At 47.1% G+C, this 56,096-nt stretch overlaps 1 protein-coding gene across 4 annotated transcripts; it reads left to right on the top strand.

Moving 5' to 3' along the window:
- The first annotated feature begins 19,927 nt into the window (after positions 1-19,927).
- Positions 19,928-51,867, top strand: LOC138792233 (ecto-ADP-ribosyltransferase 5-like). 4 transcript variants are annotated; one of them, XR_011363110.1, is made up of 6 exons: positions 19,928-20,012; positions 21,829-21,926; positions 38,271-38,967; positions 39,324-39,356; positions 50,355-51,634; positions 51,680-51,867. XR_011363110.1 is itself a non-coding variant. In XM_069969406.1 (5 exons), the coding sequence occupies exons 2-5, from the start codon at positions 21,867-21,869 to the stop codon at positions 50,441-50,443; spliced, it is 879 nt and encodes a 292-aa protein (XP_069825507.1). In that variant the 5' UTR covers positions 19,928-20,012; positions 21,829-21,866; the 3' UTR covers positions 50,444-51,867. The 4 variants fall into 4 exon arrangements, 3 of the variants coding, with proteins under 3 accessions (XP_069825507.1, XP_069825508.1, XP_069825509.1); XM_069969406.1 differs by having other exon boundaries at positions 50,355-51,867; XM_069969407.1 differs by having other exon boundaries at positions 19,951-20,012; positions 21,834-21,926; positions 50,355-51,867.
- Positions 51,868-56,096: the final 4,229 nt, after the last annotated feature.

Below are 56,096 nucleotides of genomic sequence, written 5' to 3'. Positions count from 1 at the left end.
CTGCTGCCACCTCTGTCCATGTCAGGAACTGTCCAGAGCAGGAGAGGTTTTCTATGGGGATTTGTAACTGCTCTGGACAGTTCCTGACATGGACAGAGGTGGCAGCAGAGAGCACTGCGTCAAACTGGAGAGAATACACCAGTCCTGCACGACATACAGCAGCTGACAAGTACTTGGAGACTTTCTGGCACCAGTTGATTTGAAATAATTTTTTGGGTGAACAATCCCTTTAAGATTCTATTCACTGACAGCTAGAATATACTGGAAGTAACTGATTTGAAAGAAATAAAATGGGGGGGGGGGACAGGGGGGGACAGAGAAAACACAGTAAAAGCAGTATAACACCCTTCATCATACACAATACCCTGCAGGATCTGATTGTACACAGAATACACACCTGCACAGCACGACAGCAGAGTTGTGGGACGCTGCACCTGCCTGAGGAATTGACCAGAGAGAGAGGAGCAGCCATTCTATAACCCCTGCATCCATTCAGATGGAGGACGAGTGTCGGTGCTTGGCTGCGAGGGGAAATTGTACAAGGCCTTGTAGCTTTCCTAGTACCTGCACAGGCTTCAGGGCAGGCCTAGGGTCTTATTGCCTCCATATTATGGCTTTTAAGACCTGTAACCTGTGATAGGAAACTGCAGCTCAGTCCTAGTGAGTACCACACTTCTACGTAAGGCACCCATCTGAAAGCAACCAGTGTGAACATTGTCTTTCATGGGGGAGGTGAGTATAGGGGGAACCATTATACTGAAGCTTTACAGGTTAATGTGGTGTCCCACCACTGGTGCTGTCTAGAGCACCTGAGTAAGTCACTCTCGCAGGTTAACAAGTGGGAGATGTAGTATTGTGTTTTCCCCACTAAGTATTTAGTTTCACCTTTTGCACAGCTGAAGTCACAAAGGGTTAACTGTTTATGTCATGTGTTGTATTGCTGACCAGTCAGAGGTGCTTATTTTCTTTTATCCTATCTCTTCTCTCTCACACACTAGCCTGGTGGAAAGAAGTGAAGTCAGTCTCTAACTAGTATTCAGTGTGAGAGGACACAAACAGACCCAGTTCCTGCAGAAATTAAGTCGGGGCCTGGCTTGGCCAGGACCACTAACAGGGACCAAAGATAACAAACCAAAGACTTTCTTTTATGCAAGAAACTAAAACTAGTATGCAGTGTTAAGCTCAACTTAGGGGAGAGAAGCCACCTAGGAAAACCATTGTCCACGCCAGGAACCTCTCTAAAAAGTGCAGGACAGTGTCATGAAGCAAGAGGAACTGACTCCAGTAGGAAAAAGTTACCAAAGAAAAGGTCTACGTATCCTACCGCGCAGCGCAGGATGACTGGGAAGTCTCGGAAGTCTGGGGCTCGTGTTACCCACCTAGGATGGGTACCTCACAACTAGGGGACATAAGGTGGTTCAGAGCCACTACTGGCATCCGTGAGTATGAGTATCTCTTATCTCTTCTACTTATCCACCTGTTCCGGCAGAGCACATTCACTAAATTGGGCTGGGCTCCTCTGGCAACTCCTCTCCTCTTCTTCTCTCTCTACAAAGCACCTTCTATGTCTACAAGCACTGGTTACCTCTGTGTCAACATTAAAGTCGTGTTTCAAGATTTGCACTATTGTATCACGTGTACTGTTAAACCTGAACCTTTCTTTAGTAAAGTATTCTATTGTTGACTTAACGCACAGGTCAAATCTGTCAGCACCTGCACCCCCCCCCCCCCCCCCCCGTATACTTGGGTTATTTCCCGGTGGCGGTACCAACTATACAGGTGGGTCCACTACCACTCCTGGCTACCATGACAAGTGACCCTCAACACTCACAGAGGTTGGGAATAGTAAACCGGCTAACACAGGCTAATGCACCGCAGCCCAAGCCTAAACATAGAGCCGAGCAACCCATCACATTGACCCTTTCATCACTGGTAACTATTATCCACTGCTTATAGACCCGTATCAACTCCTTGACTCCTGGTGTTTTGGCTTTATCTTTACTCATCACATAAAGGGCAGCACAACCATCATTGGCCGTGTACCAGGACGTGCCCTGGGGAATCTCACCACTACCTAGGAAAACCCTAATCCTTGTGACAACAGTGACAACATGATGTACGAGTTCCTGACCTTTGGTTTTCCATCTAGGTTGGGCATGTTGGTTTAGATTGTTTCCTAGGGATACTTGTAAAGATGCTGAACTTCCCCTAGTAAGTCCCTTGCCCTGGGGTTAGACTTCCTCTAAGCCTGTAACAGTGTTGTCCCAATCCTATATAGTATCATTACCATCCAGTTATAGCAAAATCATAACCGTACCAGTAACCCCCAGTGATCTGTGATCTGAAGAGCTGGATCTAAACGTGATCTATGTTCTCAATTATTTTCTTTACTTAGGACCTACTATATTGAGTTACTGGTGTGATGACTACTGGGAAGACACGGTGGTGAGAGGTTCCTCCAGGAACAGATAACTTTACTGATCCCCATCCATGTAGTGGAAGCAACAGTGACAACAGGGCCCCCGAATATTGACATTCCGATGACATCAACATATAGTAACGCACCACGTGATTAATCCATAAAAGACACAATAATGGAGTCCAAGCTCTCCCTTCACCTTCAGGTCCACAAGTAAAGCTTTTCCATCATGTAATTTGTGTAGGTGATCTCCACTTCTCCATATCTTGAACCTGGGTAGATGAGACATCACCTTGTGGACTACAAGAGGTGCTCAAGATCAAGGGCCCCTGGGGTAGCAACAGCTAGAATACGACTCCCGATACAGGATCAGGATCGACTCCCGAAACAGGATCAGGATCATCAGAAGAAGCTTTGGAGAAGCTTTTAGGAGAACTGCTTGTAGGCCTGTAGTATATTGCAGGAAACACCAATGGTCGGATTGGTAGGGATCCGCACCGAACATGAGAATGGCAGTCATGTGTCTCCTCAACATGAATGGTTAGGCATTATATGGTGACCTTCCGCGGTGGTATGGAGGAGGTACTGCCTGTCACTTGCTAGGGGAAAAAAAAAGACTGTGGCCAGTTCTATGGTGTTTGGCCAAGATATAGCTGGGCCCAGTGATGTTATGTTGTGACGCCAGTGCCGGTTGGGCACACAGGTATGGTGGCACACCTGCTTTTATTTTAAAGGCCTGGTTATACCTTGTTCCCCTGTGGTCAGTGTCCTGCCGGGCTGTTGCGGGGTCCCTTGGGCACTTATCACGGTGTGCTGGAGTTGAATAATGACCCACCTGGACTATCGGCACTGCCACCCACAGAAAGTGGAGATGGCCCAAGGAATCACAGAGTCTCTTTATCATAAATAAACTCTGTTTTACTCTGATACTTGTATGCAGCAGATCATACAGCTTTGCATTGATATAAGACGTTACACTTGATAGTTTAGGATCCAGATCTGTGGTGAGAGTATAGAGAGTGATACAGTCATACTGAGAAGCAGGGCCGCCGATAGGGCAGTACAAGTGGTACTGCCGTATGGGGCCCGAACCCTAAGAGACACGGGGGGGGGCCCGGTGGGCCCGCCGGCCGCCGCCCCCCGACCGCTACGCTAGGGGGGCCCGCACGGCCCCCCTTGCCAACTGTTTTTGAGCATCCCGAAAAGCTGCGGCCACGCAGCTTCTCGGGATGCACTGATCGCTTTAATGTTCCGCCCGCACAGCGGGCGGAACATTAAAGCGATCAGAATACAGGAGAAGGACCTGTCAGCGTCCTCCTCCTGTATTCTCTCCCATAGGCTGCCGCCACTTCATACCAGCAGCCTATGGGAGGCCGGGCCGTGGTCATGTGCCCCTCCGGCAGGCGTGATGATGTGACGTCATCACGTCTGCCGGAAGTCCCGTCCCTGCGGCTCGCAAGATGGAGCCCGAAGAGGAGGAGGAAGAGTTGCTGCCTGCACAGCGCGGATTAGGTGAGTAGGATGTTTGTTTTTTTTAGGGGCACCTCTGGGGGCGTTATTAGTGTATGGGGGCACCTCTGGGGACATCATTAGTATATGGGGGCACCTCTGGGGGCATTATTGGTCTACGGGGGCACCTCTGGGGGCATTATTGGTGTATGGGGGCACCTCTGGGGGCATTATTGGTGTATGGGGGCACCTCTGGGGGCATTATTAGTATATGGGGCCACCTCTGGGGGCATTATTGGTCTACGGGGGCACCTCTGGGGGCATTATTGGTGTATGGGGGCACCTCTGGGGGCATTATTGGTGTATGGGGGCACCTCTGGTGGCATTATTAGTATATGGGGCCACCTCTGGGGGCATTATTGGTGTATGGGGGCACCTCTGGGGGCATTATTGGTGTATGGGGGCACCTCTGGGGGCATTATTAGTATATGGGGCCACCTCTGGGGGCATTATTGGTGTATGGGGGCACCTCTGGGGGCATTATTAGTATATGGGGGCACCTCTGGGGGCATTATTGGTATATGGGGGCACCTCTGGGGGCATTATTGGTGTATGGGGGCACCTCTGGGGGCATTATTGGTGTATGGGGGCACCTCTGGGGGCATTATTAGTGTATGGGGGCACCTCTGGGGGCATTATTAGTATATGGGGGCACCTCTGGGGGCATTATTAGTATATGGGGGCACCTCTGGGGGCATTATTAGTGTATGGGCGCACCTCTGGGGGCATTATTAGTGTATGGGCGCACCTCTGGGGGCATTATTAGTGTATGGGCGCACCTCTGGGGGCATTATTAGTGTATGGGGGCACCTCTGGGGGCATTATTAGCTCATGGGGGAACCTCTGGGGGCATTATTAGTATATGGGGGGCACCTCTGGGGGCATTATTAGTTCATGGAGGCACCTCTGGGGGCATTATTAGTTCATGGGGGCACCTTTGGGGGCATTATTAGTATATGGGGGCACCTTTGGGGGCATTATTAGTATATGGGGGCACCTCTGGGGGCATTATTAGTATATGGGGGCACCTCTGGGGGCATTATTAGTATATGGGGGCACCTCTGGGGGCATTATTAGTATATGGGGGCACCTCTGGGGGCATTATTAGTATATGGGGGCACCTCTGGGAGCATTATTAGTATATGGGGCCACCTCTGGGGGCATTATTAGTATATGGGGGCACCTCTGGGGGCATTATTAGTATATGGGGGCACCTCTGGGGGCATTATTAACTCATGGGGGCATCTCTGGGGGCATTATTAGTGCATGGGGGTACCTCTGGGGGCATTATTAGTTCATGGTGGCCACCTCTAGGGGCATTATTAGCTCATGTGGGCACAGCTGGGAATCCTACATACAGGGGGCACAGCGGGGGATCCTACATACAGGGGGCACAGCAGGGGATCCTACATACAGGGGGCACAGCAGGGGATCCTACATACAGGGGGCACAGCAGGGAATCCTACATACAGGGGGCATCCCACACAGTGCAGTTACTATGGGAGCCTACAGGAGGGAGGAAGGGAAGGAAGTTGCTAGAAATGTGCGGAGCCTAAATTGTTTGTCTCACAGGTTCTAAGGGGATGAAACGTATCTGGAAGGAATCATCCTGGAGGTCTGGGCCGGATGGAGAGGAAAAGGGAAAGTGACGCCTCAGATCAAAGAAGACGTCACCTGTGAGTCCCTGTATGACACTTTTCTTATTTTGTAGAACATCATTTAGTAGGGGCGCCCCGAGGTGACAGCTACTACATTATCTGTACTCAGAGATATCACTGTGTTATCTGTAGTGTTACATAGGACTGCAGGTGACAGCTACTACATTATCTGTACTCAAGAGATATCACTGTGTTATCTGTGGTGTTACATAGGACTGCAGGTGACATCTACATTATCTGTACTCAGAGGGATATCACTGTGTTATCTGTGCTGTTACATAGGACTGCAGGTGACATCTACTACATGATCTATACTCAGAGGTATCACTGTGTTATCTGTGCTGTTACATAGGACTGCAGGTGAAATCTACTACATTATCTGTACTCAGAGATACCACTGTGTTATGTGGTGTTACATAGGACTGCAGGTGATATCAGGTGATTTCTCCAGGTTGCAGAAGTTCAAACTTCATCGTGCCCTGGTGTGCTGGTGTCTGTATGTGTGTATACATGTGTGCTGGTGTCTGTATACATGTGTGCTGGTGTCTGTATACATGTGTGCTGGTGTCTGTATACATGTGTGCTGGTGTCTGTATACATGTGTGCTGGTGTCTGTGTGTGAGATCAATTCTAGAGAACTGGCTCATATACCCCATTTTCCCCAGTGGCTTAAAATGTAACCTCTGTTATACAGTTATAGAATTGTAGAAATTAAATGTGAACAAGGTGCAATTCAAATAGACACTTACTTGTATAGCTGCCTCTTGTGCTCTGTATGCAGTGCATTATATTCACCCCTGCAACGTACAACTTATAGCGTGTCTACAAGCCCAGCGGGGCTCATTATGATGGAGACTAAAACTTATACAAGAGTGGGGTAGGGGTTCCCCTGTATTCAGAATGCTGTTGAGTGCTCGGCAATGCCCCGTCTGGGATTATTGAATTTCGAGGGTCTATGCAGAGCAGGATAAAGACACCTCTGCTGCACAAACAGGATCTCCTAGAAAGCGTTCTCACCGCCATGTATTCGCTATCACTGGCTTGGGTGAGCTAAACTAGTCTGCCTGGGGGGGGGGATGATTTGTATATGCTCACTAACATGGAACAGCCTCATTATATTAGCCTTATCAACATATTCTATGTTAGTGAGCATACCGGGGGGGGGGGGGGATATTGGTGAACATATACAAATCACACAGCCCCCCAGACCCTCGAAATTCAATAACCCCAAACGGGGCATTGCCTAGTACTCAACAGCATTCTGAATACAGGGGAACCCCTACCCCACTCTTGTATAAGTTTTAGTCTCCATCATAATGAGCCCCGCTGGGCTTGTAGACACGCTATAAATTGTACGTTGCAGGGGTGAATATAATGCACTGCATACAGAGCACAAGAGGCAGCTATACAAGTAAGTGTCTATTTGAATTGCACCTTGTTCACATTTAATTTCTACAATTGTATAACTGTATAACAGACGTTACATTTTAAGCCACTGGGGAAAATGGGGAATATGAGCCAGTTCTCTAGAATTGTTCTGAACCAAATTATACCTCCCAGCAAGGCGTGGGGCAAACACACAATTTTTTTTTTTTTTTATTAATGTGGGGGGCCCAGACACTTTGGTTGTATGGGGCCCCGAAATTCCTGATGGCGGCCCTGCTGAGAAGTATGGAATAGGATCAGAAGAGTAGAGAGGAGGATGTCGTGAGAGTCCCAACCCAAGTAGCATTGTGCTCTGCTGGGATGTCGAAGGTAGAAATAGAAGAATACTTGAGAAGAGAGAGAAAACGTATGCCTGTGTTTTGACTCCTTGATCTTTGCACCACCTATTGCCCTACCAGTGTCGGGGGACCCGTCCTAGTGGGTGACACAGACCCCAGACCTTGTTACCTGGGATGAGCGGAATGTGAGAAGTGAAGAGAGAAATGATAGGACAGAAGAAGAGTGTACTCTACTTGGCTTATAGATCCATGGGACATATAAACAAACAATAACCCCTTCAATACTACAGCTGTGCAATAACTGAATACCCATACTTGCAATAGCGACATCTTGTGGCAAAACTTTGGCACTACTACATCACCACTTACACTGGAAAAAGTACAGGCTTTTACCAAGGGCGTAACTAATAGCAACACCCGTAGTGGGACAGCACAATTACACTGCTTCTCCATTCATCTCTATAGCCATGCACTGTACTCGACTTTCTTCATCTGGCCCATACTGTAGAATGAAGTGTCCTTTGTGGGTAATCACTAGTGTGGAGTGGACTTGGACATAGGACTCTCTAGAGCAGCTTTTCCAGACACCGAGAGTCCAAATGTGGAGTCCTTTAGTTTCCGGTGTGTGCAGAATGAGGCGGGTACGATCTTGCGAAATACTACAGTTTGTTGTGTTTATGTGCTCTGTCATTGTGACCAGTGAGTCAGATATTTACACATTGTGAAACAATTTTTACACGGTGGGGGGGGGGGGGGACTTTTTATCACACTAATCTATAAAATCCAAATCTCCTATGGGCATACGGGATGGGACTGGCAAGATAAAGCACAAGAGGGTGATACGATGACACGTGGAGTAGCACCGAGTAGCCATCATGGATGGCAGCGCTGTATGCTCCCCCTGTGCAACTATAGGGGTTCTGCACAAGTATAGGTAGTCCTTGACCTTGGGGTACACTTGGGTGAAGTATCTGTGGGGTGTACCCTGGATGGTGTGTGCAATAGAGACGGTCCAGACCCATAGGTAACCGGCAAACCAGGGCTGAACCTTACTCAAGTCTTCTGGGCACCACCGGACAATGGACACTCCTCACAAAGAAACAAGTGTTAGCAGGAGAGTCCTTGTACAGCTATTCCCTCCTTGGACCAGCATTGTGGAGATGAGCACCCTCCCAGCCTGGACGGGAATCTCGGGTAAAACCTTCGGCGATGCTACATGATGTCGTGATGACCACGACTGACCCAGAGCTGACAGCTTACCGACATAGTCTCCTGTACAGTCCAGTCATATACAGATCTGGATGGCTGGCGGTCAAGGTTACTGTGCTGGTGTGGAGAGCTGGCTGTAGTCGCCTGCAACTGAGAGAGTCACTAACCAGCAGGACGCCCCCCACCCCAGCCGGGGAGCTTCCTGAATAGGACATAGAGTAATGACCGGCAGCCTCCCTCACATGATGTGGTTGTGCGAGTCTGAGGTAAAACTCTCCACAAAACATGGAAGGAAACTCCAGTATGCGGCCGCCCATGTACACTCACACTGGGGTAAGTATAGCTGCAGACCTCCACTCCTCGATGTCCGGGGTAAGACAGACGCAACTCCTCCAATGGTTTTAAAAACTATTTATTAAAACAATAAAACTATATACAGCAGGGCATCAGCACAACGTGTTTCTAGGCCGAACCGGCTTCTTCATCAGGTGTCACAGTTTGCAGCCACATTTATATGCATAAACCGCAAGTGACATAAGAAACAGCTATTACTTCCCTTAAAGGCGCAGTGTAACAAAGTAACAGACAACACACATAATAACAACAATGTGCAGGTAGGGACAAACACCATATAACTTATTACACCAAAAATCAGAAAAAAGAGAATGTAACCATAAACCTCCTATTTAAAGGGGTCATGCAGTGCTACAAAAACATGGCCACTTTCTCCAAAAGACAGCCCAACTCTTGTCTTCTTGGATGGGGTTTTGCTGCTCAGTTCCATTGAAGTGAATGGAGCCTAATTGCAAACTGCACCTGAACTGGAGACAAGAATGGTGCTGTCTCTGGAAGAAAGTGGCCGTGTTTTTGTAGCACTGAATAATCTAATATATCTAATCTGCATTCATTCAAACCATTGCGAACCAAGGAGGTCAAAGGAAAGATCTTACAGGCCTACCTATTGATCAGGGACCTGTATCTATTTTGGACATCAACTGGAATCTGCTCCGGCACTGTTAGTGTTATGTGCTCCGGCACTGTTAGTGTTATCTTCTCCGGCACTGTAAGTGTTATGTGCTCCGGCACTGTTAGTGTTATCTGCTCCGGCACTGTTAGTGTTATCTGCTCCGGCACTGTTAGTGTTATGTGCTCCGGCACTGTTAGTGTTATGTGCTCCGGCACTGTTAGTGTTATGTGCTCCGGCACTGTTAGTGATATGTGCTCCGGCACTGTTAGTGTTATCTGCTCCGGCACTGTTAGTGTTATGTGCTCCGGCACTGTTAGTGTTATGTGCTCCGGTACTGTTAGTGTTATGTGCTCCGGCATTGTAAGTGTTATGTGCTCCGGCATTGTAAGTGTTATGTGCTCCGGCACTGTTAGTGTTATGTGCTCCGGTACTGTTAGTGTTATGTGCTCCGGCATTGTTAGTGTTATGTGCTCCGGCACTGTTAGTGTTATCTGCTCCGGCACTGTTAGTGTTATCTGCTCCGGCACTGTTAGTGTTATCTGCTCTGGCACTGTTAGTGTTATGTGCTTCGGCACTCACTGATGTGCTGTAAGTATGTGCTGAGAATACACTCACTGACAGTAGCTTAGGGTACACTTACTGACAGTAAGCATGTGCTGCGGGTACACTCACTGACAGTAAGCATGTGCTGCGGGTACACTCACTGACAGTAAGCATATGTTGAGGTTACACTCACTGACAGTAAACATGTGCTGCGGTTACACTCACTGACAGTATGTGTTGAAGTTACACTCACTGACAGTAAGCATGTGCTGCAGTTACACTCACTGACAGTAAGCATATGTTGAGGTTACACTCACTGACAGTAAGCATGTGCTGCGGTTACACTCACTGACAGTAAGCATGTGCTGCGGGTACACTCACTGACAGTAAGCATGTGCTGCGGGTACACTCACTGACAGTAAGCATATGTTGAGGTTACACTCACTGACAGTAAGCATGTGCTGCGGTTACACTCAGTGACAGTAAGCTTGTGCTGAGGGTACACTCACTGGCAGTAGATTAGGGTACACTCACTGACAGAAAGCTTGTGCTGCAGTTACACTCACTGACAGTAAGCATATGTTGAGGTTACACTAACTGACAGTAAGCATGTGCTGCGGTTACACTCACTGACAGTAAGCATGTGCTGCGGTTTCACTCACTGACAGTAAGCATGTGCTGCGGTTACACTCACTGACAGTAAGCATGTGCTGCGGTTACACTCACTGACAGTAAGCATGTGCTGCAGTTACACTCACTGACAGTAAGCATATGGTGAGGTTACACTCACTGACAGTAAGCATGTGCTGCGGTTACACTCACTGACAGTAAGCATGTGCTGCGGGTACACTCACTGACAGTAAGCATGTGCTGCGGGTACACTCACTGACAGTAAGCATGTGCTGCGGTTACACTCACTGACAGTAAGCTTGTGCTGAGGGTACACTCACTGGCAGTAGCTTAGGGTACACTCACTGACAGTAAGCTTGTGCTGCAGTTACACTCACTGACAGTAAGCATATGTTGAGGTTACACTAACTGACAGTAAGCATGTGCTGCAGTTACACTCACTGACAGTAAGCATGTGCTGCGGTTTCACTCACTGACAGTAAGCATGTGCTGCGGTTACACTCACTGACAGTAAGCATGTGCTGCGGTTACACTCACTGACAGTAAGCATGTGCTGCGGGTACACTCACTGACAGTAAGCATATGTTGAGGTTACACTCACTGACAGTAAGCTTGTGCTGCGGTTACACTCACTGACAGTAAGCATGTGCTGCGGTTACACTCACTGACAGTAAGCATGTGCTGCGGTTTCCCTCACTGACAGTAAGCATGTGCTGCGGTTACACTCACTGACAGTAAGCTTGTGCTGCGGTTACACTCACTGACAGTAAGCATGTGCTGCGGTTACACTCACTGACAGTAAGCATGTGCTGTGGTTTCACTCACTGACAGTAAGCATGTGCTGCGGTTTCACTCACTGACAGTAAGCATGTGCTGCGGTTACACTCACTGACAGTATGCATGTGCTGTGGTTACACTCCTGTACTGTAGTACGGATAATTCACATAATACCGTGCTATGTGGCTGTGCTTCCTCAGGGCTCCTGGCGCCCCCTTGTGCCCAGACAGTGAGTGACACCCAGAGACGAGGGGGCGCAGCCACATTCCCCACATTCCAGAATCCCCTCATTATTCAGCATAACCTTTATGAACAATGGAGCATTTCACAGTGATATGTAGCAGAGCTGAGTGTGCGCATCATATCGCCCGGACGGCTGCTGGTATCTGCTGCCATGAGATCTGCGCCCCCCAGACTTCAGGTGAGACCCCAACTCTTCTTAAGTCTAAAAGATTGTTGGAATGAATTTCTGAGATTCCCAAAGAGACATGTGGGCTGTCATGTGGATGTGTGTGAGGTACATGGGACTGACTGACAGGTGACTGAGCGCAGGACTGACTGACAGGTGACTGAGCGCAGGACTGACAGATGACTGAGCGCAGGACTGACTGACAGGTGACTGAGTGCAGGACGGACTGACAGATGACTGAGCGCAGGACTGACTGACAGGTGACTGAGCTCAGGACTGACTGACAGGTGACTGAGTGCAGGACTGACTGACAGGTGACTGAGGGCAGGACTGACTGACAAGTGACTGAGCGCAGAACTGACTGACAGATGACTGAGCGGAGGACTGACCGACAGGTGACTGATCGCAGGATGGACTGACAGGTGACTAAGCGCAGGACTGACTGACAGGTGACTGAGCTCAGGACTGACTGACAAGTGACTGAGCACAGGACTGACTGACAGGTGACTAAGCGGAGGACTGACCGACAGGTGACTGAGCTCAGGACTGACTGACAAGTGACTGAGCACAGGACTCACTGACAAGTGACTGAGCACAGGACTCACTGACAGGTGACTGAGCGCACTCCTCCATAGTCTCTATAATGGCTGCAGATTCCTGTCCTGCTTATTCACATTGTATCAGACGCCCCCTTGTGATATAAATGACGCATTACAGATGTTATCCCTAGATAAATAGTAACCACCTATAGACAGGACCAGCGGGACCCCCAGATCCTGAGAAGAAAAGACCCCTGTCCCTGGAGTGGATGAAGCAGCAGTGAGCCTTCTCATAGACACTACAGCCATCTCATAGACTATACAGCCATCTCATAGACACTACAGCCATCTCATAGACTATACAGCCATCTCATAGACTATACAGCCATCTCATAGACACTACAGCCATCTCATAGACTATACAGCCATCTCATAGACTATACAGCCATCTCATAGACACTACAGCCATCTCATAGACACTACAGCCATCTCATAGACACTACAGCCATCTCATAGACACTACAGCCATCTCATAGACTATACAGCCATCTCATAGACTATACAGCCATCTCATAGACTATACAGCCATCTCATAGACTATACTGCCATCTCATAGACACTACAGCCATCTCATAGACACTACAGCCATCTCATAGACTATACAGCCATCTCATAGACTATACAGCCATCTCATAGACACTACAGCCATCTCATAGACACTACAGCCATCTCATAGACACTACAGCCATCTCATAGACTATACAGCCATCTCATAGACACTACAGCCATCTCATAGACTATACAGCCATCTCATAGACTATACAGCCATCTCATAGACTATACAGCCATCTCATAGACACTACAGCCATCTCATAGACTATACAGCCATCTCATAGACACTACAGCCATCTCATAGACTATACAGACATCTCATAGACACTACAGCCATCTCATAGACTATACAGCCATCTCATAGACTATACAGCCATCTCATAGACACTACAGCCATCTCATAGACTATACAGCCATCTCATAGACTATACAGCCATCTCATAGACACTACAGCCATCTCATAGACTATACAGCCATCTCATAGACTATACAGCCATCTCATAGACACTACAGCCATCTCATAGACTATACAGCCATCTCATAGACTATACAGCCATCTCATAGACTATACAGCCATCTCATACACTATACAGCCATCTCATTGACACTACAGCCATCTCATAGACTATACAGCCATCTCATAGACACTACAGCCATCTCATAGACACTACAGCCTTCTCATAGACACTACAGCCATCTCATAGACTATACAGCCATCTCATAGACACTACAGCCATCTCATATACTATACAGCCTTCTCATAGACTATACAGCCATCTCATAGACTATACAGCCATCTCATAGACACTACAGCCATCTCATATACTATACAGCCATCTCATAGACTATACTGCCATCTCATAGACTATACAGCCATCTCATAGACTATACAGCCATCTCATAGACACTAAAGCCATCTCATACACTATACAGCCATCTCATAGACTATACAGCCATCTCATAGACTATACAGCCATCTCATAGACACTACAGCCATCTCATAGACTATACAGCCATCTCATAGACTATACAGCCATCTCATAGACACTACAGCCATCTCATAGACTATACAGCCATCTCATAGACTATACAGCCATCTCATAGACTATACAGCCATCTCATACACTATACAGCCATCTCATTGACACTACAGCCATCTCATAGACTATACAGCCATCTCATAGACTATACTGCCATCTCATAGACTATACAGCCATCTCATAGACACTACAGCCATCTCATAGACTATACAGCCTTCTCATAGACACTACATCCATCTCATATACTATACAGCCATCTCATAGACTATACAGCCATCTCATAGACTATACAGCCATCTCATAGACTATACTGCCATCTCATAGACTATACAGCCATCTCATAGACTATACAGCCATCTCATAGACTATACAGCCATCTCATAGACACTACAGCCATCTCATAGACTATACAGCCATCTCATAGACACTAAAGCCATCTCATACACTATACAGCCATCTCATAGACTATACAGCCATCTCATAGACACTACAGCCATCTCATAGACTATACAGCCATCTCATAGACTCTACAGCTATCTCATAGACACTACAGCCATCTCATAGACTATACAGCCATCTCATAGACACTACAGCCATCTCATAGACTATACAGCCATCTCATAGACACTACAGCCATCTCATAGACACTACAGCCATCTCATAGACTATACAGCCATCTCATAGACACTAGAGCCATCTCATAGACTATACAGCCATCTCATAGACTCTACAGGCATCTCATAGAAACTACAGCCATCTCACAAACACTACAGCCATCTCATAGACTATACAGCCATCTCATAGACTATACAGCCATCTCATAGACTATACAGCCATCCCATAGACACTACAGCCATCTCATAGACACTACAGCCATCTCATAGACTATACAGCCATCTCATAGACACTACAGCCATCTCATAGACTATACAGCCATCTCATAGACACTACAGCCATCTCATATACTATACAGCCATCTCATAGACTATACAGCCATCTCATAGACTATACAGCCATCTCATAGACTATACAGCCATCTCATAGACACTACAGCCTTCTCATAGACTATACAGCCATCTCATAGACTATACAGCCATCTCATAGACTACACAGCCATCTCATAGACACTACAGCCATCTCATAGACTATACAGCCATCTCATAGACTATACAGCCATCTCATAGACACTACAGCCATCTCATAGAAACTACAGCCATCTCATAGACTACACAGCCATCTCATAGACTACACAGCCATCTCATAGACTATACAGCCATCTCATGGAAACTACAGCCATCTCATAGACTACACAGCCATCTCATAGACTACACAGCCATCTCATAGACTATACAGCCATCTCATAGACTATACAGCCATCTCATAGACTACACAGCCATCTCATAGACTATACAGCCATCTCATAGACTCTACAGCCATCTCATAGACTACACAGCCATCTCATAGACTCTACAGCCATCTCATAGACTATACAGCCATCTCATAGACTATACAGCCATCTCATAGACACTACAGCCATCTCATAGACTATACAGCCATCTCATAGACTATGCAGCCATCTCATAGACTATACAGCCATCTCATAGACTATACAGCCATCTCATATACTATACAGCCATCTCATAGACTATACAGCCATCTCATAGACTCCACAGCCATCTCATAGACTATACAGCCATCTCATAGACTATACAGCCATCTCATATACTATACAGCCATCTCATAGAAACTACAGCCATCTCATAGACACTACAGCCATCTCATAGACTATACAGCCATCTCATAGACTATACAGCCATCTCATAGACTACACAGCCATCTCATAGACACTACAGCCATCTCATAGACTATACAGCCATCTCATAGACTATACAGCCATCTCATAGACTATACAGCCATCTCATAGACACTACAGCCATCTCATAGACACTACAGCCATCTCATAGACTATACAGCCATCTCATATACTATACAGCCATCTCATAGACTATACAGACATCTCATAGACTATACAGCCATCTCATAGACACTACAGCCATCTCATAGACTATACAGCCATCTCATAGACTATACAGCCATCTCATAGACTATACAGCCATCTCATAGACTATACTGCCATCTCATAGACTATACAGCCATCTCATAGACACTACAGCCATCTCATAGACTATACAGCCATCTCATAGACTATACAGCCATCTCATAGACTATACAGCCATCTCATAGACTACACAGCCATCTCATAGACTATACAGCCATCTCATAGACACTACAGCCATCTCATAGACACTACAGCCATCTCATAGACTATACAGCCATCTCATAGACTATACAGCCATCTCATAGACTATACAGCCATCTCATAGACTCTACAGCCATCTCATAGACTATACAGCCATCTCATACACTATACAGCCATCTCATAGACACTACAGCCTTCTCATAGACTATACAGCCATCTCATAGACTATACAGCCATCTCATAGACTATACAGCCATCTCATAGACACTACAGCCATCTCATAGACACTACAGCCATCTTATAGACACTACAGCCATCTCATAGACTATTTCTGAGAGATCTAAGAGATGGCTGTATAGTCTATGAGATGGCTGTATAGTCTATGAGATGGCTGTATAGTCTATGAGATGGCTGTAATGTCTATGAGATGGCTGTAGTCTATGAGATGGCTGTATAGTATATGAGATGGCTGTATAGTCTATGAGATGGCTGTGTAGTCTATGAGATGGCTGTGTAGTCTATGAGATGGCTGTATAGTCTATGAGATGGCTGTATAGTCTATGAGATGGCTGTATAGTCTATGAGATGGCTGTAGTGTCTATGAGATGGCTGTATAGTCTATGAGATGGCTGTATAGTCTATGAGATGGCTGTATAGTCTATGAGATGGCTGTGTAGTCTATCATATGGCTGTAGTGTCTATGAGATGGCTGTATAGTCTATGAGATGGCTGTAGTGTCTATGAGATGGCTGTATAGTCTATGAGATGTCTGTATAGTCTATGAGATGGCTGTATAGTCTATGAGATGGCTGTGTAGTCTATCATATGGCTGTAGTGTCTATGAGATGGCTGTATAGTCTATGAGATGGCTGTAGTGTCTATGAGATGGCTGTATAGTCTATGAGATGGCTGTATAGTCTATGAGATGGCTGTATAGTCTATGAGATGGCTGTATAGTGTATGAGATGGCTGTATAGTCTATGAGATGGCTGTATAGTCTATGAGATGTCTGTATAGTCTATGAGATGGTTGTAGTGTCTATGAGATGGCTGTATAGTCTATGAGATGGCTGTAGTGTCTATGAGATGGCTGTAGTGTCTATGAGATGGCTGTATAGTATATGAGATGGCTGTATAGTCTATGAGATGGCAGTATAGTCTATGAGATGGCTGTATAGTATATGAGATGGCTGTATAGTCTATGAGATGGCTGTATAGTATATGAGATGGCTGTATAGTCTATGAGATGGCTGTAGTGTCTATGAGATGGCTGTATAGTATATGAGATGGCTGTGTAGTCTATGAGATGGCTGTATAGTCTATGAGATGGCTGTATAGTCTATGAGATGGCTGTAGTGTCTATGAGATGGCTGTATAGTATATGAGATGGCTGTATAGTCTATGAGATGGCTGTATAGTCTATGAGATGGCTGTATAGTCTATGAGATGGCTGTATAGTATATGAGATGGCTGTATAGTCTATGAGATGGCTGTAGTGTCTATGAGATGGCTGTATAGTATATGAGATGGCTGTAGTGTCTATCAGATGGCTGTATAGTCTATGAGATGGCTGTATAGTCTATGAGATGGCAGTATAGTCTATGAGATGGCTGTAGAGTCTATGAGATGGCTGTATAGTCTATGAGATGGCTGTATAGTCTATGAGATGGCTGTATAGTCTATGAGATGGCTGTATAGTCTATGAGATGGCTGTATAGTCTATGAGATGGCTGTATAGTCTATGAGATTGCTGTATAGTCTATGAGATGGCTGTATAGTCTATGAGATGGCTGTATAGTGTATGAGATGGCTGTAGTGTCTATGAGATGGCTGTATAGTCTATGAGATGGCTGTATAGTCTATGAGATGGCTGTAGTGTCTATGAGATGGCTGTAGTGTCTATGAGATGGCTGTATAGTCTATGAGATGGCTGTATAGTCTATGAGATGGCTGTAGTGTCTATGAGATGGCTTTAGTGTCTATGAGATGGCTGTATAGTCTATGAGATGGCTGTATAGTCTATGAGATGGCTGTAGTGTCTATGAGATGGCTGTATAGTCTATGAGATGGCTGTATAGTCTATGAGATGGCTGTAGTGTCTATGAGATGGCTGTAGTGTCTATGAGATGGCTGTATAGTCTATGAGATGGCTGTATAGTCTATGAGATGGCTGTAGTGTCTATGAGATGGCTTTAGTGTCTATGAGATGGCTGTATAGTCTATGAGATGGCTGTATAGTCTATGAGATGGCTGTAGTGTCTATGAGATGGCTGTAGTGTCTATGAGATGGCTGTATAGTCTATGAGATGGCTGTGTAGTCTATGAGATGGCTGTATAGTCTATGAGATGGCTGTAGTGTCTATGAGATGGCTGTATAGTCTATGAGATGGCTGTATAGTCTATGAGATGGCTGTGTAGTCTATGAGATGGCTGTATAGTCTATGAGATGGCTGTATAGTGTATGAGATGGCTGTATAGTCTATGAGATGGCTGTATAGTCTATGAGATGTCTGTATAGTCTATGAGATGGCTGTAGTGTCTATGAGATGGCTGTATAGTCTATGAGATGGCTGTAGTGTCTATGAGATGGCTGTAGTGTCTATGAGATGGCTGTATAGTATATGAGATGGCTGTATAGTCTATGAGATGGCTGTATAGTCTATGAGATGGCTGTATAGTCTATGAGATGGCAGTATAGTCTATGAGATGGCTGTATAGTCTATGAGATGGCTGTAGTGTCTATGAGATAGCTGTATAGTCTATGAGATGGCTGTATAGTCTATGAGATGGCTGTATAGTATATGAGATGGCTGTATAGTATATGAGATGGCTGTATAGTCTATGAGATGGCTGTATAGTCTATGAGATGGCTGTATAGTATATGAGATGGCTGTATAGTCTATGAAATGGCTGTAGTGTCTATGAGATGGCTGTAGTCTATCATATGGCTGTAGTGTCTATGAGATGGCTGTATAGTCTATGAGATGGCTGTAGTGTCTATGAGATGGCTGTATAGTCTATGAGATGGCTGTATAGTCTATGAGATGGCTGTGTAGTCTATGAGATGGCTGTATAGTCTATGCGATGGCTGTATAGTGTATGAGATGGCTGTATAGTGTATGAGATGGCTGTATAGTCTATGAGATGGCTGTATAGTCTATGAGATGGCTGTAGTGTCTATGAGATGGCTGTATAGTCTATGAGATGGCTGTAGTGTCTATGAGATGGCTGTAGTGTCTATGAGATGGCTGTATAGTATATGAGATGGCTGTATAGTCTATGAGATGGCTGTATAGTATATGAGATGGCTGTATAGTATATGAGATGGCTGTATAGTCTATGAGATGGCTGTATAGTCTATGAGATGGCTGTATAGTCTATGAGATGGCTGTATAGTCTATGAGATGTCTGTATAGTCTATGAGATGGCAGTATAGTCTATGAGATGGCTGTGTAGTCTATGAGATGGCTGTATAGTGTATGAGATGGCTGTATAGTGTATGAGATGGCTGTATAGTCTATGAGATGGCTGTATAGTCTATGAGATGGCTGTATAGTCTATGAGATGGCTGTAGAGGCGGCTGGGACCGTCCTGTAATCCTGATCACATCTCTTTTATTATTATCCAGCACAGGATGTTATATCTGGAGAGGACCTGAAGACAAGAGGAAGACAAGGAAAACCTTAATCTACTTCTCTCTGGGGATTCTTATATGAGGTGAGGGGTGTAATAACAGGGGCTCCTTATACACACAGCAGGGGCTGGGGCTGTCTATAGTCCTGGACTGATGGATTAGTCATATACAAGTGTCGTACCAGTCTGATAAGGATCGGTCACACCATCTAACGTTCTATGACCGCCGAAGGGCAGATACTTTCTCAGCCATCTGTAGTGTCAAAGAGGCGGAGCTGAGCTGCTGAAGTGCCCCATCCAGGCACGCCTCCAGTATAATCAGTATATAATCATACAATCAGTATATATATCAGGACTGTACTGGTTGGGTCCTCGGGTCGCACAGCACAGCCCTGATTGAGCTTTTGGATTTATTTTGTGCTTGTTCTGTGTTAGTCTGAACACCGGCTTATTCTGTCTGCTCATTGGTTCTTGGACACACCTGACCTCACCTGTTAAGTTCTACATGGCCACTTCACTGTTAAAGGGGTACTCCACTCAAACATAACTTCTGATATGTTGCTGCCCATGGTGAAACTAACATTTCCTTCCATATTTGTTATTATATATTCAGTCTCCTTCCCCCAGTTCTCAGCTGCTGCTTTCTGCTAAAGACACAAAAATATGTGTGTGAGTTTTTCACTCTGTCTCTCCCTCATCCCCCCTCCCTTCTGAGATGGCTGATGTAAACAAGTCTCTGGCAGGCTTTATCTGCAACATTGTAGCTTCTTTGTAATGTTGGGAGGGATATTCTGAGGTCAAATTGCTGCTGATGACCTCACTGTGATTAACACTCCCAGCATTACAGAGAAGCTACAGTGTTGAATATAACATATATTACAGCCTCAGCCAGTTAACCCCTTGCTGGCTATTGAGTCTTACTCCGTCCGCTTAGCGCCCCCTTCATTCCTGTTTCCCTCGTTATTCGGACCTTTTTCTCCTGGATTTTGACTATTCTTGTTATCCGCCTGCTCTGACCTTATTGCCTTGTCTGTCACTATGTTATTTGGATTCTGATTTGGTACTTTTGCTTCCCGTCTGCTGTGACCTTGGACTGTCGACTATTCTTATTGTATTTGTTTGTCTGTCTGCCTTTTGTGTTGCACCTCCCTAAGTCAGGAACTGGTGCCCAGTTGCCCACCACCATTTAGGGCAGCTCAAGGCAAGTAGGTGGGGATAGTGGGGTTCAGCCTAGGGTCCACTACAGTTTTTGGGGCTTCAGCATAGGGTCCACTACAGTTGGTGGGGGTTCAGCCTAGAGTCCATTACAGTGGGCGGGGGTTCAGCCTAGGGTCCATTACAGTGGGCGGGGGTTCAGCCTAGGGTCCATTACAGTGGGCGGGGGTTCAGCCTAGGGTCCACTACAGTTGTTGGGGCTTCAGCATAGGGTCCACTACAGTTGGTGGGGGTTCAGCCTAGAGTCCATTACAGTGGGCGGGGGTTCAGCCTAGGGTCCATTACAGTGGGCGGGGGTTCAGCATAGGGTCCACTAAAGTTGTTGGGGCTTCAGCATAGGGTCCACTACAGTTGGTGGGGGTTCAGCCTAGACTCCATTACAGTGGGCGGGGGTTCAGCCTAGGGTCCATTACAGTGGGCGGGGGTTCAGCCTAGGGTCCATTACAGTGGGCGGGGGGTCAGCCTAGGGTCCATTACAGTGGGCGGGGGGTCAGCCTAAAGTCCATTACAGTGAGCGGGGGTTCAGCCTAGGGTCCACTAAAGTTGTTGGGGCTTCAGGATAGGGTCCACTACAGTGGGCAGGGGTTCAGCCTAGAGTCCACTGTCTGTTCCCTCCTACTTGTTTCTGTGCTACTAGTCATTACAATATATGTATTTAATCACTTTGCTTTATTTTGATTCCCAGAACAGAAATCTTTAGATTCATCCATATTATATAAGAAGATGATGATCCTGAAATTACCAGAAGCCTTTACAGTCCTCTACCTGATATCATTATTCAGGGTAACCATTACCTATCTATCTATCTATCTATCTATCTATCTCCTATCTATCTATCTATCTATCTATCTATCTATCTATCTATCTATCTATCTCCTATCTATCTATCTATCTATCTATCTATCTATCTATCTCCTATCTATCTATCTATCTATCTATCTATCTATCTATCTCCTATCTATCTATCTATCTATCTATCTATCTATCTCCTATCTATCTATCTCCTATCTATCTATCTATCTATCTATCTCCTATCTATCTATCTATCTATCTATCTCCTATCTATCTATCTATCTATCTCCTATCTATCTATCTATCTATCTATCTATCTCCTATCTATCTATCTATCTATCTCCTATCTATCTATCTATCTATCTATCTATCTATCTCCTATCTATCTATCTATCTATCTATCTATCTATCTATCTCCTATCTATCTATCTATCTATCTATCTATCTATCTATCTATCTATCTATCTATCTCCTATCTATCTATCTATCTATCTATCTATCTATCTATCTATCTATCTCCTATCTATCTATCTATCTATCTATCTCCTATCTATCTATCTATCTATCTATCTATCTATCTATCTATCTGTCTATTGTAAAGACTCCAGTCGTGGATCCGCTGGACCGGCAGTAGTGACGGTGTGGTCTCCCACCACCGGTGTTTCTTGTCTTTAGACCCCCTCGCAAAAGTCTGTACTTCAAAGTTAAAGTGGTAATGAAGTAGTACAGATGTTCATGAGACACCTTAGCATTCTTTTCTTGACAGCAGCACTTCCACACACTATGCAATGCTGAATGCACACTTAGAGAGGACAAGTTAGGGATCATCCCAACCTATGCCGTGAACCAGTCTAAAAGTGCAGGACAGTATCTTGAAGTAAGAGGAACTGATCCGCATAGAGCAAAGTTGCTAGAAGCCTATGTACTCTATCTCGCAGCGCGGGTGTCATCAGGGAATTCTGACCACTCTGCTCATCCCAGGTAACAAGGTCTGGGGCTTTTGTCACCCTCTAGGACACGTGACCCGACACTGGTGGGCAATAGGTTGTGCAAAGACCAAAGAGTCAAAACACGGGCACAAGTATTCTCTCTACTCTCAAGTATTCTCATTGGTTATTTGCTAAGCACCTACACAGCCATTGCATCCTTCTTGGGTCATCTCCTCTTTCTGTGGGTGGCAGTACCGATAGTCCGGGTGGGTCACAACTCCACTTTGGACCACGTGATAAGCGCCCAAGGGACCCCCTCACATCCCGGCAGGTTACTGACCACAGGGGAAAGGGTATAGCTTGCCACTCTAAAATAAAAGCAGGTGTGCCACCATACCTGTGTGCCCAACAGGCACTGGCGTCCAGGGGCGGTACATAGGCCCCGGGCTGTTCACCAAGCCTGGGCCCCCCCCCCACCTCACTGTAACTATGGCAGCACTAGCCTGGTGTTCATAGTACAGGACAGATAATGCCATGATGTCCTGATTTGTGCAAAATTGCCATAAAAAACAGTGAATCATGCAAATCATGGCGGAAGTGTAGCCAGGAGACAGTACACCACTGAAAGAATAAGTCTTTTTGGGTGGTCATGGGCCCCTTAGGAGCTCAGGGCCCCGGGCTTCCGCCCGAAATGCCCCTATTATACTCCACTATTGCTGGCGTCACAACAACCTAACATCTGGCTGAGCTATACTCTGTCCAACCACCACAGAAGTGGTGTGACACGTACCCATCTAGCAAATGACCGGTCGAGCATTCCCCACAATGGTGTAAGCCGTACCAGGGAGCGGAGTCTAAGGGACCACTAGTTTTCCCCAGAGCCAAACGCGAGGCAGGATGGACTGGTTTGGCTTACTAGCAGTTGCGGATGATGTGCAGCTGGAAGCAACATACAGTAGACAGGTTAGGCAGGAACACAGCAGGTAACATGGAGAGGACTCACTGAGCAGGAACCATGGGGCAGGAGTCAAGGGCAAGAATCACGGGTGGGAGTCACAGGCAGGAATTACGAGCAACAGAACTGAGACCACAATGCTTAGGGTAGCTATTGCAGAAGCTCCAACAAGGGAGCCAGGTGATGCCCGGGCTTAAATAGTACAAAATGGGACATTTTAGAAAAGCAGCCTGTGAACCACCCAAATCAAAGTGTTACCTGCAGAAGGAGGAAGGTTGGTGACCTAAAGTAGATGATGACGTTAAATCTGGGGAAGAAGAGAGACCATCTGGTTTGCCTGGATGTAAGGTTTTGAGCCGTCTGAAGATAAAGACGGTTTTTATGGTCCGTATAGATGTTTATTGGATGATTCACCCTCTTCCAAAAAATGATGTCACTCTTCCAGCTTGATTGCCAGTAGCTTGCGATCTCCTATAGTGTAATTTCTCTCTGCAGGAGAAAATGTCTTAGAGAAGAATCTAAACGTTTTAGTCTTCCCCAAAGAATCCTTCTAGGTGAGAACTGCACTGGCTCCCACCGAAGAGGCATCCACCTCCACGGAGATTGGCCTGGCAGAGTATGGAAGAGACAGAACAGGAGCAGAAGCAAAGGCAGATATTAATCTAGCAAAGGCTTGCTCAGCTTCGGGCGGCCACTGCTTAGGATTAGAGGTTTTCTTGGCGTGACTAAGCTGAAAAAGTGTGGGATAAACTGTCAATAATATTTGGCGAAACCCAGGAACTGTTGTATAGCTCAAAGGCAAATGGGGCGTGACCATTCAAGAACTGCCAACAGCTTAGCTGGATCCTATTGTAGACCATGGTCGTAGATGATGTATCCGAAAAGAGAAGGTCTGGTCTAATAGAACATACACTTCTCTAACTTAGCATAGAGACGATTAGCTCTTTGGTGTCTCAGTACTTGATGTACATGGCCCACATGAGTTTGCAGATCAGGTGAATAGATCAGAATGTCGTCAAGGTAGACAATGACGCTAGGGTAGAGGAGATCACAAAAAAGGTCATTGAAGAATTCTTGGAAGACAGCCGTGGCATTGCATAGGCCAAAAGACATCACCAGATACTCGATTTGCTCATCTCTGGTATTGAAGACAGTATTCCACTTGTCGCCTTAACAAATTCTGATTAGATTGTATGTGCCATGCAGGTGCAGTTTTGTGAAGAAGAAACTTGCCCCAGCAGGTGATGAAGGATGCGGATGAAGCCTTTCTGCAGATTTTCTTTGATATAGACAGACATGGCTTCAGTCTTTCGAACCAAGAGTTGATATAATCTTCCTCGAGGAGGTGTAGCACCCGGTAAAAGGTCAATGGGGCAGTTGTCTGGACGGTGCAGAGGTAGCATCTTGTTTTTCTGAAAAGACATCTAAAAAGTCCTGGTACTGAGCTGGGAGACCAGGCAAAGGATTGGAAGAATCCAGAAGTGGTGAAGAGGGCCTACCATGAGAGGTCTGCAGACAGTGGTTGAAGCAATCTGGACCCCAACATAAGACCCCTGACACTTTTGAACCAGGGATGCATCAAAGAAGTTGCATGCACAGGAAGAATCGAAAAAGGCAGTGGTCTGATGTTGCTGTCCAGGCGGGGGGACTGAGACCACAACTGGAAAAGAAAGACATGGAGAGGATGCATTCACACCTAGGGTGGGATTACACGGAACGATTATCGTTCAAAAAGTCGTTAAATCGTTCGGATTTAAACGATAATCGTTTCGTGTAATAGCAGACAACGATTAAACGACCAATGAGAAATCGTTGGTCGTTTGATAGAATTCGTACCTATTTTTATCGTTTGCTCGTTCGCAAATCGTTCACACATCGTTCGGTGTAATAAGAAGTCATAGCTGAAACGTAGGCAATAGCAACGACAAAACGTACGCAAGAAAGATCATAAGTAACAATCATCATTCCGTGTAATTGGGCAAACGATTTCAGGTCGTTTTCCATAGTGGTCGTTTGAGATCGTTTATTGTTAATCGTTAGTCGTCAAAAAATCGCTTGGTGTAATAGTACCCCTAGAGAGGCCTCTCCTACATTGCCTGGGGGTGGGAGTTTCCCGAGCACTGTGGACACAGAGGGCAATTCAGGTGGAAATTGTCGGGGCTGGCACAGTAGAGGCACAAATTCTGCAATTCTGCTCCCAATGGCAACGTCTCTCCTCCTGTGTTAGGTGAACTCTCTCTCCACCTGCATAGGTTCCTCGGTAGATGTCTAGGGCGAAGGAGAGGGCGGCTGGTGCCAACCAGAACATATGGTGAGGACGGACCAACTTGTGTTCCTGATGGACCTCCTCCTCTTTGAAAAACGAACATCTATCCGAGTACACCAGATGGATCATTGTTCAAGGTCTCAGCTAGAACTGCTGCAATCTGCTGTTACTGCTGGGCAATCTGCTGACTCTGCTGGGTGACAACTCTGGAGATCTCACGGATATCAGGCACCTTGCCGGGATCCGTGGTTGAAGCCTACTGTAACGATTGGAGCCGTGGCGTAAGCCGTACGTGGGAGCGGAGTCTAAGGAGCCGCTGGTCTTTTCCCGAGCCTGCAGCAAAGCAGCATGGACTTGCCGTGGCAGGTGACCCCCAGGTCGCTACCTCTGGTTTGGCTTGCTAGTGGTGGTGGTCGAGGTGTAGCAGGAGGCAACTTAGAAAGGTCAGCAGGCAGGAACACAGCAGGTGACATGGAGAGGACTCACAGGGCAGGAGTAACAGGCAGAAATCACGGCAACAGAGCTGGTGTCAGGAATCGGGCCGTGCGTTCGGCTCAGCGTCCATAGCAATCAGAATGCTTATGTTTTTTACATACTCTGCTCTGCTGCTCCTGGTTGTAGTAGTGTCCAGTGTTGCACTCAGCCTCGAACTGCGCCACAGGGGAGCCCCTCCCCCTTCCTCCCCATTGGTGGGCCCTAGAACAGGAGGTTCCCATTTACTAGTTCCAGGCCCATACATTGCTCCCTCATTGCTGGTTAATATGAGCTGCAGAGTCCTGTCACCTGGTCACTGCCTCTGTATAGTGTTGTATAGGGCCGGGCAGTGACCATGGTGACAGGCAGCAGTGTAATGTGGGTGGTGTCTCTCTGTATAGTGAGGTGTATAGGGCCGGGGAGTGGCCATGGTGACAGGCAGCAATGAAATGTGGGCGGTGTCTCTCTGTATAGTGAGGTGTATAGGGCCGGGCAGTGACCATGGTGACAGGCAGCAGTGTAATGTGGGTGGTGTCTCTCTGTATAGTGAGGTGTATAGGGCCGGGGAGTGGCCATGGTGACAGACAGCAATGTAATGTGGGCGGTGTCTCTCTGTATAGTGAGGTGTATAGGGCCGGGCAGTGACCATGGTGACAGGCAGCAGTGTAATGTGGGTGGTGTCTCTCTGTATAGTGAGGTGTATAGGGCCGGGGAGTGGCCATGGTGACAGGCAGCAGTGTAATGTGGGCGGTGTCTCTCTGTATAGTGAGGTGTATAGGCCCGGGGAGTGACCATGGTGACAGGCAGCAGGGTGCAATGTGGGCGGTGTCTCTCTGTATAGTGAGGTGTATAGGCCCGGGGAGTGACCATGGTGACAGGCAGCAGTGTAATGTGGGTGGTGTCTCTCTGTATAGTGAGGTGTATAGGCCCAGGCAGTGACCATGGTGACAGGCAGCAGGGTGTAATGTGGGCGGTGTCTCTCTGTATAGTGAGGTGTATAGGGCCGGGGAGTGACCATGGTGACAGGCAGCAGTGTAATGTGGGTGTAATGTGGGCGGTGTCTCTCTGTATAGTGAGGTGTATAGGGCCGGGGAGTGACCATGGTGACAGGCAGCAGTGTAATGTGGGCGGTGTCTCTCTGTATAGTGAGGTGTATAGGGCCGGGGAGTGACCATGGTGACAGGCAGCAGTGTAATGTGGGCGGTGTCTCCCTGTATAGTGAGGTGTATAGGGCCGGGCAGTGACCATGGTGACAGGTAGCAGGGTGTAATGTGGGCGGTGTCTCTCTGTATAATGAGGTGTATAGGGCCGGGGAGTGACCATGTTGACAGCAGTGTAATGTGGGCGGTGTCTCTCTGTATAATGAGGTGTATAGGCCCGGGGAGTGACCATGTTGACAGCAGTGTAATGTGGGCGGTGTCTCCCTGTATAGTGAGGTGTATAGGGCCGGGGAGTGACCATGTTGACAGCAGTGTAATGTGGGCGGTGTCTCCCTGTATAGTGAGGTGTATAGGGCCGGGCAGTGACCATGGTGACAGGCAGCAGGGTGTAATGTGGGCGGTGTCTCTCTGTATAATGAGGTGTATAGGCCCGGGGAGTGACCATGTTGACAGCAGTGTAATGTGGGCGGTGTCTCCCTGTATAGTGAGGTGTATAGGGCCGGGCAGTGACCATGGTGACAGGCAGCAGGGTGTAATGTGGGCGGTGTCTCTCTGTATAGTGAGGTGTATAGGGCCGGGGAGTGACCATGTTGACAGCAGGGTGTAATGTGGAGCTCGGTGTCTCTCTGTATAGTGAGGTGTATAGGCCCAGGCAGTGACCATGGTGACAGGCAGCAGTGTAATGTGGGCGGTGTCTCTCTGTATAGTGAGGTGTATAGGGCCGGGCAGTGACCATGGTGACAGGCAGCAGGGTGTAATGTGGAGCTTGGTGTCTCTCTGTATAGTGAGGTGTATAGGGCCGGGAAGTGACCATGGTGACAGGCAGCAGTGTAATGTGGGTGGTGTCTCTCTGTATAGTGAGGTGTATAGGGCCGGGGAGTGGCCATGGTGACAGGCAGCAATGTAATGTGGGCGGTGTCTCTCTGTATAGTGAGGTGTATAGGGCTGGGGAGTGACCATGGTGACAGGCAGCAGTGTAATGTGGGTGTAATGTGGGCGGTGTCTCTCTGTATAGTGAGGTGTATAGGGCTGGGGAGTGGCCATGGTGACAGGCAGCAGGGTGTAATGTGGGCAGTGTCTCTCTGTATATTGAGGTGTATAGGGCCGGGGAGTGACCATGGTGACAGGCAGCAGTGTAATGTGGGTGTAATGTGGGCAGTGTCTCTCTGTATAGTGAGGTGTATAGGGCTGGGGAGTGGCCATGGTGACAGGCAGCAGGGTGTAATGTGGGCGGTGTCTCTCTGCATAGTGAGGTGTATAGAGCCGGGCAGTGACCATGGTGACAGGCAGCAGTGTAATGTGGGCGGTGTCTCTTTGTATAGTGAGGTGTATAGGCCCGGGCAGTGACCATGGTGACAGGCAGCAGTGTAATGTGGGCGGTGTCTCTTTGTATAGTGAGGTGTATAGGCCCGGGCAGTGACCATGGTGACAGCAGTGTAATGTGGGCGGTGTCTCTCTGTATAGTGAGGTGTATAGGCCCGGGCAGTGACCATGGTGACAGGCAGCAGGGTGTAATGTGGGGGTGTCTCTCTGCATAGTGAGGTGTATAGGGCCGGGGAGTGACCATGGTGACAGGCAGCAGGGTGTAATGTGGGGGTGTCTCTCTGCATAGTGAGGTGTATAGGCCCGGGCAGTGACCATGGTGACAGGCAGCAGGGTGTAATGTGGGCGGTGTCTCTCTGTATAGTGAGGTGTATAGTGCCGGGGAGTGGCCATGGTGACAGGCAGCAGGGTGTAATGTGGGTGGTGTCTCTCTGTATATTGAGGTGTATAGGGCCGGGGAGTGACCATGGTGACAGGCAGCAGTGTAATGTGGGCGGTGTCTCTCTGCATAGTGAGGTGTATAGAGCCGGGCAGTGGCCATGGTGACAGGTAGCAGGGTGTAATGTGGGCGGTGTCTCTCTGTATAGTGAGGTGTATAGGCCCGGGGAGTGACCATGGTGACAGGCAGCAGGGTGTAATGTGGGGGTGTCTCTCTGCATAGTGAGGTGTATAGGCCCGGGCAGTGACCATGGTGACAGGCAGCAGTGTAATGTGGGCGGTGTCTCTTTGTATAGTGAGGTGTATAGGCCCGGGGAGTGACCATGGTGACAGGCAGCAGTGTAATGTGGGCGGTGTCTCTCTGTATAGTGAGGTGTATAGGCCCGGGGAGTGACCATGGTGAAAGGCAGCAGTGTGTAATGTGGGCGGTGTCTCTCTGTATAGTGAGGTGTATAGGCCCGGGCAGTGACCATGGTGAAAGGCAGCAGTGTGTAATGTGGGTGGTGTCTCTGTGTATAGTGAGGTGTATAGGGCCGGGGAGTGACCATGGTGACAGGCAGCAGTGTAATGTGGGCGGTGTCTCTCTGCATAGTAAGGTGTATAGTGCCGGGCAGTGACCATGGTGAGAGGCAGCAGTGTAATGTGGGCGGTGTCTCTCTGTATAGTGAGGTGTATAGGCCCAGGCAGTGACCATGGTGACAGGCAGCAGTGTAATGTGGGCGGTGTCTCTCTGTATAGTGAGGTGTATAGGGCCGGGGAGTGACCATGGTGACAGGCAGCAGGGTGTAATGTGGGCGGTGTCTCTGTATAGTGAGGTGTATAGGGCCGGGGAGTGACCATATAGACAGGCAGCAGTGTAATGTGGGGGTGTCTCTCTGCATAGTGAGGTGTATAGAGCCGGGCAGTGGCCATGGTGACAGGTAGCAGGGTGTAATGTGGGCAGTGTCTCTCTGTATAGTGAGGTGTATAGGCCCGGGGAGTGACCATGGTGACAGGCAGCAGGGTGTAATGTGGGGGTGTCTCTCTGCATAGTGAGGTGTATAGGCCCGGGCAGTGACCATGGTGACAGGCAGCAGTGTAATGTGGGTGGTGTCTCTCTGTATAGTGAGGTGTATAGTGCCGGGGAGTGACCATGGTGACACATACCTCCCAACTTTTGCAAAGAGCAAAGAGGGACATGTGCGCCGCGGTCCCAATAGCCACGCCCCCATAGCGACCCTCCATAGCCACACCCCCATAGCAACCCTCCATAGCCACGCCCCTATATCAACCCTCCATAGCCACTCCCCTACAGTCACCACATGCTGCTGACTGAATAGTGCCCTATACAGTATCCAATCCCGCCAAAAATGCCCTATATGGTATCCAATCCCCCATTATAGTGCCCCACATAGTATCCAATCCCCCACATAGTATCCAATCCCCCATATAGTGCCCCACATAGTAGCCAATCCCCCATTATAGTGCCCCACATAGTATCCAATCCCCCACATAGTGCCCCACATAGTATCCAATGCCCCCATATAGTGACCAACATAGTATCCAATCCCCCACATAGTGCCCCACATAGTATCCAATCCCCCACATAGAATCCAATCCCCCATATAGTGCCCCACATAGAATCCAATCCCCCATATAGTGCCCCACATAGTATCCAATGCCCCATATAGTGCCCCACATAGTATCCAATGCCCCATATAGTGCCCCACATAGTATCCAATGCCCCATATAGTGCCCCACATAGTAGCCATGCCCCCATATGGTGCCCCACATAGTAGCCAATCCCCATATAGTGCCCCACATAGTAGCCATGCCCCCATATGGTGCCCCACATAGTAGCCAATCCCCATATAGTGTCCCACATAGTAGCCAATCCCCCCATATAGTGCCCCACATAGTAGCCAATCCCCATATAGTGCCCCACATAATAGCCAAACCCCCAGAGTGCCCACATAGTAGCCAATGCCCCCATATATGCCCCATATAGTAGCCAATCCCCCATATAGTGCCCACATAGTAGCCAATGCCCCCATATATGCCCCACATAGTAGCCAATCCCCCATATAGTGCCCCACATAGTAGCCAATCCCCCATATAGTGCCCCACATAGTAGCCAATCCCCCATATAGTGCCCCACATAGTAGCCAATGCCCCCATATATGCCCCACATAGTAGCCAATCCCCCATATATGCCCCACATAGTAGCCAATCCCCCATATATGCCCCACATAGTAGCCAATGCCGCCATATATGCCCCACATAGTAGCCAATCCCCCCACATAGTAGCCAATACCCCATATAGCGCCCCACAGAGTAGCCAATCCCCCCATTAGTGTGGCACCAGCGGCAAAAACAATAAACCAGTAACTCACCTGTCCGCCGGTCCCAGCAGCTCCTCTCCCGGCAGAGCGCGCACTCCCGTCATCCTCCGGGGCGGGCAGCGGGGTACAGAGACACTGACTGTGCCGGAAGTGAGTCATGAGCAGGTCACTTCCGGTACAGTCAGTGTCTCTGTACCCCGCTGCCCGCCCCGGAGGATGACGGGAGTGCGCGCTCTGCCGGAAGAGGAGCTGCTGGGACCGGAGGACAGGTGAGTAACTGATTTATTGTTTTTTTCGCTGGGGCCACTTAAAATGCGGGACACGGGGGGCCGTTCCGGGACCGCGGGACAGCACCCCGAAAACGGGACTGTCCCGCGAAATCCGGGACGGTTGGGAGGTATGGTGACAGGCAGCAGGGTGTAATGTGGGCGGTGTCTCTCTGCATAGTAAGGTGTATAGGCCCGGGGAGTGACCATGGTGACAAGCAGAAGGGTGTAATGTGGGCGGTGTCTCTCTGTATAGTGAGGTGTATAGGGCCGGGGAGTAACCATGGTGACAGGCAGCAGTGTAATGTGGGCGGTGTCTCTCTGCATAGTGAGGTGTATAGGCCCAGGCAGTGACCATGGTGACAGGCAGCAGGGTGTAATGTGGGCGGTGTCTCTCTGTATAGTGAGGTGTATAGGCCCGGGGAGTGACCATGGTGACAGGCAGCAGTGTAATGTGGGCGGTGTCTCTCTGTATAGTGAGGTGTATAGGGCCAGGCAGTGACCATGGTGACAGGCAGCAGTGTAATGTGGGCGGTGTCTCTCTGTATAGTGAGGTGTATAGGGTCGGGGAGTGACCATGGTGACAGGCAGCAGGGTGTAATGTGGGGGTGTCTCTCTGCATAGTGAGGTGTATAGGGCCGGGGAGTGACCATGGTGACAGGCAGCAGTGTAATGTGGGGTGTCTCTCTGTATAGTGAGGTGTATAGGCCCGGGGAGTGACCATGGTGACAGGCAGCAGTGTAATGTGGGCGGTGTCTCTCTGCATAGTAAGGTGTATAGTGCCGGGCAGTGACCATGGTGAGAGGCAGCAGTGTAATGTGGGCGGTGTCTCTCTGTATAGTGAGGTGTATAGGGCCGGGGAGTGACCATGGTGACAGGCAGCAGGGTGTAATGTGGGCGGTGTCTCTGTATAGTGAGGTGTATAGGCCCGGGGAGTGACCATGGTGACAGGCAGCAGGGTGTAATGTGGGGGTGTCTCTCTGCATAGTGAGGTGTATAGGGCCGGGGAATGACCATGGTAACAGGCAGCAGGGTGTAATGTGGGCGGTGTCTCTCCTCTCCCGGCCCCTCCCCCACCTCCTCCTCTCAGGCTGCTCAGTCAGGACACTGCAGGAGGGGAGAGCGCCCCCTGCAGCAGCTATGACAGGCGGCCTGTAACAGGAAGCCTCCTGCTGTGTGATGTCTCTGCATGTAGTGCGCCCTCAGAAACCCTTCCCCTCCCTCAGAGCAGACAGGTCTCCAGCTTCAGGTTCCAGCTCCCTGGTCGGGACAGGGAGGGAGGGAGCAGGGACTGTCTGCACACACCATGCAGCTCTCTGATCTCTGCCACATTCATAAAGGGGGAGTGTGTTTAGTGTGTGTGTAAATATGTGTGTTATTATGGAGGTATGACATGTATATGTGTACGGTGTGTGTATATATGTATAGTATGATATGTATATAACTGGGTTCCTATCTGCCCAGTTGTAGGCTTATTCAGCCCAGGAGAGGCCATTGCTAGTGTGAAAATGCTAGAGTAGGGACCATGTCTTGTGGACGCCTTAAAGGGGTTATCCAGGGCTACAAAAACATGGCCACTTTTCCCCCTACTGTTGTCTCCAGGTCAGGTGCGGTTTGCAATTAAGCTCCATTTACTTCAATGAAACTGAGTTTCAAAACTCCACCCAAACTGGAGACAACAGTAGGGGGAAAGTGGCCATGTTTTTGTAGCGCTGGATAACCCCTTTAACGTGGCGACATGGTACACTCTGTTGCACCTTTTGTTTTTTGTCTGTACTTAAGCCACAAGCAGTGTGCAACCTGCAGTGTGAACAGAGTCATAGATGTGCTGCCAAAATTTCCCTTTTTTTCATGTGTGATGTATCTCCATATATATTTGCATGGGAGGGGGTGTATATATAATGGTTTTTGTGCATTAGGTCCTGTTCACATGAAAAAAATGTTCTAAACCACAAGGATACTGTACAGTGATAGCAAAGTACAGGACTGCGGTATACATGGGCGTTAAAGAGCCATCCCACCATGATGGAATATTACATAACCATGCTCACAATGATGAAATATTACATAACCATGCCCACCATGATGGAATATTACATAGCCATGCCCACAATGATGGAATATTACATAGCCATGCCCACAATGATGAAATATTACATAGCCATGCCCACCATAATGGAATATTACATAGCCATGCCCACAATGATGGAATATTACATAACCATGCCCACAATGATGGAATATTACATAGCCATGCCCACAATGATGGAATATTACATAGCCATGCCCACCATGATGAAATGTTACATAACCATGCCCACAATGATGGAATATAACATAACCATGTCTACCATGATGAAATATTACATAACCATGCCCACAATGATGCGATATTACATAACCATGCCCACAATGATGCGATATTACATAACCATGCCCACCATGATGAAATATTACATAGCCATGCCCACAATGATGGGATATTACATAGCCATGCCCACCATGATGAAATATTACATAACCATGCCCACAATGATGGGATATTACATAGCCATGTCCACAATGATGGAATATTACATAGCCATGCCCACAATGATGGAATATTACATAGCCATGCCCACCATGATGGAATATTACATAGCCACGCCCACAATGATGGGATATTACATAGCCACGCCCACAATGATGGGATATTACTTAGCCATGTCCACAATGATGGAATATTACATAGCCATGCCCACAATGATGGAATATTACATAGCCATGCCCACCATGATGGAATATTACATAGCCATGCCCACCATGATGGAATATTACATAGCCATGCCCACAATGATGGAATATTACATAGCTATGCCCACAATGATGGAATATTACATAGCCATGCCCACCATGATGGGATATTACATAGCCACGCCCACCATGATGGAATATTACATAGCCACGCCCACCATGATGGAATATTACATAGCCATGCCCACCATGATGGAATATTACATAGCCATGCCCACAATGATGGAATATTACATAGCCATGCCCACCATGATGGGATATTACATAGCCACGCCCACCATGATGGGATATTACATAGCCACGCCCACCATGATGGATTATTACATAGCCACGCCCACAATGATGGGATATTACATAGCCACGCCCACCATGATGGGATATTACATAGCCATGCCCACCATGATGGAATATTACATAGCCATGCCCACAATGATGGGATATTACATAGCCATGCCCACCATGATGGAATATTACATAGCCACGCCCACCATGATGGAATATTACATAGCCACGCCCACAATGATGGGATATTACATAGCCACGCCCACCATGATGGGATATTACATAGCCATGCCCACCATGATGGAATATTACATAGCCACGCCCACCATGATGGAATATTACATAGCCACGCCCACAATGATGGGATATTACATAGCCACGCCCACCATGATGGGATATTACATAGCCATGCCCACCATGATGGGATATTACATAGCCATGCCCACCATGATGGGATATTACATAGCCATGCCCACCATGATGGGATATTACATAACCATGCCCACCATGATGGGATATTACATAGCCATGCCCACCATTATGGGATATTACATAGCCACGCCCACCATGATGGGATATTACATAGCCACGCCCACCATTATGGGATATTACATAGCCATGCCCACCATGATGGGATATTACATAGCCATGTCAACAGAAGTGAGATAAATCACCCAGTGATATCACAGGACACAAATCACGCTATGAAGCCTGACGGACTCACTGACAGAGCGGGGAGCGGACGGTGCTGCAGCGCAATCTTCTCCCCGCTAGTTCTCCTGATCTGAACAATCAGACCCGGACTGATCAAAACTTTTGAGATGTCTTTATGACGTTTCAAAATTTTTTTTTTTTTTTAAATGACAGTGACACTTTATAATGTGACCGCATTCAGTCTCCCACAGCCTCTGCAATGGCCATCACCTCTTTGTAAACATGGGCTCCCTAAATTGTGCCCTGCCATTGTGGCTACCGTCATAGTTCTGCCATGTAAGCCGCCCTCATCAGGGTGGTAGCCAATCAGCCATTCAGCGGCCACTATAGAGAATGCCGGGACTGTGTGGCTGGAGCCTTTTCTATCTGTATTCTCCGTAGTTTACTGCCTGCCATTACATGTCACCATCCTCCCACATGCAGTCATTACTGTTATATATATTTATGTGTATTGGGCCCTATTCACACATCAGTAATCCTGTCCGTTTAGTGGTAGATTGATGTATACTGTAATTGCAGTATACTAAAGTGTGAACAGGGTCTTAGGGTACAAACACAAAGGCCGGATCCACAGCAGATTTCTCGCTGTGAATTCATAGCGAAATCTTCTGCAGATCCCTTGCCTGTAGTTTGTATGGGAAGACTGACTCGAAGCGGGATGGACAACCCCCTGCGAGTATGTAAGGAGATTGCCCCGTTAACCCCCCGCCGGCTGAAGCATATACTGTACCTGCTCCTCGCTCCGGCTTACTTCGGGGGTTCCCGGCTGGACGTCCCGGTCAGCCAATCAGTGCGCTTCTCCGACACAGCGCACTGATTGGCTGGGCAGGACGTCCAGACGCAACTTCTGCCACTTCTGTTGAGAGGCAGCAGTAAGGGGCGACACCGGCCCTTCTGCTGCCAGCAGTGTACTATATGCACCTATATATGACCCGATATGTGAAGGTCCTACTGTATATATTCTTACATATAATACCTTGGGGGTGGCTGTCTGTCACTATAGCACAGCAGCCTCTGGTGTATGGGGCTTGTGCTCTTGATCTTTTATAATCCCAGCATCGTTTCTGTCAGATTACCTTCTGATGGGACTGGGACTATGTTTCGGCCCTGCCTGGTAGTTTACTACAAGAAACCTGTCAGGTTGATAGGAGTTACTGCTTCACTTAAAGGGGTATTCTCACCTGCTAACATGCAGCACGCAGCAGTGAACTAAATTTCTGCAGACGAGAAAACCTCTTTAGGTTAAATTTACACGTAACGTGTCTGTTGCGGATACCTCTCCTGTCAGTGTGATTACATTAGTACATTAGTATGTTAGTGCCGCCCCCGTTAACCCCTACAGACCTACGGGAGCCTCAGATGTGGCCAGAGTATGGAGCAGGTATAGGATCTTCCCGGTGGCAGGGGGTTAATGAGGGCGGCATTGACACTGACAGGAAAGGTATCCGCAGCGAACTCGCAACGTGAAATCCACTGCAGATACGTTATGTGACTCTAGCCTTAAAAAACGTGTTAACGTTCTATTTGTTTGCATATGGTGCCACAGAACGATTGTATAAGTGACTGGCAGTGAGCGAGCACCGATGGTCACATACACAGCTTTATGCAAAGTCGCTGTACTAATGTGAAAGGTTTGGCGCTGGCTATGTCTTTGTATGTAGGTTGGGCCCCTAGAATGAGTTTCCCTGGTGGGCCCCAGGTACCCCAGTCCGACACTGGTTGCACTCCACCTGCTGATCAGCACTAGGTGTTTGCGATCAGTGATTTGACTGACAGCTGACTCGCCCAGTTAGCTGTCAGTATCTGGGTTGGGTTGGAACTTTTAGTCATATAAGTCTTTCATTCTGTCTCATGTTCTCTGCCTGTGATAGCGCCTTGTGCCTTGACCTAGCATCTCCTGATTGTGGTGTTTAGTGATTCTGACCTTTGGATTTTGTGACCTCGACCTCGCTTTTTTTATTCTGATTTTGTACCTTTGCTGTCTGTTTGTTGCCGACCCTGACCTCTGACTATTCTCTTATCATGTGAATTTGTCTTGTCCCTGTCTTGTGATACACTTATTACAATGTAGGGAACATCACCCAGTTGTCCGCAGTAGCCTTAGTACTGTTGGGGCAAGTAGGTAGGGCCAGCTGGGGCGGGTGCCAGTTACAGGGCTGCACTCGTCCCAGACCCCTACCTGACAGCTGGGACCACAATTCTTAGGGTAGCTATTGCAGAGGCTCCAACAAGGGAGCCAGGTGATGCCCGGGCTTAAATAGTGGAGGGCTGCAGCCAAGTAAGGGCACACTGGGCTGGCCCTTTAAATCTAGAGAAGCCGGCTCATGCCATAGGAGATATCTATCTATCTAACTTCTATCTATCTACCTACCTCTTATCCATCCATTTATATGTGATTATGATGTCATCGGCAGAGTGGCGGTTGGGCGTTGGACCTCAGTATGATGGCGGACGCCTTTGATGACCAGTACCTTGGCTGCGCGCGGCAGATGGAGATGGAGATGCCGCGGATCTTGGCTCAGGAGAAGAAATACAAACAATTTGCTGTAATGTGGTATTTGGCGGAACAGACCTGGGCGCGGATAAAGCCGTACAGCCTCCTCCCACCGGACTTCAAGGACGAGTACGGGATAGCGGTGGTGCTGTACACCAAGGAAAGCCCCTACCCCATCTACCAGCAGCTGAACCGTAACGTTTCCATAGCTGGCCGCTCCCGCCACTACTACATGAGCAGGTTCCACTTCAAGGCGCTGCACTTCTACCTGACCAGAGCCATCCAGGTCCTGGGCCAGGGTGACCGCTGTGATCGGAGGGTGCAGGTCTACCGGGGGTCCTGGATAACCTACAAGAACATGTCCGACATTGTCCGTTTTGGTCACTTCGCATCCTCATCTCTCAGTCAATATACGGCCCAGAGGTTCGGGACCAGAACCCAGTTCACCATATTCAGCTGCTTCGGCATCGACATCGACAACTTCTCCGACTTCAAGGAGGAAGAGGTGTTAATTCCCATAACAGAGAAGTTTTATGCTATAAAAAAGGCTGAAGATTCTTATGTTTTACGGAGCACCGGGCAGCACTGCAGCTACTACAACTGTGCCTACCTGGGAGGTGAGTGCCGAGATCCTGGGAGGTGAGTGCCCCAAGGAGGGGAGGGGGTGCCAAGATCCTGGGAGGTGAGTGCCCCAAGGAGTGGAGGGGGTGCCAAGATCCTGGGAGGTGAGTGCCCCGAGGGAGGGGGGGGTGCTCTGTATATAGCTGTATATTATACGGTGAGGTCAGTGACTGTGTATAGCTGTATTGTATATGGTGATGTCAGTGACTGTATATAGCCTCTCTGATCCCTGTGGAGTAATATATCAGGAGGAGAGGATTTCCCGCACTATGCCGCCATCTAATAATCCCATCAGGTCATTCACATTAAATCACAAACACATTTGTCTGAGAAAATTCTATTTTTTTTATAGGAGAAAAACGGAAAAATCTCATCTGCAGCTCAGGTAAGAAGCAGAAGTGACCACAAGGTGTCAGCACTGAGCACAACGCTGCCGCCCCCTGCACCGCCCCTCTGTCCCTGATATGTGACGGATACAGGAGCTCTGCTTATTATATAGAGCCGCTCTGATACCCACAGACACAGCTACAGCAAGGGGGCGCCAAACACCACCGGGGTGACATCACATCACTGTGTATTATCCCTGTACTGTGACTTCACTGTGTGTATTATCCCTGTACTGTGACATCACTGTGTATTATCCCTGTACTGTGACTTCACTGTATGTATTATCCCCCTGTACTGTGACATCACTGTGTGTATTATCCCTGTACTGTGACATCACTGTGTATTATCCCTGTACCGTGACATCACTGTGTGTATTATCCCCCCTGTACTGTGACATCACTGTATATTATCCCTGTACTGTGACATCACTGTGTATTATCCCTGTACTGTGACATCACTGTGTGTATTATCCCTGTACTGTGACATCACTGTGTATTATCACTGTACTGTGACATCACTGTGTGTATTATCCCTGTACTGTGACATCACTGTGTGTATTACCCCTGTACTGTGACATCACTGTATGTATTATCCCCCCTGTACTGTGTATTTTCCCCCCTGTGACATGACTGTGTGTATCACAAGAAATCCTTCATGTAGAAGTTAAAGATGAGGCACTCACCCAGTCATCAGTAGTTTAGTAGCTTGACTTTGGAACATTAACATTGTTTTTATGATAAATGTATGATGAATACGTCTTTATAAGGACAAGGTTACGGAGTGACGTCAGGGGCCGAGAGGAAGCGTGAACGTCATCACGCGAAACAGGCTGTCGCCCGCTCACTCACTCGACCGCGTCCTGAGTTCCCGAGATGAGCATTCAATAAAGTCAAGCTACTAAACTACTGATGACTGGGTGAGTGCCTCATCTTTAACTTCTACATGAAGGATTTGTTCTAATGCACTTGCGACTTTGGATGATTGAGCACCACCTGTATCGGAAGGGCGGACTAGTTACTATTCACACGCTGCTGCATACGCTGGTCAGTAGTGCCGAGGTGTATTTTCTTGGGGAAAGATTTACTGTGTGTATTATCCCTGTACTGTGACATCACTGTGTGTATTATCCCCCCTGTACTGTGACATCACTGTGTGTATTATCCCCCCTGTACTGTGACATCACTGTGTGTATTATCCCCCCTGTACTGTGACATCACTGTGTGTATTATCCCCCCTGTACTGTGACATCATTGTGTGTATTATCCCCCCTGTACTGTGACATCACTGTGTGTATTATCCCCCCTGTACTGTGACATCACTGTGTGTATTATCCCCCCTGTACTGTGACATCACTGTGTGTATTATCCCCCCTGTACTGTGACATCACTGTGTGTATTATCCCCCCTGTACTGTGACATCACTGTGTGTATTATCCCCCCTGTACTGTGACATCACTGTGTGTATTATCCCCCCTGTACTGTGACATCACTGTGTGTATTATCCCCCCTGTACTGTGACATCACTGTGTGTATTATCCCCCCTGTACTGTGACATCACTGTGTGTATTATCCCCCCTGTACTGTGACATCACTGTGTGTATTATCCCCCCTGTACTGTGACATCACTGTGTGTATTATCCCCCCTGTACTGTGACATCACTGTGTGTATTATCCCCCCTGTACTGTGACATCACTGTGTGTATTATCCCCCCTGTACTGTGACATCACTGTGTGTATTATCCCCCCTGTACTTTGACATCACTGTGTGTATTATCCCCCCTGTACTGTGACATCACTGTGTGTATTATCCCCCCTGTACTGTGACATCACTGTGTGTATTATCCCCCCTGTACTGTGACATCACTGTGTGTATTATCCCCCCTGTACTGTGACATCACTGTGTGTATTATCCCCCCTGTACTGTGACATCACTGTGTGTATTATCCCCCCTGTACTGTGACATCACTGTGTGTATTATCCCCCCTGTACTGTGACATCACTGTGTGTATTATCCCCCCTGTACTGTGACATCACTGTGTGTATTATCCCCCCTGTACTGTGACATCACTGTGTGTAGAATCCATTGTCCTCACTGTTGTTGTCTGTTCTGCTTCTTATCTACATGAGACGTGTGGGGCATAAACTGCCCAAGAACGCGCGACTCAGACTGGTAGCCGCCACTGCAGGGAAGAATGTCTCCCCCCCTCCACCCCCCCACCCCCCCTACATACAGCCTGTACACTATAACAGGAGGGGCCCCTAGTGGTGACATACAGCCTGTACACTATAACAGGAGGGGCCCCTAGTGGTCACATACAGCCTGTACACTATAACAGGAGGGGGCCCCTAGTGGTCACATACAGCCTGTTCACTATAACAGGAGGGGCCCCTAGTGGTCACATACAGCCTGTACACTATAACAGGAGGGGGCCCCTAGTGGTCACATACAGCCTGTACACTATAACAGGGGGGGCCCCTAGTGGTCACATACAGCCTGTACACTATAACAGGAGGGGCCCCTAGTGGTCACATACAGCCTGTACACTATAACAGGGGGGGCCCCTAGTGGTCACATACAGCCTGTACACTATAACAGGAGGGGCCCCTAGTGGTGACATACAGCCTGTACACTATAACAGGAGGGGCCCCTAGTGGTCACATACAGCCTGTACACTATAACAGGAGGGGCCCCTAGTGGTCACATACAGCCTGTTCACTATAACAGGAGGGGCCCCTAGTGGTGACATACAGCCTGTACACTATAACAGGAGGGGCCCCTAGTGGTCACATACAGCCTGTACACTATAACAGGAGGGGCCCCTAGTGGTCACATACAGCCTGTTCACTATAACAGGAGGGGCCCCTAGTGGTCACATACAGCCTGTTCACTATAACAGGAGGGGCCCCTAGTGGTCACATACAGCCTGTACACTATAACAGGAGGGGCCCCTAGTGGTCACATACAGCCTGTACACTATAACAGGAGGGGCCCCCTAGTGGTCACATACAGCCTGTTCATGAAACTGCTAGGTAAGTAGAGAGGTCTTAGGGGTCACTGGCCTTCAGCAGAGGCGATCCCCCAGGTCACTACTACTGGTACGACTTGCTTGCGCAGCTGGCGGGGTGAAGCGAGGTGCAGTAATGACAGGCGTAGTTGGGGACAGCAGACGGGTCAGGGCAGGCATCGGGCGAGAAAGGAGTCAAGGGACGGTAGCCCAGGAATTGGTAAACTGTAACGATAATCGCTGGCAAAGAACGCTTTCTCTGTAGGCTGTAACGCATTAAAGACCTGGCAAGGACCGAAGGAAGAGGCGGGGCTTCATAGGGAAGGTCCTGCACCAATTATTGATGCACTGGCCCTTTAAAATGTAGCAGCGCTGGTGCATGCACTCTCTAGGAGGCGGGGACGTGAGCGATGGTCCACAGAGGAGACAGGAAGTGTCAGGAGGAGGAGCAGGGGATGCCAGATGACCACGGCCAGGGATGGGTACTGTCACTTGAGATAGCGGCAGTGACAGTAAACCCCCCCCCCCCCCCCCTTCACCCTGGCCTCCCCTTCTTTCTTGCCTGTAAGAACTTCCTGATGGAATCTCGATCTACAATGTCAGGCTCCCAAGATCTTTCCTCAGGACTGAAGCCCTCCCAATCCCCCAGAAAATGATGTCTCACCCTAATAATCTTCATGACGTGTCCACGTGAGGAGGCCGGGGAGCGACACTCTGCAAATAGCAGCTAAGAACTCCTGGTCTCAGCAAGGAGACGTGGAAACAATTTGGGATCCACAAAGAAGGTTAAGATTAAATTCCCAAGGGTTGAACCGTTTCAGCACCCCGAAAGGGCCTAAGAATTGAGGACCCAGCTGGTATCTAGGAAATGTTCAAGCGTATGTATCTGAAAGATGGCCATACCCTAACTTCAGGAGCAAAAGAGGCCTCGGGCCTTCACCTGTCTGCCTGAGACTTCATACGGGAAGAAGCCTGTAACAAGGACTAATGAGTGTTGTTCCAAATAGCCAAGAAGTCCCGAACCACTTCATCAACAGCGGGAGCATCCAAGGAGACGGGCAGAGGGAGGCGTGGATGCCGGCCATAAACACCATGGTATAGAGAGTCTCCAGTGGAACTAGAGTTTTGGTGATTGTAGGAAAATTCAGTAACAAGTCGGACCAATTGTCCTGATGTCCCAAAATGGCGTAGGTGGCATCGCAGGACCAGGTTAACCCTCTCGTCCTGACTATTCAACTGGGAATGTTAGACTGAAGAAAAGCCCAATTTTACGGTGACAGAGGGCCCACCAGAACCCACAATCATAGACAATATCGAGGGGAAGTCCATGTAATCGAAAAATGTGCTGAAAGAAAAGACTGGCCAGCTGGGGAACCAAGCGAAGCCCAGGGAGCGGAACAAATTGAGACATTTTCGAGAACCAGCCTGTGACTACCCAAGTGACACAATTGCCAGTGGAGGAGGGAAAGTCCGTCATAAAGTCCATGGCAATATAGACCTAAGGGGTATCCGGTAGCAGCAAAGGTTGGAGCAGTCTTCAGGCTTTAGGCGAGAGACCAGGACAAGACATTCAACTGGACATTTTTTTCAGTAGGGCGGAAGTGAAGAAAGAAAGAAAGAAAGAAAGAACCTTTGTGCAGGTTTTCCTCAATATAGGCAGACATGGCCTTAGTCTCAGGAATCAAGAACAGGTATACCCTGCCCCATGGAGGGCTGGTGCCTGGCAGAAGGTCAGTCGGGCAATCGTAGCACACATGAGGCAGAAGAGTCTCTGCTTTGTGCAGGGCACCCACTTGAAGAATCACCGATTCTTCACCGATTCTGTACAGTACTGGATGGTCTTACTAAGAGGTTCCTCCGTAGCAGACGATATGCTCAACGATTTAGCAAGGTGGACCACCGGAAGTTGCTGCTTTTGGACCACGGAGGCATTAACAAGGTTGCCTGCAGAGCCAGAATCCAGGAAAGCAGTAGTCTAGGATTGCTGTCCGGAAAGCACTGATGGTTAGTCATGAAGAGGAAGTACTACCACCTAGGACGGTCTATATTGCCTATGCGCAGGAGTCTCCCGGGCGCTGTGGCATGGGTCATGTCTGGCACAGTATAGGCACACATTCTGCTGCCAACGTTGAGTCCTCTCTTCCTGCGTGAGATGAACTCTGTCAACCTGCATGAGTTCTTCCTTAGAAGGCGGAGGCAAGGGAGAGGGTGGTTTTTGGAATGCAGGTGCCAAGCAAAAGGAATGGCTAGAATGGAAAAACTCCTGACGGACCTCCTCCTGTCTTTTGGAGAAGCAAAGTGGCCAAAAGGATTAAATTGTTCAAGGATGAGGGAAGATATCTGCTGGATAACATGTCCTTCACACAACTGGCAAGTCCCTTCTTAAAGGTAGCGACTAGGGCAGCATTGTTCCAGTCAAGTTCCGCCGCCAGAGTGCAGAACTGCACCACGTTGTTCCCAATAGAAGAATTCACTTGCCAAAGATTTAGAAGAACGGTCTCAGCAGAGGATGCACAGGCAGACTCTTCGAAGATGCACCTGAACTCCAACAAGAAGGCCTGGAGGTTGGCGGTGTCAGGGATAAGAGGAGTTAATGAGATTCTGGGATACAGAGAGGATAGAGTTTATATGATTTTCATTGACATGATATTGTTTGTCAAGTTGGGTTAGGTTGACCCATCATGAGGACACATCAATTTTATGGTCTACAGAACATTGATAAGGAATTACACTAGTTATAGATAACTTAGCTTCAAAGCCCTAATAAAACTGATAAAACAGGATACTGATCGATACCAACCTTTACCCAACCACGTTGAATTCCATATTGCGCATGACCAGATACAAACCACATGACTTCATCTATGGAAAACACCTAAGGATCTTGTGTTAGGCTACGTTCACACTACGTAAGAGACCGGCCGTTCCGTGACCCCGGCCGGGTCACGGAACGGCCGGTCTCTGGCCGGCCGGATGATCTACCGGGTCTACCAGCCGGATGATTTCTCTGGCCGAAGAGCTCTGATGCGGGCGCATCAGTGTGCGCCCGCATCAGAGCTTCCCATAGCGCACAGTGAAGCGAGCGTCCGGAGCCGCTCGCTTCACTGTGTGAACTGACAGGTCTTTCTGCGGCCGGAATTCACTGAATTCAGTTATTTGCGGCCCCGTATGGGATCCCGGCCGGAGCGTGTACGATGTACGTTGCCATTGGCAACAACGGCTGTACTTTTACGTAGTGTGAACATAGCCTTAATGTTTCAACATGAAATGGTCCACAGCTCCTTAAAAGTATTCAAGGCTTTATTGGTACAACTTTAAAATAACAAACAAAAACTAAAACCGCGACGACCCGTTGTGGAGTCAACCCTCCTTTATCATGGCTGGTATGTGTTTAAACATTCAGTACCTTTATAAAACAAGGTGTACCTCCTCCATCAAGCCCCGCCCCAAGACGGGAGTAAGAAAGGGGGCTGGAATGGGGGAACCACATGACTCACATTACAAATAACACAGAGATTGCTTGTAAGAGGTTATAGCAGGTATTGCATCACTAGGGCTCGTAACATTGCAGAGAGTCATGATAGGTTGTACCACCTTACTGACAGACACCCTCCAACTAGTAATTCTACTAACTCTCAAAAAAATCAAAAAAATCCTATAACCTTTTCAACTCCTTATAGCCCACAATTATTGGCCATAAAAACTATAGTACATAAATACTTACCTATGCTCTTTCAGGATGACCTATGTGAAAAGCTTCTTTCACAAGGTGTCAGATGTGTTGCCAGGAGGGGACAAACCCTTGGTAACATTCTGTCCCCCTCAGCATTAGGTCAGGCAACAACCACACACAATGCATCAAACTGGCTGAGGACTATTGGTTTGCACAAATGTGCCGCTCCCAGGTGCCCGATGTGCTTTTTTACCGAAAAAAACCCCCCTTTTTTTGTTTCTTACACTACAGGACGTAGCTTTAGGCTATGTTGATGCTACATAAGTCTCCGGACGTAGCGCGTTCCGTGAATAAGCGGAAGGAGACTTACGTACGTTTGCGTACAATGGAAAGTATACGATGTACGGCCGCACAGTTCACACTACGTACGAACTTACGCCTGGATTGTACGCGGCGCCGTAGAAAATGAACCAGACCATTGTTTGAGGACGGAAATGCTGTAACTTACGCCCGTAGCGTTACATGCGGTCCCGTACGGAGTGGTGATATCTTCATTTTGCCATCTTTTTGTGCCGATCCAAAAGGTTCTGTGGGGTGTCCGGGGCTAGGCGAAGATTTCCAAGTAAAAGACTGCTGTCAGATCGCTACGTTCACGGTCCGTACGGAGCCAGTCCACGGTTCACGGTCTGTACGTAGCCGGCCGCAGCTTGCGTAAATTCCCGGCCGGAGTTTAACACGTATATGTCCGGCCGCGAAAATATGCGGCCGGACATATACGTAATGTGAACATAGCCTTGGGATACAGAATTTCATAAATTGTGACACCACATACTCAGTGTATTTAGCACAATGTACTACATGTAAATTACAGTACGTAGGTTCGTCCAAAAGGAAACTCAAAACCCGTTTCTCTGAACATCTCTGTGACATTCGCTCTGTGGCTGCCCTCGGAGGCAACAAAGCAATGTCAGGATTGTCGAGACACTTCCAACAATGCCATGATGGTGATACTCATTCACTAAGAATACAGGCCATAGAAAAGGTGGAAAAACCCAGGAGGGGAGGAGACTGGGTCCAGTTGCTCCGCAAAAGAGAGGCGTACTGGATTCTACATTTGGCAACACGCTTCCCGAAAGGCATGAATAAAAAAACAGACCGAATGTATATTTATTGATTTTGCTATTTTGCATTTGTCTGTTTGTGGTCATTCGCCTATTTGTAATGCGAGTCATGTGGTTCCCCCATTCCAGCCCCCTTTCTTACTCCCGTCTTGGGGCGGGGCTTGATGGAGGAGGTACACCTTGTTGTATAAAGGTACTGAATGTTCAAACACACACCAGCCATGATTAAGGAGGGTTGCCTCCGCAACGCGTCGGCGCGGTTTTAGTTTTTGTTTGTTATTTTAAAGTTGTACCAATATTCAAGCCTTACTCAATTCTTTTAAGGAGCTGTGAACCCTTTCATGTTGAAACATTCCATACAGGTGACAGCCTGCAACCATTTCCTACATGCTCCTATTTCCTGGAGAACTGCACTGCACTATAACCACCAGTTGTTACAGGGTGAGCTGAATTTCCCTCTCCATTGTATACAGATCTTGGGTTAATGTTTAATCAAGTATACGCCTTGCGAGGGTTATAAAAGAAGATGCTTTTCGATCAATAAAACACGCTTCTGCTCACATTCATCCTGTCTCATGTTGGTTGCATCCACCTTGGCCAAGCTGTCCCATCCGATTTGGCTACCATCCAATATATCCTGAAGGTCTTACCTGAAGACCACCCTAACAGCAGTGATTGGATCATTCCAATCCTATAGGGGGTGGCCCATGCCAATGCCTTCCCAGAGAGCCGACTTATGACAAATGCCACCTTGGAGCGTTCCGCTGTAAACTGGTTGGCCATGAGCTCAATGTGCATAGTGCACTGCATAGCAAAGCCCCTGCACATCTTGAAATCCCCATCAAATTTGGACAATAAAGCCAGATGAAGACAGGAGGGACTGGTACAATGTAACGGAAATCACCTGCATAGAATTCTCTCTCTGTAGGCTGTAAAGCACTAAAGATCCGTCAAGGACCAAAAGAAGATGCTGTGCTTTATAGGGAAGGTCTGGGGGGCTGCATCAATTAATGGTGCACTAGCCCTTTAAATTGTAGTAGAGCCAGCGCGCATGCATGTCCTGGTAGGAGGGGCCACACATGTTGGCCCACAGAGGAGACGAGGAAGCATTGGGAGGTACAGGCATTAGGAGGAGCAGGGGATGCCAGATGATCGTGGCCATGGAAGGGAGCATGGGCACAGTTAGAGGTACATGCTAGGACTGTGGCAGTGACAAGCAGTATGTTTTGGTTCAGTGTGGTGCTGGGCTATACAGGTGGAGCAGTATTTATTGGTGCATTCTAGAGTAAGAGCAGTAAGTTTTGGTGCAGTGTGGTGATTGGCTATACAGGTGGAGCAGTATTTATTGGTGCAGTCTGGAGTAAGAGCAGTATGCTTTGCTGTAGTGTGGTGCTGGGCTATACAGGTGGAGCAGTATTTATTGGTGCAGTCTGGAGTAAGAGCAGTATGTTATGGTGCAGCGTGGTGCTCGTCTATACAGGTGGAGCAGTATTTATTGGTGCAGTCTGGAGTAAGAGCAGTATGCTTTGCTGTAGTGTGGTGCTGGTCTATACAGGTGGAGCAGTATTTATTGGTGCAGTCTGGAGTATAAACAGTATGTTGGTGCAGTGTGGTGCTGGGCTATACAGGAGAAGCAGTATTTATTGGTGCAGTCTGGAGTAAGAGCAGTATGCTTTGCTGTAGTGTGGTGCTGGGCTATACAGGTGGAGCAGTATTTATTGGTGCAGTCTGGAGTAAGAGCAGTATGTTATGGTGCAGTGTGGTGCTTGGCTACACAGATGGAGCAGCATTTATTGGTGCAGTCTGGAGTAAGAGCAGTATGTTTTGCTGCAGTGTGGTGCTGGGCTATACAGGTGGAGCAGTATTTATTGGTGCAGTCTGGAGTAAGAGCAGTATGTTATGGTGCAGTGTGGTGCTGGTCTATACAGGTGGAGCAGCATTTATTGGTGCAGTCTGGAGTAAGAGCAGTATGTTTTGCTGCAGTGTGGTGCTGGGCTATACAGGTGGAGCAGTATTTATTGGTGCAGTCTGGAGTAAGAGCAGTATGTTATGGTGCAGCGTGGTGCTGGTCTATACAGGTGGAGCAGTATTTATTGGTGCAGTCTGGAGTAAGAGCAGTATGTTATGGTGCAGTGTGGTGCTGGGCTATACAGGTGGAGCAGTATTTATTGGTGCAGTCTGGAGTAGAAACAGTATGTTGGTGCAGTGTGGTGCTGGTCTATAGAGGTGGAGCAGTATTTATTGGTGCAGTCTGGAGTAAGAGCAGTATGTTATGGTGCAGTGTGGTGCTGGTCTATACAGGTGGAGCAGTATTTATTGGTGCAGTCTGGAGTATAAACAGTATGTTGGTGCAGTGTGGTGCTGGGCTATACAGGAGAAGCAGTATTTATTGGTGCAGTCTGGAGTAAGAGCAGTATGTTTTGGTGCAGTTTGGTGCTGGTCTATACAGGTGGAGCAGTATTTATTGGTGCAGTCTGGAGTAGAAACAATATGTTGGTGCAGTGTGCTGTTGGGTTATACAGATGGAACAGTACTTTTTGATGCAGTGTGGCTCTGGGTTACACAGGTGGAGCAGTATTTATTTCTGCACTATGGTGCCGATTCGATGCTGATCTGGGATATTATGTTTACTACATGGCAGTATCTGATGCTGCATAGTAGTATGTGTTTGCTGATGTGGCCCCAGCATGAACATGGGTCGCCTGGAGATGCCTGAGAACAAAAAGTGTCAGAGGCCCTGCTCTACACAATAACAGGAGGGTGCCCCTAGTGGTGACATACAAGTACCACATGATAACAGGAGGGTGCCCCTAGTGGTGACATACAACTACCACATGATAACAGGAGGGTGCCCCTAGTGGTGACATACAACTACCACATGATAACAGGAGGGTGCCCCTAGTGGTGACATACAAGTACCACATGATAACAGGAGGGTGCCCCTAGTGGTGACATACAAGTACCACATGATAACAGGAGGGTGCCCCTAGTGGTGACATACAAGTACCACATGATAACAGGAGGGTGCCCCTAGTGGTGACATACAAGTACCACATGATAACAGGAGGGTGCCCCTAGTGGTGACATACAAGTACCACATGATAACAGGAGGGTGCCCCTAGTGGTGACATACAAATAATAACAGTATTACAGGGTTAGTGTTCTTACATCTAAATTGATCTGTTTATGTCTCTGCAGCTTCTGGAGTTTTCTTCATGTCCAGTACCCTGCTGTCTGTCAGTGAACGGATCATTGGCTTTTATTTGTGGGTCACATATTTGTCCTGATGATTCCAAAAATCTTGCTTCTTCTCATTACAACTTTCCAGCCCGATTATCACGTCAAGAATCTACAGATTGTCAAAGATGGATCAGATCCTCACAGTTCATTCCGCTAGATCCTCAAAGATGGTTCTTCCAGATCCTCAAAGATAGTTCCCCCAGATTGTCAAAGGTCATTTCTATAGATCCTCAAAGATGGCTCCTCCAGATCCTCACAGGTCATTCCTTCAAATCCTCAAAGAAAGTCCCCCCTGATCCTCACAGGTCATTCCTTCAGATCCTCAAAGATGGTTCCTCCAGATCCTCACAGGTCATTCCATCAGATCCTCACAGGTTGTTCCTCCAGATCCTCACAGGTCATTCCTTCAGATCCTCACAGGTTGTTCCTCCAGAACCTCACAGGTCATTCCATCAGATCCTCACAGGTTGTTCCTCCAGATCCTCACAGGTCATTCCTTCAGATCCTCACAGGTTGTTCCTCCAGAACCTCACAGGTCATTCCTTCAGATCCTCAAAGATGGTTCCTCCAGATCCTCACAGGTTGTTCCTCCAGAACCTCACAGGTCGTTCCTTCAAATCCTCAAAGAAAGTCCCCCCTGAACCTCACAGGTCATTCCTTCAAATCCTCAAAGATGGTTCCTCCAGATCCTCACAGGTCATTCCATCAGATCCTCACAGGTTGTTCCTCCAGAACCTCACAGGTCATTCCTTCAGATCCTCAAAGATGGTTCCTCCAGATCCTCACAGGTTGTTCCTCCAGAACCTCACAGGTCGTTCCTTCAAATCCTCAAAGAAAGTCCCCCCTGATCCTCACAGGTCATTCCTTCAAATCCTCAAAGATGGTTCCTCCAGATCCTCACAGGTCATTCCATCAGATCCTCACAGGTTGTTCCTCCAGAACCTCACAGGTCATTCCTTCAGATCCTCAAAGATGGTTCCTCCAGATCCTCACAGGTTGTTCCTCCAGAACCTCACAGGTCGTTCCTTCAAATCCTCAAAGATAGTTCCCCCTGATGCTCACAGATCATTCCTTCAGATCCTAACAGGTTGTTCCTCCAGATCTGCACAGGTCATTCCTTCAGATCCTCACAGGTTGTTCCTCCAGATGCTCATTGTTCATCCCTTTAGATCCTCAAAGATAGGTCTTCCAGATCCTTAAAGGTTTTTCCTCCAGATCCTCACGGGTTGTTCCTCTAGGTTCTCATGGGTGTTCCTCCAGATCCTCACGGGTTGTTCCTCTAGGTTCTCATGGGTGTTCCTCCAGATCCTCACGGGTTGTTCCTCCAGAGCCTCACAGTTCATCCCTTTATATCCTCAAAGATGGTTCTTCCAGATCCTCACAGGTGTTCCTTCAGATCCTCCAGAGTCTCTCGTCTTCATGAGAATTATTCTACTAGAGCCTTCCATGTCCACTTTGTGGCTACAGATTCCTAAAATTTTTTATTTTATAAAAATATTTTCAAATGTGCTTTTTATTGTGTTTTATATTATTATTGTGTTTATGACTTTATTAATCTACGAACCTGGGAAGTCCCAGGAGCTATAGAGCATCCTCCTGAATATGTGTGGGGTTAGCCAGAATATACTGTATGGTACCAGAGATAGATAGAGAGAGAGAGAGAGAGAGAGATAGATAGATAGATAGATAGATAGATAGATAGATAGATAGGAGATAGATAGGAAATAGATAGATAGATAGATAGATAGATAGATAGATAGATAGATAGGAGATAGATAGATAGATAGATAGATAGATAGGAGATAGATAGATAGGAGATAGATAGATAGATAGGAGATAGATAGATAGATAGATAGATAGATAGATAGATAGGAGATAGATAGATAGATAGATAGATAGGAGATAGATAGATAGATAGATAGGAGATAGATAGATAGATAGATAGATAGATAGATAGATAGATAGATAGATAGATAGGAGATAGATAGGAGATAGATAGGAGATAGATAGATAGATAGATAGATAGGAGATAGATAGATAGATAGTATAGGTATAGCTAGAGCAGCACAACTTGTTGTAGGAGGGTGCCAGCAGGTGGTCTTGACCAAGACTTCCAAATATATACAAAAAGGATCGCCCACAGCACTCCAGATAAGTTGAAAATTCAAAAAAGTGTTTTATTCCATGATGGTGCAGCACAGCAAACAAGTCACTTGTGACTTGTTTGCTGTGCTGCACCATCATGGAATAAAACACTTTTTTGAATTTTCAACTTATCTGGAGTGCTGTGGGCGATCCTTTTTGTAGATAGATAGATAGATAGATAGATAGATAGATAGATAGGAGATAGATAGATAGATAGATAGATAGATAGATAGGAGATAGATAGGAGATAGATAGATAGATAGATAGATAGATAGATAGATAGATAGATAGGAGATAGATAGATAGATAGATAGATAGATAGATAGATAGGAGATAGATAGGAGATAGATAGATAGATAGATAGATAGATAGATAGATAGATAGATAGGAGATAGATAGATAGATAGATAGATAGATAGACAGATAGATAGATAGGAGATAGATAGGAGATAGATAGATAGATAGGAGATAGATAGATAGGAGATAGATAGATAGATAGATAGATAGATAGATAGATAGATAGATAGATAGGAGATAGATAGATAGATAGATAGATAGATAGATAGATAGATAGGAGATAGATAGATAGGAGATAGATAGGAGATAGATAGATAGGAGATAGATAGGAGATAGATAGATAGGAGATAGATAGATAGAAAATAGATAGATAGGAGATATATAGGAGATAGATAGATAGATAGATAGATAGATAGGAGATAGATAGATAGATAGATAGATAGGAGATAGATAGATAGATAGATAGATAGATAGATAGGAGATAGATAGATAGATAGATAGATAGATAGATAGGAGATAGATAGATAGGAGATAGATAGGAGATAGATAGATAGGAGATAGATAGATAGATAGGAGATAGATAGATAGGAAATAGATAGATAGATAGATAGATAGATAGGAGATATATAGGAGATAGATAGATAGATAGATAGATAGATAGGAGATAGATAGATAGATAGATAGATAGATAGATAGATAGATAGATAGGAGATAGATAGATAGATAGATAGATAGATAGGAGATAGATAGATAGATAGATAGATAGGAGATAGATAGATAGATAGATAGGAGATAGATAGATAGATAGATAGATAGATAGATAGATAGATAGATAGATAGATAGTTCAGCAGCACTCCATAAAGCCAATAGCCAAAAGTCTTTGGTGCCAGCGGATCAGTCCCGACCAAGGAAGAGGTAAATATCCAGAAGATAGTCCACAGCACTCGTTCTCAATGAAAAATTAGTGAATTTATTCCATAATATCAAACACAAAAAAGTGCAGCACACAGTACACCAAGTACGACGTTTCAGCGAACAGACTTCGCCATCTTCAAGCACGGTATGTGAACAAAACAGTGGATTTAAATACAGGTGAGTAATCTATTCAAGCAAATTCATTGGTCTAAAAAAGTGTCAATCACATGTGTAATCATACTCCCAATTAGATTCATTAACCCTTTGGTTCCAAAGTGTCCTGTGATAGGGAGCGGGGCCCCATGATTATAGAAGTCCAGCTCTAAACACCATTAAGTGAGTCAGTGTAAATAAGCATATCGGATTTTAAAGTCCATTCAAAATTACATTTAAATTATTTCTTTAGCCGGCAAGGATAAGTCTCCGTGATTCGTAAGACAAGACCTCCAGGTTTTCAACAGGTTATATCTGTAAACTTGAAGACAGTTTTTTATATTTCATACATCGTCTCCGATCAAATAAGCGCTCCATGTGAATAGACCCTTTGGCTGTGTTCGGTCGTACCTAGTCGGGACCGGCGAAGTGGCTCCAATCCTGAAGTCTCCTCCTCCGGTGAAGGATTAACTCGCTCAAACTGCAGGTATTATCCCGCAGCGTGCAGAGTGCCTCCCCCAATACCCGAGCTTTCAGCCCCTCCGGGCGTTGCCGCAACCTCACAATTTGCCTTTCTGTCTGAACACGCGCTAACGGAGATTTCGAAAAAAATGGAAATAAAGGGATTTACATCGGTTCTTAGCAATATAACCTTATGGTCCGTCTTACATTACGAGACTCTTCCTGCCGCTTGTACATCAATATCTGAAACATAAACAAAAACCAATTAGTAATAATCATAATTTATTATTAATTTCCAATATCCTGTTATGTTCACTAATTTAACCACTCACTGCACAGGTTTCAACTTTACAGATAGGGGCAAACCACAAGCTACCTATTATTTATTTCTTAAACATACTCGGATGAACCTTATACTCCACATTCAGTCCCCCAGGACCCAGTGCCTGTAATTCATGAATCCACATGAGTTCCCTTTTTTTTAATAAAATCTGTCTATTTCCTCCTCTTACAGGTTGCATAATACGGTCAAATACAATACATTTCAGATCACCCTCATTATGACCCGCTTGCACAAAATGACTCGAGACAGGTAAGTCCATACGTTTCTTCCTAATAGAATGCCTGTGTTGATTCATACGAGTTTTAAACTCCAATGTAGTCTCTCCCACATAAAATCGTTTGCAAGGGCATATCAGGATATACACAACCCAGTCCGTTGTACATGTCAAATACTGTTTTATTGAATATGTTTTCTCAGTAATGGGATGCACAAATCTGTCTGTTTTTATCATATGTCTACATGTCACACAATTGAGACAAGGGAAACATCCCAGTTTTTTCACCCCTATATAGCTCTGTACATCTCTTTTAGTGGTCACCTCAGTTCTCACCACTCTGTCTTACAGAAAATACAGACTCTTGAGATACCTGATGATGTGTTGCTGGTAACCCTGGACATCGTAAGTCTTTATACCTCGATTGATCAGGATAGAGGGATGAGGGCTATTGGTGAAGCTTTACATGAACTAGAATATGCACCTAAAGTAAATGATTTTTTATTAAGATTATTGGAAATGGTACTAACTAATAATTATTTTGTGTTTGATGGTCAGATATATCTTCAATTGCGTGGCGTGGCGATGGGTGCCAACGTGGCACCCACCTACGCAAATTTGGTGATGGCTAGACTGGAAGAGGATTACATCTATGTGGCCCCCAGGTATGGCCAAGTGCTTGCCTGGTGGCGCTACATAGATGACATCTTCATGGTGTGGCAGGGGGACAAAGATACCCTTACTCAGTTTGTCGACTATCTTAATGAAATAGATCCCACAATTAAATTCACAATGACATATGATAAGATGAAGATGAATTATCTTGATGTGGAAGTTCACAAGGACGCAAACACATTGAGGGCAGGGTTATATAGAAAACCTACTGATTGTAACAACTTATTACATTATAGCAGTTGTCATCCGAGTAGGATGATTGCCTCATTGCCCTTTTCTCAAATGATTCGGGCGAGGAGAATTATACAGGACGAGACAGAACTGGAACAAGCCCTCAATAGAATGGAGACTGAATTTCAGGAGAGAGGGTATCCGAGTACCTTAGTACAGAATTGTTCATCTAAGGTTAGGTCCCTACATAGGACTGACTTACTACAGAAAAGACCAAAAAAATCATTGAATAGAATACCTTTCGTGAGCACATATAGTCATTTC

The sequence above is a fragment of the Dendropsophus ebraccatus genome, chromosome 5 (genome assembly GCF_027789765.1).
Source record: "Dendropsophus ebraccatus isolate aDenEbr1 chromosome 5, aDenEbr1.pat, whole genome shotgun sequence".
Taxonomy (NCBI): Eukaryota; Metazoa; Chordata; class Amphibia; order Anura; family Hylidae; genus Dendropsophus; species Dendropsophus ebraccatus.
This window is presented reverse-complemented; position numbering and strand designations above follow the sequence as displayed.

What these genes read in the sequence shown, in the direction of transcription:
- LOC138792233 (XM_069969406.1), top strand. Translation starts at nt 21,867, where the DNA reads ATGATGATCCTGAAATTACCAGAAGCCTTTACAGTCCTCTACCTGATA. An exon ending in ACCTGATATCATTATTCAGG is followed by an intron (nt 21,927 to 38,270) that starts GTAACCATTACC and finishes TGTCATCGGCAG; the next exon opens with AGTGGCGGTTGGGCGTTGGA. An exon ending in CAACTGTGCCTACCTGGGAG is followed by an intron (nt 38,968 to 39,323) that starts GTGAGTGCCGAG and finishes TTTTTTTTATAG; the next exon opens with GAGAAAAACGGAAAAATCTC.